The sequence below is a fragment of the Glycine soja genome, chromosome 18 (assembly GCF_004193775.1).
Source record: "Glycine soja cultivar W05 chromosome 18, ASM419377v2, whole genome shotgun sequence".
Classification (NCBI taxonomy): Eukaryota; Viridiplantae; Streptophyta; class Magnoliopsida; order Fabales; family Fabaceae; genus Glycine; species Glycine soja.
The window spans coordinates 9,264,838-9,336,926 of NC_041019.1; the positions used below are offsets into that span (position 1 = coordinate 9,264,838).

Below are 72,089 nucleotides of genomic sequence, written 5' to 3' on the forward strand. Positions count from 1 at the left end.
GTTGTTGTCTTCGTTTCCAACAGAAATCCTAAATTGTGTGGTTGTTTTTTCTTTTTTCTTTTTTCCAAATGAAGTAACGATACTCATTTTGTTTATTTCATTCCAAAAATTAATAATAACAAATATTTTTTAATTATATGTTGATTTAAAATAAAATACGACAACAATTCAACTATTGTCTTAATACATATTCTTTTTAGTTTTAATATGTAGTGTTTTATTAGTTTCATCTCAAAATTCATTAATTATCGAAAAAAATTATTTCAAGATAATGTTTGAACAAAACGAGAATTTGTCACTGAAATTCGTATTATAGGTTAATTTAATTTTTCATACCGTGAAAAATAATTTTAATGGGTTAATTTAATAATTATAAGTGAATTTATTTTCTAACTTTAAGAATGAATTAATACTTACACACCAAAATCAACTTCTAAATTGTCAAAATCAAGAATTAAATTAATTTTTTACTATAAAATTAAAAGCCAAAATAATCTAATAATTATTAAATTGTCAGACTAAATCAATATTCAAAATCAAATTTACTATTAATATCAGTTTTAAAAACTAAATTATTGTCTTACTCATCATAATTTACCTAATAAAATTGTTTGAATGAGCAAAGGTCAAATGAACATTTTGTTATTTGTCTTATTTTTTTTTATTATTTTAGTTTAATCATTTATCTCTTAAAAAATTTATTTTAATCTTTTATCTCTTAAAATATTTAATATAATCATTTATCTTTAAAATATTTATTTTGATATTTTATATATTTAAAAAGTTCCAAATGATTCTTCATTTATTTAAATATATTCTAAATGATTCTTCGTCTAATTTTTATTCAAAGGATAAAGTTAAATATATTTAAATCGTTGAAGGATAATTTTAAATCTTTTAGATAAGATAAGACAATAAAGTAATTTTTTCAAAAATAAAAGATTATATTAAATATTTTTAAAAATAAAACATCATGTTAAATAAAATAAATGAGATAAATGACAAAAATAATCATTTAGTTATTTAAAAACCAATATTTTATTATGTTTCTTCAATAATAAAAATATTTTATTTATTGAATCTTAATTTTTTTAGAAGCATCATCTTGAAAACTAATTTGATATTAAGGTCTAAAGTTTAAGCATCATTTTTTAGTTTTAATATGTTTAGAAGCATATCAAGATGAATATAACCTTGTTTTATTAAAAAAATTAGAGGCCTGTATTTCCTAAAACGAGCCGCATTCTGCCCCCCTTGCCACGAAAGCCACAACAACCCTTTCAATTTATGATAGTATTTTGGATATATATATATAAATACATACCCAATCAAAAGGTACGACCACAGCCACAATCACAACTCCCCCTAAATCTCTCACATCTCTTATCTTTCTCTCTCTTATAATACAAGACCCTAGCCCTCTCTCACGCCCCAACCACCACCATCAACCAAACCTTCCTCTCTCGATTTCCCTTCAATCCCCTTCTGGGCTTTGCAATTCGGCCAATTGGGTCCCCAAATCTGCAACCTTTTCCTCTGTCTAACGCGAAACGGAAGAGAAACACCCACATAGAGAAAGAGAAAAAAAAGGAGAGGAAGAAACAATTTTAGGGTGTGGGGTTAAAACCCGGGGTTGAAGCATTGCAGACATCACGGCTATTCAAGGAGTTCGCCACTCTCTTTCTCATGCCCGTTGTGTCCGACGCAAGGGTTGTGTGACGGAGAGCAATCCTTCGCCGCACGGCGGGCGTGGCGCTCTGCCTTCCGAAGGTGGCAGCCCCTCCGACCTCCTCTTCCTCGCTGGCGGTGGTTCTTCCCATTAGCATTCTAAAGTAGTATTAGCCATTAACATTACATCCTACACCTTCAAAAGTTCTCTCTATTAGCGGTTTCTGGTTTCTTTTGTTCTTCTTCTTTGGTAGTTGTTAGGTTTGGTGAGGTCTAAGATGTTGAGCATTAAGAGGGTTCCCACTTTGGTTTCAAATTATCAAAAAGAAGAGACAGGGGAGGCTGCTGCCGGAGGTTGTGGTCGTAACTGCCTCAAAAGTTGTTGCATTCAAGGTGGTTTTTTTTATGGTTTTTGTTTTTCTGGTTTGAATGTGTGATATGAGGTTTTAAATATCGGTCCGCGATTGCAATTTTGGCTGCAAGGTTAATGATTTGTGGTTGCATTTGTCTGCAATATCCTGCAATGTTAAGGATTATTATGTCAGAAATGCGATTGGACGGCAATTTATACCCTTGTATGATGTGTTTTGGATTTGGCTCACTTGTGTTTTTATGTTGTGTTTCGGGGACAGGTGCGAGACTGCCTTTGTATGCTTTCAAGAAGGTGGACAAGGTTTGTGGAAATGAATTGCCTTTGCTTGGATGCAAGGAGCAGCACCCTGTGGCCTTTCTGGACTCGCTTGTTCTTGGAGAGGTAGTTATGAAATTTTGATGGTTTTGTTTGTGTGTGTAGGTGTGGCTTGATTTTTTTAAGGTTTGGTGCTTTAATTTGTGTGTAGGTGTGTCGTTATGTCATGTCATGTCATGTGATTTGAGTTTTTGAGCTGATGTTTTAATTTGTGAGTAGGTGTGTCATTATGGTATGTGTTTTGAGTTTTTTAGCGTTTGATGTTTTAATTTGTGTGTAGGTGTCATTATGTTATGTGTTTTCAGTTTTTGTAAGACGATGTTTTAATTTGTGGGAAGTTGGGATATAATGTTCAGTGTTTTATGTTTTTTCTTTAAAGGTTTGGTGTTTTTTTCTCCCTTGTGTGTTGCTGTGTCATTATATGTTTTTTTTTAAGTATTTTGAGTTTTGATTGTATAGTGGGAAGATCGCATGCAGAGAGGGCTTTTCCGCTATGACGTTACAGCCTGTGAAACCAAGGTCTGATTTATGTATCCATTTAGTTTGATTCACTTTCTAGTTGTGTTTTTGTTTTGCTTGTGTTTGCATGGATGTTGTTTGATGTGTTTTGTTTTGGGTTTAGGTGATTCCTGGGGAGTATGGTTTCATTGCTCAGCTGAATGAGGGTCGCCACCTCAAGAAGAGACCAACTGAGTTTCGTGTTGATAAGGTCCTCCAGCCCTTTGATGAAAACAAGTTTAACTTCACTAAAGTTGGGCAAGAAGAGGTCCTGTTTCAGCTTGAGGCTAGCAATGATGGGGAGGCTCAATTCTTTCCAAATGCACCTATTGATGTTGAGAATTCTCCTAGTTTTGTTGCCATCAATGTAAGTTTCTTTTAAAAAAGTCCTCCAGTCTGTCAGTAAAATAGGTGTTTATATGATACTTTTCCTTGTACCTTTTTTTAACAGGTGAGTCCTATTGAATATGGGCATGTGCTGCTGATTCCACGGATTTTTGAGTGTTTACCTCAAAGGATTGACCATGCAAGCTTCTTGCTTGCACTTCAAATGGCAGTTGAAGCAAGGAATCCATATTTTAGGTTGGGTTACAACAGCTTGGGTGCATTTGCAACCATTAACCATCTCCACTTTCAGGTACTCATTACTGATCAACTCGAGATCACTGCAATGCACTATTCTTCATGTTGATTATTGGCTTGTTTGAATTAGTGTTCTAGCAGTATTCAAATTGACATTTTGTGATTTTGACAAACCCAGGCATATTACTTGGCTCTTCCTTTTCCAATTGAGAAGGCCCCTACTAAGAAAATTGCCAAGTTAAGCGGTGGTGTGATAATATCTAAACTGTTAAACTATCCAGTCAGAGGCCTTGTCTTTGAGGGCGGTCATACACTAGAGGATTTAGCAAATGCTGTTTCAGAAGCCTGCATCTGCCTTCAGCACAACAACATACCTTACAATGTACTTATTTCAGATTGTGGAAGGCAAATATTTCTCTTACCACAGGTAAATTTGGTTTTCCAGTCCCCTCCCTCCCTAAAATCGAATTCCTTAGCTGCTTAAAATAATTATGTTGGCTTAAATATGTTTCTGGTCCCTTAAATATATACCTGTTTTATGGATTTAATCCCTATAAAATTTCTTTGTTGGTTTTGGTTCCTAAAAAATTGTTTACAATGGTAGTTCTCGTGCTGTTCACTGATGGCATGCCAACTATTATCTAAATGGACAACAAGCTCATCATCTACTTAAATACTAGGGACTAGAATGAATATCTTCCAATATAGGTGGGATCATTATTAAAAGTTTGTGATTTTATAAGGACTAAACGAATAGCATCAGGGACTAAAATCGCAAAGCAAAATTTTATAGGGTCCAAAATAAACAAAAGTTTATAGTGACTAAAATCATCAAACTGATGTATTATAGAGACCTTTAAGCATAAAATGTGTGATCAAAATTGCAAATGGTTAAACAGTGCTATGCAGAGAAACAAGCCCTTGGAGAAGTGAGTCCTGAGCTTCTGGAGACCCAAGTGAATCCTGCTGTGTGGGAAATTAGTGGGCACATGGTGCTGAAGAGGAAGAAGGACTATGAGGAGGCATCTGAAGCCAATGCTTGGAGGCTTCTTGCTGAGGTTTCCCTCTCTGAAGAGAGGCTTCTAGAAGTCACTGCTCTTGTTTTTCAAGCCATTACATCATCGGTTGAGATGAATGTCAAGCCTCAACGTCTTGAGGAAGTTGATGCCGTTAGCCCAAACGCACAGCATGCCATAGTGGCTGGTTCACATGAATGCCTTGTTCTCCAGTAACAAGGCTATGAACAAATTCGTAGTGATTATGAACTAAATATTGCTTGCCATGTTACGTTTCAGTTCTAATATGTGTAGTACCTTATATTATGGTCCAGTTACTGGAGTCTGAAGTATTTATGTTTTAAGGACTTGAATAATTGTGGTTTGTATTTTATTATATGGACTCGCTGTACGGTGCTTGATTGTCCTTCGTGGTCTATGTAAAAATACAATGACTGTTCTTCTGTTATTCAGTGGTTAGTGTTTCTGTGTTTGTGGTTTGATTAATGTGACATACTTTCATATAGTGAGGCATGGGAATGTGCAAGTAGCATTTATATAAATGGTGCTTGATCTTTTTCTATTTTTTTGAAGTCTAATGGTACTTGATCTAAACTTAATCTCGAGTAATAACATATAGCACTTTTCTTTGGTCTAAACATAAGATTAAAAAGAGAGGAAATTCAGGATTAGTATATGGGACTATTTCAGGACATTGTTTATCAAATAATCTTTTATGTCGTATATGTTTGATAATATTTTAAGAATTGCGTATTGTTAACGTTTTAAAATTTTAAGATACATGTTCATCGGCAAAATATAGATTATTCTCCTTTAAGTCATAGAGGGTTACATGATAGGACTTTATCTTGGTAAGGTTGGTCATAAACTAGAATTTGTGGAAGGGGATGAACTGCATTATCAATCATGTAATGAAACAAACTTAGTAGCTTCGGAATATGATGTTTTATGAAATTTCAATGGACCAAAATAATTTTTACATATAGACATTGAAGTCTTTAACTTAGTAGTTACTGTGTTTTTCCATATGGGCATTGCTTTATTTTTTTTTTTCATTTTTACTGGCATTATTCTTCGAAAACAATTTTATTTAAAATATGCCCAAATATTAAAACAAGGCACCATTATAATAAAAAAAATTCAAAATTTGATTATACACATTGTGTGAGATTAATACCAGATCCGATCTTCAATTATTTAGTTTGACTCTAAAGAATTTTATCATTAATTTAACGCCTAAGTTTGTGATGAGTAATGATCAATAAAATTTAGTTTTATAAAATGTTAACATTAGTTTAGTCTATCAATATAATTCTAGTCTCATAATTATATTGATTAAAAGAATGATAATTTTTCATGCCTCTTTTCTTAATTTAGAGTCCAAATAATATTAAAAATCTTAATAGCCAAAGTGATGCTACCTTTATTATTGGAGGACTTATACATTTTTTTTGTCGAAGTAAATTTTGTCAAAAGCAGTGATTAATCCTTATTGAAAATCACGACCACACATAAAATAAATATTTTTCTCCCAGCATAATTTATTTCATACTCAACTAGAATTTAAATCTTAAATCACTTGATTAAGAAACACTTGTCGTTATTACTTATGTTAACCGTTGTTAGCAAGAGGACTTGTAATGAGTTATGTTCTCTTATGTAAAAAAAGAGTTATATTTTTTTTACTATTTTCCATATTCACTCGCTAATGGATGAAAGATGAAGGCGTTATTAAGAGTTAAAAACATAGATTTCTCTTAATTTCTCTCAATGATATTTTTTATGTTTAAGAAATTCAAGTACATTTATTAAAATTAATATACACTTCAAACATTTAATCATTTTAAAATGAGATAAATATAATAATGTAAAATTGTAATTATTTATTTTTATAACTTACATACTTGAAATCCCTCAAGGCTATCAATAGGGCTGCAATTTTCCTACTCACTTGGGAGTTTCTCTCTTCTTCCTCCAATCGAGCTTGTCTGCTCAATAGCCCACTACGCCAAATCGTCCATTCGGCCAAGTATGTGTCAATTCATTAGATCTATCTTAGAGGGAAACTTGTGGTCTATTGGAGATGGAACAAGGGTCAATTTTTGGACTGACAAATGGCTTTCAAGACCTATTGTGGACTTGCTAGACATTCCTAGCCACCTTTATCTCTGTCTGAAAGCATCAGTTAGTAACTTCATTAAGAATAGGGATCATTCTGGTGCAGCCCTATGAAGGCAACTCATTTGGAGTGATTCCCCTTATAATGTCTTTCTCTTCCACCTTCCAAGTCTTTTCTTATATGGAGGCTGCTTCATAGCAAGATTCCCACTAATGAGAACCTACAGCACAGAGGTTGCACCTCTATCCACTACTAAAAATCTAGGTTTTTACAACACACTAACAACTTCAGTCCGCCTAAAACGATGTTGTATAATAAGCGGTGGCAATTCGGTAATTATAAAGATAACAAACAAAGACGGTGATGTAGAAACCCGTCTTTGAATTCGTGAATCATATCTTCGACAACGTTCATGTTTGAGTGCACGACGTGGTTGGCGCAGCATTATACTCACGTGCGTCGAACCCTAGCCTTCGTCACTATACCTCTGAAGACCTTCCTCAGTCATAGCTAGCCTCGAACAAGACTCTCGCGCGCCCTATCTAGCCTCAAACAAAACCTCTGAAGACCTTCCTCAGTCACTGAGGTCTCCCTTCCCGAGTTCGCATCATCACTCAGCTCCCACCGTCCATGGCGGCGCACTCGTAGCCTGTCGTGACTCACCACTCTCGCGTGACCAAATTAGGTTTGTTGTAAGATTTCTTTTTGGTCCCTCTTTTATGATTTTACCTATTTTCGCTTTTCATTATTTTTTTTCAAAATAGACAAACAAGCAAACAAAGTACTTTGTGTGATGTTTGTTGAAATTATGAAAATTGGATGTTCGTGAAGCTGATTATTTTATATTCGAACTGTTTTGAAGTGATAATAACACAAACTACTTTGTGTTATTTTTAGGCAAGTAGGAGAAATGAAGTGATGCAGAGGTAAATACTGTTTGCTAGTGCTAATTCCACGGGAACGACTTTTCTGGTGAAGATAAACCTTTACAACCAAATAGTAAGTTGGTATTTCACTCCCCTGAGTATTTCATTGATCAATCTTGGTCTTGCTGATACAGTGTTTGTATGATGTTAGTGTTTTTACTACTGCTTTGGTAGAAGTAGAAGCTAGGTAGGTGAATAAGTAAGGCTATACTTTTCTTTGGCTTTTTATGGCTTTACTGTTTCTATGCCTAGGTGAATAAGTAGTCATAATATTCTGATTAAGCTTTCTATTATACAATAAGCAAGGTTCAGTGTTTTGCAAAAAAAGCAATGCCTAAATTAGTGTTGAATAACCAGTAACCAAAGAAAAGCAGAGGTAAATCTTTTAAAGAATAACCAGTAACCAAAGTTTTATAAAGAATAAGCAGAGGTGAAGAAGCTAGGTAGGCTCTACTTTTGAAGTGGTTACTAGGTCAGTGCTGAATAACCAATAACCAAAGTTAAATGTCCATTTACTCTTACTCTGATGCTAGTTCATAACATGTTATATGTTTGTTCCTTTTACAGCCTAGGAAGCCTGGGAATCAATTCATTTGATTTAAAGAATGTGTTAAAGAATGATAATTGATTCATTTTTTTTATCTAGTGTATGAGCATGTAAAATAACAAACGAGGTCACTGCTTGAGGGTATTGAAATTGAAGGCACTAGATAAAGAAAGAAAACAGAAAAAAAAAATGGTGAGAATTGAGATGGGAACGAGATCACAATCAACAAAAGAGAAACATGTTATATGTTTGTTCATTTTACAACAAAAACTTGTCCTGCTTTAAACTGGACCTCCATATGCTTATGTTATCAATTACTTTAATGAGTTTCTGTTTGCAGCAAAAATTATAAGGGCCAAATGATTAAATTTATTCCAGGTGCTTGATCGTGCCATCATGTAGCCTTTATTTGTCCATACTTCGTACTCTACTTTGAAAATGAAATCATATGCTGTCAATTAATATGTGAAGTTATGCAGAAGAAAATCTAATTAGTTTTCTTTTCTCATTTTTTAAGGGATACCAAATGAACATAATATAGACATAATTTGCTAGATGTGGTTTATTTAATACATGAAAAATTATTGTGAGAAAACAGGAACTGTAAGGACAAATGAAGTTTTCATAATCTCTATTAAGATATGCATGTGCATATCTTTGTTCTAGAATTTTTTTTCCTTTCTTTCTTTGGGTGTGTGTGTGTATACGTGACAATGATATTCGAGGGCAGCACGATTACCTGCATATTTTGATATAGATTTAACGTGTAGTTAAGATCATGGGAATTCACATTCATGAGACTGTTGAAGACATATATATTTGGAGTGATCTTTTGATTAAGCAAATCTTGCACAAGAAATTGTGCAAATGAATGCTATAATACACATCTGAGAAGTGAATAAATAATACAAAACTTGTATAGTGCTTGTGAGTCAACATTATGACCACTAGTATGGTATTTATCTTTCAGATTCAGAACAATAAAATTTCATATTTTAAAATTCTAAGACAACACCATTTTAGGTACTGCACCTTTGCCAAAAAGCTCTGGTCTTGAGCTCTCAGTCCTTTTAATCATTCTTGGATCTGTTTTTTGGTGAATCTCTTTTCATCATGAGTTTGATCTAGTCCCCAACCTCAAGGGATTTGATCCCCTCCTTTTGTCTCTCCTTCTCTCATTTAAAAAAAAATTATCCTAATTTAAAAAATTATCCATGCCCTTTTTCCCATTTTTTTCATCCAAACATACCTTTACTTCTCTGAATTTGCTTTCACGTTTAAGCCGACAAATTTCTCAACAGGGGCTCCTTTTCGAAACTAATTCCCGATATGGTGCTGTTTTGGAACTTATTCTTGCATGGAATTGTTTTTAACGTAAGCTGCATGGAAATCGCCAGCCCCATTGACGAATTTGGCCTGGCGTGGACACGTGGCACTGGTCTCGCCAATGTCACTTGCGGTTTCAGCATGCATGGGACTCGCCAGTTTGACTGGCGAGTTGTGCTAAGGGAGTCAGGCTAGGGTTGCAGGCGTAACAGGCGTGCAGGGCGTTGCAGGTTACGCTGGGACTAACAGAAGAAGAAGAGTTGCAGGTTGCAGGACCCGCCAGTTAGACTGGCCATTTGGTTGGAGGAAATCGCCAGCTTCAGTAGCGATTTGAACTCCATAAATCCCCCTCCCCCGTAAACGAGCACCCACTTAAACGCAAGAAAGAAAGAAGCAGTTGCTGTTGGAGTTGCTCTTCGTGTTGGAGTGAAGCTTTGCAAGAAGGAGAACGTGTTCTTCCACTTCCAATTTTCAAAGTTGGTAAGTTTGTTTCATTTTATTTTATTTTATTTGTTTAATTGTTTGTATTCTGATAATTAAATTAGTTATTTTAGATATTATAAAATTTGTAGAGTTTTAGGTATAGTAAATTAGTAGTGTACTAGTTTTCTATCTTATCTTAATTTTAGTTTTAAATGGTAAATTAGGTTTACTTTGATAATTTAAGTTTCGTACAATAAGTTTATTTTTAATTATAGTTTTAAATGATATTAGTTATAGTTTTAGTTTGAAAAGATATTAGTTTTAGTTTTAATTTAAAATGATATTAGTTTTGTAAGTTAGGTTTAGTTTTAGTTAAATATATTTAAATTTTCTATGTTAGGTTAGTTATATGATACATTTTATTAATTTTGTATATATATATATATATATATATATTGTATTAATTTTTGTCCATAAATATATATATTATGTTATTTATTTAAATTTCTGTTTACTTAGTTTTAGTTTTAAATGGTAAATTAAGTTTAGTTTGATAATTTAAGTTATTTATGGTAGGTTTAGTTTTAGTTATAGTTTTAAATGATATTAGTTTTGTATGTTAGGTTTAGTTTTACTTAAAAATATTTGAATTTTCTATGCTAGGTTAGTTATATGATACCTTGTATTATATATATATATATATTGTATTAATTATTTGCCGCAAATATATATATTATGTTATTTATTTAAATTTATGCTTGCATGTAATTGAATTTATTTATGAAATATATTTAAATAATGTTTTATATCTTTAAATTATGTTATATATTTAAATTTTGTGGTTGGTGGGTATCTAAAATAGTTTTAGTTTATAGATAGTGTAAGTTATTATTTAAAAATATTTAAATAATAATTGTGTTATTTAAATTTTATATGCTAGTTATATGATACCTTAGTTTGTAGTAATTTTGTATATATATTGTTTTAGTTTTTGGCCAAAAATATATATATTATGTTATTTAATTAAATTTATGTTTGCATGTAATTTAATTTATTTATAAAATATATTTAAATTTTTTTATTTGTATAATATATTTTGTTATTTAAATATATATATTTTGTTATTTATTCAAATTTTAATTATGTGGTATATATATTTAATTAATTTTTTGTAAATGTAGTTAATTTTTTTTCTTTACAAGTAATGTATAAATTTTTCTTTGAATTTATTGTATTATATTTTATTTTGCAGTATCAATGACATCTTCGTCGTCATGTTCATCAAATATACAAATTAAGTCTGACCCGATTGATGGTGATGTATTATGGATGCAACCTAAGCATGTTTCAGAACATGTTTGGAATGGGGAAGAAGACTGAAAATTACACATCAGACGAGTTGTTCCCACGTATCAAGGGAAAGAAGAAATACTAGAGGAAATTATTCCTCTACTTCGACAATCTGGTTTTTATTGGATAATGAAGATGGACTACCTAAAAATAAATGTGTCATTAATTACTGTCTTGATTGAAAGATGGAGGCCCGAAACACATACGTTTTCACATGAGATGCGGAGAGTGTACGATTACTCTTCAAGATGTCTCTGTATTATTAGGTCTGCGTGTTGATGAGGCACCATTAATTGGTCAAACTAATCTTGATTGGGCTGAATTATGTGAAGAATTGTTGGAAGTCAGGTCACAGGAAGGTGAACTTCAAGGCAGTGTGGTTAAATTAAGTTGGCTGGCTCACCATTTTTCACAAATAAATAACCATGACAGTAACGTATAACAACTACAAAGGTTGACCCGTGCATGGATCCTTAGATTCATAGGAGGTGTCCTATTTGTTGACAAAAGCAGCAACAAAGTTTCCCTAAGGTACCTGTAATTTGTACATGACTTTGAACCGTGCAGCACGTATGCATGGGGACCTACCGTGCTTGTTTTTTTATATAGAGAGATGTGCAGCGCCACCGATTACAAAATTAAATCAATCGGAGGTATGTGCATCTTAATCCAAATGTGGGCATGGGAACGATGCACGACTTTGGCTCCAAAGAGGACTCCTCCCGTAATAGAAAATAAACCACTCGAACACATGTTAGTTGTTTAAAAAATAAGATTTCATTTGAAAATAATTAATAATGTAACGCGTTGCCACTGATGATTTCATATTTTTTTGTAGGAGGCTGCGACGTGGAAATCAGCATATTGACAATGATGATCTGATAGTTTTTCGTCGCAAATTGGATATCATGAAACGACATGAGGTAAGAAGATCGTAATGTATTCGTTAAATAATAAATAAAATGTCATGTTTAAGTGAAAATTAACAATTGTGTTATTGTATGCAGTTTCTGTGGGAGCCTTACACAACAACTATTATGTCAGCGTTGCCTCCAATTTGTTTGGTTGGTAGTGTAGCGTGGTGCGCGGTGGTGCCACTCATTTGTTTCCATGTTGTTGAGTGGCACCAACCCGATAGAGTATTGCGACAATTTGGAATGCAACAACCTATTCCCGAGGGTCCTTCACAACCACTGAATATCCATGGTCTAACGCTGAAAGACAAACAAGATGAAAATTGGTTCCAGCTGTTGGCCCCAATGATCAGTCAATGGAACAATCGAGCTGAGTTTAGGTCGACGTTTATTCTCCATAGGAGGGCCTATTGAGTTTTAACTCCGACTACATGGTCTGGTATAGGCAAAAAACGAAGATGTTTGTCAACCCAAAGAATGGAAACACAACTACATTGGTATTTATTTCTTTTTGAATATTTAACTTCAAATTATTTTTTAAAGCATTAGCATTAATTTCCTGACCTTAATAATTGTAGGCTGAAGTTGCAGAGACATTACAGTATATGGTGTCAACACAAGGGAGGAACACATGGACAATTGATGATCTCGTGCCTTATGTAGAGAAGATAACGATTTTATCTGAAGAGTAAGAGAGAATCACTGAGCCTGTGGCACATGGTCCAACATCAGAGCGCGATTTCCACCACAAGTGTTTCACATGCTTCAGTCAAGTGTTGAAACTCGGGGTTTTGGCAGATGAAGGGAGGCTGTTGAAGCGCAAGAATTTTCCCAACAAATGGAGGAGTGTGACCATGGAATGTATTACATGCCACCAACATTTTCTCAGTATCCTTCACAGATGTATCAATATCATTTCGAAGGTTATCATACTGATATGTTTGCAAGCGAACATTCGTTCGGTGGTGTTGCAGAAACACATCTTCATTTTTCATGGCCGACTATGACCCCTTCGTAGCAACATGATGCCCCAATTGCAACACCTAATGCCCTATTAGTTCCGGAATGGAATGTACTCGGAGCAATACATAACATGGGTGACTTATTAGGTGTTGATTTGTGTCACGAGTTTTCTGCTGAGGCTGAGCAAGTAGAAGCGGGGAGACATCTAGGCAGAAGAAATCCTGATCATCAAGCGCGAAAATGGAATCTACCATGTGGCATATCCTCACGTCATCACGGACATCATAATGAATGATTTTGATGTCTCTGTTTAAATTTTTTGTTGTATGTGTGACATTTGAACTTGACACTTAATCTATCGTATCTCATTTATTAAGCCTTACTAATGGATACAGTTTATGTCGCACATCAAACTATAATAATAAATAAAGTTTAAAAATAAAATTAAAGTAGACAAACGAAAATAAGTAATGGTACTAACTAACGATGAACACCAATGTCATATGTGCATTATGATCCAAATACTTCATTGGACTCCTCACTCACTCAACCTGCATTGTTCGGAAGAATTTATTTCAACTTCTAAATGTAATTTTATTTCATTAGATGCATCAGTTTGGACTTTTTCCACCTACCTATTTGCTCAAATTATAAGGTTTAGGATTTATGATTTAGGGTTTAGAGTTTGGGTTTTAAGGTTTAGGATTTGGGGTTTAGGGTTTAGAGTTTGGGGTTTATGGTTTAGTGTTTGGGGTTTAGGGTTTGGGGTTTATGATTTATGGGTTAAGGTTTAGGGTTTTCTGCATAGGGCTTAGGGTTAAACTACAGAAGCCATTAAGAGACTACTACATTCCAAAATAAGTAATGTTAAAAAAATAACTAAACTACACAAACCAAAATAAGTAATGTTTGTAACTAACGATTTCATTGAAGACCACAAAGTAAATACATTCAAGACAACTTAAACCAATACAAGTCACTCGTGTAGCATACATAAATCAATTAAATGAACAACTCCGACGGTCAGATTGCATTGGACATCGACGCCTGTTGTGCTCTTCTGCTCCACATCTACTACATTTTTGTCGGTGCTCAGATGGTTCGAGCCAATCCATCTCATTCCTTATCCTTGGTTATTTTGGCCGACCTTTTGCACAAATTGTAGTTGGGTCAGGGATAAGTGTCCATGCGTCATCAGAAGGAGGAATAGCCGCTTCATTCTCAAGAGGCCACCATTGTGCGGAGTAAGCCTTTAAGATGTGCTCATTTGTATAAACAACATCTATATATTGATAGTAGTTCATGCTCACGTAACCACATGCTGCAATAATGTGTGAACATGGATAGTGAAGCGCAGAATACCTTCTGCATTGACAATGATGACCATTCAAGTTAACTGTCCACTTTTGTCCGCCACGTTGCGTTATAGGGTTGAAGGTCTCCTTTACTTCAAACCTTATGGAGTGGATATCATACACGCGAACGATGTGCGAACAAGCTTGTTCTTGATTTTTTCTAAGTTCTTTAACAAGCTTAGAACAATATACTTGTCCTTCATTTAACTGTCTTTGGGCTTGGCGGCCACGATCAACAAAGTACTTTCGAAACCTACTGTATGTTGATTTGACCAACGCTGTTATGGGTATGTTGCGACAATCCTTCAAAACCTTATTGATACATTCTGAGAGGTTGGTTTTCATGTGGCCATATCGACGTCCTTCTATATCATTAGTCATCGTCCATTTTTCCTTTGAAATGTGATCAATCCATGTTGCTATGGCTGGACTCAGTTGACGAAAATTTTCTAAATTTTGATAAAAAAATGTGCTTGCAAAAAGTGTAGCCTACATAAAATTAGTTAGGAACAATAATTTTAAGTATATATGAAACTTAAATTAACGTGACCATGATAAATGAAATCTTACCCAATTTCTTCAACATTTCTTTTTGTTTGGCATTATTGAATTTGCGATTGAAATTGCTTGCTATGTGTCGGACGCAGTAAACATGATAACCATGGGGAGGTTGTCAACCAAGTGCTTCGTTAGCCACATCAGACTTTATACTCGCGTGACGATCAGATAGGAGAAAAATACCATTTTTATCTGTGACGTGTTCACGCAAGTGTGCCAAAAACCATGACCATACTCTCAACGTCTCACCTTCGACCACGGCGAATGCTAAAGGAAGGACACCACCATTTCCATCTTGTGATGTGACCATTAAGAGGGTCCCATGGTATTTGTCGTACAAATGTGTGCCGTCAACTTGTATGATTGGCTTACAATACTTGAAAGCCTCTTTACATTGACCAAAAGTCAAAAACACTCTATGAAACTGACGGTGTTTGCGACTAACTGTATTCCCAATAATAAAATCATCATGTAGTATTTGAAAATATGATCCAGGAGAATGATTTTGCATGTGTGTTAACCACGACGATAGTTTTGCATATGACTCTTCCCAATCGCCATATTCTATTGCAATGGCTTTTTGTTTCGCCAACCAAGCTTTTTTGTACGACACCTTGTAAGCAAATTCACTGTTAATCCTCTCTTGAATCAAAGAAAATTTTATTGATGGATCTTCTCTGATCATGCCTGTCAACAAAATAACAAAATTTAAATGACAATTAACGCAAAAGTGGCATAATATGAACATCAAATACGTACCTACTACACAAGTGACATTAAATCTGAATCAAGCTTCTCGTAATCTTGTGTCATGGTCATATTGAGACATGTGTGTGGTCCACCCCATTGGCAATTTCCCTTTACTGAAAAAAGCACGTCTGCCAAGCTTGCCAACGCCTGAAGCCTACCCTCCCAGAACTCGCCGGTTTGGCTGGCAACTCCCATGCATGACAAAATCGTCAATGGGACTAACGAGTCCAGTACGGCACAACAAACTTGCCAATGGAACTGACGGTTTGTTTTGTGCATGCATGCATTTACGTCGAAAACAGACCCATGCAGAAAATACTTACAAACCAATCCCATTTTGAGAAATTATTTGTAAAAGTGCCCCAAAGTGGACAATTTGCCTGTTTAAGCCACCCTTCCTTTGTTTTATTTTATTTTTATTCAATCCCTTCCTTTCATTATGTCTTTTAGACCTGGTTTACCGGAAAAAAAAATCAAAAAGTTGTACGATATTTCATGCCAGTGTTCTTCCCTTCTCACTGTTCTTTTTCTTTTCTTTTTACACATATACATGGGAAATAATTTCTCACCGTTCTAAAAGCGAAAAACATAGCCCTTTCCACGTGATCTATCAAATTTGAACTAAATTCGTACAGATCACTACTCAATTTTAATGATTGATCAACAAAAAAAAAAATCAAATTAATCCTAACGCATCTATTAACACCCCAGTTTCTCATCATCCAAGTAAGAAAAACATGATGTGCATCCCAAAGACTCTTTTAGAGTTTAGATTTGCCAGCAAGAAAAAATAAACAAAGGTTATTTTATTAACAATAAAATCAATATAGCATGTTGTTTGCACGAAAATTGCGTAAAAATGTGAAACTATCAACACGGCATTAAGCAGCTTTAGATATAACGCCAGAATAAACACTAATTTTTTTAATGGACCGCTACACCAAACATGGTATGTTTTTATATACACCGTCTAGATTCCAAGTCCTTTAGCCACACATTCAAGATGAAAGCAATATTGGTACAAACTTTGGCACTTGTGACACTTCTCGAGTTGTTGGTTTTGATCCCAATTGAGGGAAAATCAACACCAAAGACATTGCACCAAAATGGTACTACTAGAGTCCCATCATCACCAATTTCACCATGGGTGAAGAATGTGGTGAAAGCAAGATCATCAGGGTGCCGTGGTAGGTCATGGGTGTGCAACCAAGGAGAATTTCCACCAAGGAGCTTGTGCTGTAGGAACCGTTGTGTGAATGTGACTTCTGATAGGAACAATTGTGGGTTGTGTGGGATTAGGTGCCCCTTCAATTGGAAGTGTTGTGGAGGCTTATGCAGGAACATAAACTTGAGCATTTTCAACTGTGGCAAGTGTGGACATAGATGTCCCTTTGGGACATTGTGCTTCTTTGGGACATGCGGGTATGCATAGGGACATGCTTCATTGATTCCTTCTTAATTAACTAAGTCACCAAAGCAACCGCAACCACCGAGCATTCATTTTAGTGGCACTCCAGTTTCTCATCATCCACATGAAAGTAGAAGGAACAAAATTAATTGATTATTAATCTTGATTTATTTGAGTCCAAATTTTTGTAATAGTGTCATTATTAATGTTATTATAAAAACATTGTTGTTTGGTCATATTTGATCTACATATGGGAGCAAATTACGAGGCCGCTTCTTTACTATTTTGTTATGTATGAGAAATTATTGTGTAGACGTACACCTATTATCTTATTTTTACACACAATTAATAAAAAAAATTGAAAAGTGTTAAAATATAAAGAAAAAATGTTCTGAATTTATTAACTTTTAATTTTCTTTGATAAAGATTTGATCTTTTCTTTGATAAAGATTTGATCTTATAAAGATGTGTTACATTTATAGAAATAAAATAGAATACTTAACCAACTAACTAAACCAAAATTTTTATAAATAATTTTCTATGTATTTTTAATAATTTATAATATATAAATAATTTTTTCGCTGCAGATAGATAAATAATTTAAACAGATTAGTATTTATATGTTTTAAAATCTATTTATATATTCATTTAAAATACATATAAAATATATTAAAAAAACATAAAATTTATTAATAACATTTTATTCGTTATTAATGAAATTATTAAAATTATTCAACGGGATATTTCTCCAAGGCTTAACCTTCCCACTTTCCGTGTGTTTGGCTCACTCTCACCGCCACAATCAGTAGCGAGAAATTTACTGTTCAATTCTGTACCCTTTTGCCGATGCCATCGAATGCTCCACTCTCTCTTCACTCTCCGCCGCCACCGTCACCGCCTTTGTTCTTCTCTCTCTAACATCCCCACCGCCCAAAACCACAACATTAACCTTCTCGACAACAATGCCTCTCTCAAACCCCACTTATTGGAGCTCTCCCTCGCGATCCCCGAAACCACTCGCACGTGCTGGAGGCTCCCCGCGCTGGGCCCCTCGCACGTGCTGCAACTCCTGCTGGCTCTCGAGTCCCACAGCGTCACTGTCGAAAAGGTTCGATCTTTGTGGGAAATTTTCAAATGGGGTGCTCACAAAAACGTGGCTTTGAATTCCAAGCACCCTTCACAGTCCCTTGAAACCATGACCTCGCTTCTCGTGCAAGTGGGGTTGTTTGAAGAAGCCGAGGACTTGCTCTTCGCGTTGGAAAGTAATGAGATTTTTTATGATCTCGTTAAAGGGTATGTTGCTGCGAGAGATTGGGAAAAAGGTGTTTTTGTGTATGATGTTATGAAGGGTCGAGGGAAGGTTCCTTCGAAGGATTGTTATGGTGTTTTGATTGATCTCTTGGTGAAGGTGAAGAGGACGGGTCTTGCATCTAGGGTGGCTTTTGATTTGGTGGATTTGGGAGTACCGTTGAGTGGTGATGAAGTGAAGGCGTTGGAGAAGGTTATGGTGCAGCTTTGCGTTGATGGGAAGATTCAGGAAGCAAGGAACATGGTGAAGAAGGTGTTGGTTCTTAATTCTGAGGTTAGTAGTTTGGTTTTTGATGAGATTGCGTTTGGATATTGTGAGAAGAGGGACTTTAAAGATTTGCTTAGTTTCTTTGTTGAGGTGAAGTGTGCCCCTAGTGTGATGGCTGCTAATAGAGTTGTGAATTCGTTGTGTAGCAGTTATGGCGTAGAAAGGGCCGGGTTGTTTCTGCAAGAGCTAGAGAGTTTAGGTTTTAGTCCTGATGAAGTAACCTATGGGATATTGATTGGTTGGAGTTGTCGCGAAGGGAAGATGAGAAATGCATTGAGTTGTTTGTCAGTTATGCTATCGAAAAGCTTTGTGCCGCATGTGTATACTTATAATGCTCTTATAAGTGGGTTGTTTAAGTTAGGTATGTTGGATCATGCACGGGACATTGTTGATGAGATGATTGAGAGGGGGATACTGCCTGATATTTCGACTTTCAGAGTCCTTATTGCGGGCTATTGTAAGTCTAGGCGGTTTGATGAAGTGAAAAGTTTGATTCATGAGATGGAGAACCGTGGATTGATTAAGCTTGCTTTGATGGAGAATCCGATTTCCAAGGCTTTTCTGATTTTGGGCTTGGGCCCTTTGAGTGTGAAGTTGAAACGAGACAATGATGGGGGACTTTCGAAAACAGAGTTCTTTGATGAGGTTGGAAATGGACTTTATTTGGATACAGATGTTGATGAGTATGACAAACACATTACTTTGGATCTTGAAGAATCCATGGTACCCAACTTCAATTCATTTGTAAGTAAGGAATGTAGCGATGGTAACCTGAAAAATGCATTGGTTTTGGTTGAAGAAATGCTTTGTTGGGGACAAGAATTGCTATTTCCTGAATTTTCAAATTTAGTGAGACAACTTTGTTCATCTCGGTCACAAATCAAGTCAATGACCAAGCTTTTGGAGCAAATGCCAAAGTCTGCACATAAACTTGACCCAGAAACTCTCAATTTGGTTGTACAGGCATACAGCAAGAAAGGCTTACTTTTCAAAGCAAAAATTATACTAGATGGAATGCTTCAAAACGAATTTCATGTCAAGAATGAGACATATACTGCCATATTAATGCCTTTATGTAAGAAAGGAAACATGAAGGACTTTAGTTATTATTGGGATGTTGCTTGTAGAAATAAATGGTTACCAAGTTTGGAGGACTTTAAATGTCTTCTAGTCCATATCTGCCATTGGAAAATGCTTAAGGAAGCATCACAATTTCTTGAAATCATGCTTTTATCATACCCTTATCTAAAGTCTGATATATGTCATGTATTTCTAGAAGTACTTTCTAGTACAGGTCTTGCTGACACTGCACTTGTAGTTTTAAAACAACTGCAACCTTGTTTCAACTTGGATCATACTGATTATAATCATCTTATAAGGGGTTTATGCAATGAGGGAAAATTTTCTCTAGCCTTTACAGTATTGGATGATATGCTGGATAGATCTTTGGCACCTTGTTTGGATGTTTCAGTCTTGTTAATCCCTCAATTGTGCAAGGCTCATAGATATGACAAAGCTATTGCTTTAAAAGATATCATTTTAAAAGAGCAGCCTTCATTTTCTCATGCTGCAGATTGTGCATTGATATGCGGATTTTGCAATATGGGGAGCACGGGGAAAGCTGACACTCTGTTCCGTGATATGTTGTCTAAAGGGTTAACTCCAGATGATGAACTGTGTAACATAATTATTCAGGGCCATTGCCATGTTAATGACTTGAGGAAAGTGGGGGAGCTACTGGGTTTTGCAATAAGAAAAGATTGGGAGCTATCCCTCACAAGTTACAAGAATTTAGTACGATTGGTTTGTAGGAAAGGTAGAGTCCAGTTCGCACTGAGCTTAAAGAACCTTATGCTTGCACAATGTCCACTTGATGGGCTTATCATATATAACATTCTTATGTTCTATCTTTTGAAAGATGGAAACAGTTTGGATGTTAATAAGATACTAACTGAAATGGAAGAGAAGAAAGTTGTACTTGATGAAGTTGGTCATAATTTTCTTGTATATGGTTTCTTGCAATGTAGAGATTTATCTAGTTCTCTGCATTATCTAACTACCATGATTTCAAAGGGACTTAAACCAAGTAACCGCAGCTTGAGGAAGGTAATAAGCAAGCTGTGTGATGCTGGGAATCTGAAAAAAGCCCTGAAGTTGAGTCAAGAAATGAGATTAAGAGGCTGGATGCATGATTCTTCCATTCAAACATCTATTGTTGAAAGCCTTCTTCTGTGTGGTAATATACAAGGAGCAGAAACCTTTTTGGACAGGATGGGAGAGGAATCTCTAACTCCTGATGATATCAATTATGATTACCTTATCAAGTGTTTTTGCCAGCATGGAAGATTGAACAAGGCAGTTCATCTTATGAACACAATGCTGAAGAAGCATAACATTCCAGTTTCCACCAGTTATGATTTTATCATTCATGGATTCTGTGCACAAAATAAACTGGACATAGCTTTGAATTTTTATTCTGAGATGTTGAGTTGGAATCTCAAACCAAGAATTGATACAGTGGAAATGCTTCTCCATAGATTCTGCCAAGATGGGAAGACAGAACTAGCAGAACAATTCCTTGTGGACATGAGTCATGGAGGTGAAACTCCAACCAGAAAAATGTATTGCACTGTAATTAAGAGTTATCACATGAAAAAGAATCTTAGGAAGGCATCAGAGCTCCTGCAAGCCATGCAGGAAAATGGCTATCAGCCTGACTTTGAAACACATTGGTCTCTCATAAGCAACTTAAACAGTGCCAAAGCAAAGGACACTGATAATGCGAGCAAGGGATTTTTATCAAGACTTCTTTTTAAAAGTGGCTTTCTTCAAAAGAAATGATTCAAAGAAATAGCCCTTGCCAAAGGGGTATTTGTTGGTTGTATTTGTAAGAATGTAAGTACACTGTACATTGGACTTCACTTTTTGGGAAATGATTTTGGACAACAATAGTTATCAACAATCAAGGGATCTGTTAATCACTTTGAGTGTAATAATCCAGTTATAAAGTGACTTTATCCTCTTTCTATATTTGGATTGGGGACTTCATGTCAACATCAAATAGTTTTGGAATAAAATACACACATCCTTAGCTTCTTTGCAGTATGCATTATTTCTATAATTCCTCCTAGAAAATAACATAAAATCTTCGTACCAATATACCATGTTCAGCATTCAGCTGTTTTTTTTTTTAATTTGTTTTGTCTGTGGGAGAGATAATACAACAAAAACAGAAAAACAGACTAACTACTCAAACAGTAAACACTCCCAAGGGGAGAAAATACTCCTCTCTATTTATTGGAATTTTCCACAAGAGAGATATAAACACAATGGACTTGTGGGTCTCATATGCTTACTATAATTTTTCAATAGGAGAGATATAGACACAATGGGCTTGTGACTTACTGAAATATTCAAGTAACCGGAGAGAATCACAACCCCCCATCAGGTCTACAAGCAGCACACTGTGAAGAGCATGTGGCCAGTATGTCTTAGTTTGCACGGGAATATCAGCAACAGCCCCTCTCATTGTTCGCTAAGTGAATTAAACTGGTGTTCAAACACACTCATAATATTGCCTTAGTGGTGGGTATATATTATTTTTGATGCCCATGAGCCAAGCCTATTGAAATTTTGTAATCACTAGTACTTTCAATTGAAAAAAAATGAATATGATCAAATGCCTTGTGACATGTATATATTCACACAAGATTTTATAGTTTGAGAAGTAGTAGCTACCCCTCTTTGTTTTTATTAAGAAGATAGTAATATAGCTGTTGAAAAAAAATATGACATATATTCATGACTCATGAGAGATGCTTCCAAGAGACCGTACTAGGGCATTTGAAACTGCATCAGGTCAAGTAATACGTTCAGTATTTACGTTTAAGGCAAAAGCTACTTCCAATAGTTTTATAGCATGCATGGATCAGATTTTATTTTCCTAGAATTAATTCCAAAGTAACAAATAGTAATTTTTTTACTTTTTTAATGTTTCACCATAATTTTGGATCTTTGAATTAATTTTTGGTAGCTATCTAAACATGTTATTAGACTTTCACGTTTTTAACATAAGTTTTGAGCTTTGAACGTGAACTAAAACATACATGTTTTGTTTGAGCGAAACACATTAATATTGCACATAATCGTTAAAAAATTATAGACTGAAGACTTAACATCAGAGTGAGATGTTTATGTTCAATGTATTATTAAGATATGAACTTGCGATTAGAAGCACTCTGCATCTTACGTAAATAAAAATTAAAAATCATTTAATCCCAACAAACTTTAGCATATTTAATAGATAAATTGGTTTGTATGACAAAGATTTTATTAAAAAATATAATATTAGTTAAAAATAAACTGGGTGTAAACAATAAAAAAAGAACCTTTTAATTACCATAGTTGACGTAACTTTTTTTTTAAACATGTGTTCAAGACTCAAAAGTACATTTTACATTTATGTGTACAAAGAAAAAAGTTTCTGAAATCTATAAAAAAAAGTCTCTGAAATTCAAACTAATTCGTCTTATGTTTAAATAAATTAATATAATTAAAATTTACGTGAAAAATGATTATATACTAAAATATTTTACACGGACATTTAATTATAATTCATTATATATGATAAATTTGTCAATTTTTAAAATAATTATCTCAAAATAATTCAAATGATAATTTATAAATAATAATATAAAATTATTTTATATTATTATTGTATAAATATTAAATTTTTTATTTTATTTATTTCTTTAAAAGAATCAAACATCACTTGTGATTGACAACCTGTTAGGAAATATCAGCTATCAAATGTGGAATTCTTTGAATCGTGTGGCTGCTATCTTGGAAGGCAACCTGGTAGGAAAGTAAATAGATGTTTTTTGTTCTTATAAATAGTAAAATATTCAGAATATGTTTTTTTCTAAAATTTTTAATATAATTTTTTTCTCCTAACTCCCAACATGTAAATGCATGATATTTTGACATCTGGAGATCTGATCCTACGTCACAATATCGGTGGTTCAACACGTAAGTTCTAGTTCTAATTAATACGTGATAAGGATTTAACATTAACAAATAACATCTGATCTCCCAATTCTAATTCTGAATCAAAATATCACGGAGTTCTATTTTACAAAATGAAATTTATATTTTAGGAGAATGAAAGATATACTCAAAATTTCGTATAAACAAATTTCAAACATTTTAATATTTATAGGAAAAATAAATATTTTAATTCAATAAAAGAAATGTAAGTTTTGTAATCTAGGCATACTTTTGGTCTGAAAAGTTAACAATACCCAAGGTAGTTCTTTAAGGAGGAATCAAATTATATCAATATAAATTCAACAATTAATATCCCAATTTTATAACTTGATATAAAATGTGATTTTTATTAATCCAATCATTTAATTATATTTATATATTATAAAAATTGTTTGTGTTAAGTTTTGTCAAAATTGAACAACAACAAAAAAGTAATCAAATGATTCATATTTTAATATATTTTGAAATGTTTATATTACGTCAATTTTAATTTATATGAACAAGGTACCAAATGATTTTAGATTAATATTAATTTTTGTATATATGATCTATCTAAAGGGAACTTTCAATCCAACTAGGATTGTTCGCAGGCTAATTCGGGTTGGTTTTGACCAAATTCATAACTCAACCCAATCAAATTTGATCAATTAGGTTAAGTTCAGTTTTCAATTTTTTTTTCAAACCCAATCCATTCATGAAGGATTTGGTTTGGTTCAAGCCAACAAGTTACCCATTTAAAAATTTGATCTTTTTTTTTCTTAGAACTATTATTTTATATTATGATTCATTCAAATATATAATACAATTAATATAATTAACACAATATTATCAAATGTCTAAAAGTTTTAAAATTGATTCATTTAATACCATCAACATAATATTCTAAAATAGATTAATAAAAATTAAAACAAAATATTCTTCAAAGAGATTTACTATAATAGTCTGAATCACAATTATTTTCTACAAACTAATTTCTTGCAAAAAGTTTTGCTGCAATCAGATTTGTTATAACCAGATTTGTTGAAACAAATAACAATGTATCAGAAAGTAATATCTTAAAAAGTTCTAACACTAGTAGTCCAAATACTTGCAATTCCAACACTTGCCGTCTCAATATTAGTAATTTCTAAAGTCAAACCAAACAACTATAAACATTTTGATCGGTTTGGTTCAGTTTTAATCGGATCTATAAATCTAAACTCTTGATCCAATTCATACACAAACGATTTTGATCGGTTTGATTCAATTTTGATCCAAATACATAAATGACTCAACTCAAACTATTCAGGAGTCAATTCAAATTCGGAGAACATTATCAAGTTGAAAGTTATAGAATGATATAATAATTATTAATGTTACACCAATCTATTTGATTTGTATTTATTATATAATCCATCATATATTCTTTTGGTTCATTTCCTTAAAAAATATTATACATAGATTTCATTTAATATGGCACACGTCTATCTATACTTTATAATATATGTAAGGATATGATCTCATTACATGTAAGATTATGTGGGATTTTGAGAGAATATTTTGACAAAAACAATCTTGAAGATTTTAAAAGATTATGTGGGATTGTATTGATTTTGTGGGATTTTAAAAGATTTTTTTTAAAAGACTTTTTACAATCAGGATTCTTAACCCAAGATTTTAATGGATTTCTAACACAGATTTTTAAGATTTCAAAGTACTTTATGGATTTTTAAGATTTTGAAAGATTAATACATTTTAAACAAAAAAATAACGGAAGTTACAAAAGTGAATGAAAAAGATGATAAATAAATTATAATGTTTGAATAAAGAAAATAAAAACGATAGAAATTTTAAACCTTTTAATAACAAAGTCATTATTGCCTAAAAAAATAATAACAAAGTGATTCTCACTTCATGTTCGCCTAATAACAAAGTTCAGAGCTTTCAAAATCTTGTGAAAATTTTCACTTGTAGCAAATTGTGATCGGCCAAATGTATTGCGGATTACACAATATCGAGTGTTCTGGCCGACAATCTGTAGGAATGATGCAAGCATTTCTTCAACACAAATAAATCTTGTATCCTCCAAAGGTGTTTTTTCTCTTATAATCGTGCACAACTTTCGAAATACATCAGGATACATCCTATATACTTGTCGAAAGATTGCAGGATCATCGTTTAATGCTTTGTGTATATAGTCATATCCCCGACTAGTAATTTGTCGTCGAGTTAATGGACGTTCAATATGTTCACCATGCATCATATTCAAAAACTGATTTAATATATCTATTAAAGCATAAATTGCCATCACATATGTGTATGTGGCTTCATAAAATTCTTCATTTGTTTCCTCGTCATCTATATCTTCATCATTTGTATCTTCATTATATATATCTCCATCCATTTCTTCGTTCTTTATGTCATGGTCATGGTTATAAGTCAATATCAAAGTTAATACAAATTCATATATAAAATAAATATAACTAAAGTTTAATCACAACAATTTCACAAAATATATAACCTAAATACTTCAACCATAATAGTTCGACCAAAAAACAAACCAAATATTTCAACCAAAATACAACCATAATAGTTCGACCAAAAAACAAACCAAATACTTCAACCAAAATAGAGACCCAAAAGATATAGTTCAACAAACTCACGATGTATAAAATAATATGTTAATAATAGATTATCAAAATATTAATTATTCCCTAACTTAAAGTTTATCCAAGATGAGCGTTCTTCCGGTGACATCTTCAAGAAAAAATCCTTTTTTGCTTTAGTATTTAACAATTCAGCTGTCTTGAAACGCGTTATGTCATCCAAATTTGGAATTTCTTTTATAACATTCCAAATAATACCCTCGAGCTCTCTATCTCTATCTCTATCTTTTTCTCTTTTCTCCATCATGTTGGATATTTTTTCAAAATTCACAGCAATAGTCCCAATGCCAACAGAAAGATTTTCCAGAACGTTGCCTTGATTGTTGATCCCAACAGCGCTTGAACTCCCTCCATACTCGGATCTCCTTCGCTTGTGACAGTTTTGTTTTTCTATGGGAACCTCTGAATCTAAAGGGGGGTGGGATGGTGGACTTGGTTGGTTTGGTGATGGAGGCTGATATGCTGGTTCATAGTTATTTGGTGTTATGAATGTATCACTATTAGGATCATATGAAAATTCTTCTATCCCAACAGTTCTATTTTCTGGCTCAAAAGTTGTTGCATCAGTATCATCTGGATCGACTGATATAGAATTATTCCCGCTAGAAACTCCACCCCCAACAACGATCTTCAAATACTCATAATCAACCATACTTTTTCCTCGAAGTTTGCTGTGACTTGGGTGAGACTAAAAAAAAATCATTGTTAATATACTACAAATATTATAATTTACTAAATTTATAACTATTAATATATTTAAAAGATTATGAACTTAGCTCACCTTTAAGTAATCTTTCCATACATCCTCATGAGCAGTGAAAGTTTTTCCAATTGGGTCCCATCCAAAGCCAGAGTTGTTGCGCATAAGGGTTGACATCATGTTATACTGGTTTCGAAACCACTTCATCCGACTCAAATAATGACTATAAGTTTTAGGGAATTTAGTTTTTGCATTGAGTTGAGGAAGTATTATTCGTTCTACATTTTGTTTGCTAAGTGACCCATTGGCATCACGCAATCCCCTATTCATAGCATCCACCAAGAGGTGCAACAACTCATTGGTATCCTCCATAGTCCAAGATACATAATTATCTTTGTCTCTACTCTTTCCTTTGTTATTTTCTTGTGAATCCCCCATTTGATCGCTAATATATATATAAGAAACTAGTTATTTGACAAAAATAGTTATTGTTTCCTAATTGTCAAAAGTATAGTGACTATATCCCGAATAATATACAATTCAATAGAAAAACCAATAAAAAACTACCAAATAATAAAATAAGGGTCATGCTAACATGCGCACTTAGGGCACATGTTAAGGATACTTCCAATAGTAACTATGTTTTAAAAACAACAATTTTTTACTTTTAAAAAAGTAAATTGCACAACTTTCAATACAAAATTTCTATACATAATACACTAACAAGTGTCTTAAGGGCACATGTTAGCATTTTCCATAAAAATAATACTCATATATCATAAAATCATTTAAAAAAAAACTATTAACAAAATAACAATAATAATAACACAATAACAATTAAAAAATTATTAACACAATAATAATAATAATAACACGCTGTCAAAAAAATAATAATAACACATTAATAATTAACATTTTAATAATAACACAAGAAAATAATAATAATAATAATGGACGTTGTAAAAAAACAAGTTGAAGAAACAGAAAAAAAAAAGAGTTTTTTTATTTTGATTTGCATATACAGTACTAAAAAAAAAGCAATATGAAATCTTGATGCATATCAATTGCCATTCTTTTGATGCATATTCATTGCCTGGACGTTGAAAACAATATGAATACGAAATCTTGAAGCATATACAGTACCCTTTTCTTTTGATTTGCGTAATATACATATAGTATGAACAATATTGACTATCGATTGCCATTAAAAAAATAGGTAAAATTGATTGAAAAGTTGTAAGAGAATGAACCTGGTAGTGGTTTGTGTCTTGTTCGGCAGGAGAAGAAAAAATCTTTGAAAGATTATGAAAAGTCTCAAGGGTTTGGGTGAGATTGTTGGAGGAGTATTTTATGTGTATTTCTAACTAAAAAGTCTTTCAAAATCCATTCCACAAAAGAATCCATCAAAATCTATTTACTTTTGAATACCAAAAGACATTTTAAAAGTGGTAAGAAATCTCAATTGAATACCAACAGATTTTGTTACCCTAAAAAAAAATCTTTATTGTCTTAATTGAATACCACAAGATTTGTTTATATTTTATAAAAGTCTTGATTGAATACCACAAGACTTTTTAATCATAAAAAGTCTTTTAAAATCCTTTGAAATCTTAATCCAATACACCCTCTAAATATTTATAACAAATTTACATATTTAATATATATGTTAATAGTGTGATTTATAATATCTTAATAAATATGATAACTTTAATATATTTAATGATAATTAATTAATTAATTATCTTTAGTAGATTTCATTTAATATGGCACACATTTATTTATACTTTATAATCTATGTAAGGATATGATCTCATTACATCATATGTAAGTCTAAAGATTTATAACAAATTTACATATTTAATATATATGTTAATCGTGTGATTTATAATATCTTAATAAATATGGTAACTTTAATATATTTAATGATAATTAATTAATTAATTATCTTTAGTTAATAAGTTAGATATTTGATTGATTTGATTTCTAAAATTAATTATTTATCAAAATTATTAATAGTAATATATTTTTACATTTTTTTTGTGAAATAAAATATATTTACTTGTCTTTATTATTTTTGTAACAATAATTTATTTTTTACTCGTTAAAAAAATACACTTATAAGAAAATAAAAAATAAATGTATAATGTAATTATGATTTAAACTTATGTATAAATTTATTGTCCTGTATTCTTTATTTTATACATTTTATTGTAAAAGTATTATGTAGCATTTTTTAATCTATATTAACGGTGAATAATGTATATCATAAGTAGAAAAAATGAATTTAATATCTATGCACTAATAGTGTAAAACAATTACATATTGTTATCTAATTATAAATTACCGTTTGAATTGTTTTAAGATAATTATTTTAAAAATCAACAAATTGATCATATATGATGAGTTGTGATTAAATGTCTATGTAAAATTTATGCATAATTCTTTTTCTCAAAAAGAATATAGACTTTGTTACATGAAATATTTGTAGAAAACATTATTTTGTTAATAGTTTTTATAATTTTCTTAAAAAATAATCAAATAATTTAATTGATTAATTAATAAATAATCATAAAATATATTAAAGTTATGATGTTTATTAAAATATTATATATCATATAATTAACTTATATTAACGGTGCAAATTTAGTGGAAGTCTTTTAGACTTATATTTGGTGTCATCAGATCTTATTCTTTTAAAATATTATTTAAACTTATTTTTTTTAATAATTTTATAAAAACATCAGTGCAATTTATAAGTTACTTATTTGCTATTTTTTAAAACTTAATTTTCATGGAATATGTTAGTTATTTTTTTAATCAGTTTATCCATTTGAAAGATTTTAACATTTGTATCATCTTTCTGTAAAAAAACAGTTGTCTCATATCTTTTTTTGAAAGTTTAAGTGCAAAAATAATTCCCATATTTATCTCAACTCTTTCGGTCCCCCTTGTAATTTGAATAGTGATAAATTAATTTTAAAAAATGATAAATTAAATTGAATTTTTGAATATATAAAAAATACAATAAATTTATTTTAAAAACAGTTTAATAATAAATTAATCTTAAACTATATAAATTAATGTTCAATTGGTATTTTAAAAATTTAATTTAATAAAAAGATAATGTCAAAAAAAAAGGATGAATCTATAACACTTTTAAACATTTGATAATTAAATTTAAATTTTTCATCATACTGTCAGGCTATCAAGATAAATATTTACACTTATTTCAATTTTAAAATTTACAACTCCAACTTAAAAAGACACTCTCAGAGAATCAGCACACAGCATCAACAACAATGGAGGCGCCGCCGCCATTTGCTTCTTCTTCCTCTTCCTCTCTCTTTTCTCTTCGCAACAAGCCACTCTCATCCCCCACAATCACCCATTTCGGCAACACCAAACCATCGAAGAGTTTCTCGGTTCGTGCCTCCTCTTCTAGGGATTCTGGTTCGTTCTCTCTGGTTTCTGAAGATACCCTCTTGCAAAAATCTCCGTTTTTTTTTTTACTTTTTCGTTTCTGGGTCTTTTGCACCAGAACCTCTCATTTTTTCTCATGTTTTTCAGTTGTGACTTTGCTTGATTACGGTGCTGGCAATGTTCGGAGTGTCAGGAATGCAATCAGATTCCTCGGGTTTGAGATCAAAGATGTGAGCTTTTTGCATCATTACATACTGGGTTGTTTTTCTTTTTTTCTTTTCTTTTGGTGTCTGGTTTTGAATCTGAAGCAATATTTTTACTAGGTGCAAACTCCGCAAGATATTCTGAATGCAAGTAGGTTAGTTTTTCCTGGCGTTGGAGCATTTGCTGCTGCTATGGAGGTGTTAAGCAAAACTGGGTATTTTTTTTTTATTTTGTTTAGTTTACAAATATTTTTCTTTGGATGACGTGGTAGTAGCAGTGGTAGTTCTATGATTGTGGTATGATATATCTGCTGGATTAAAGTAGTAGTATATTGAAGAAGGGTAACACAGGATAAAACATGGTGTTGTTTTCAAATCATACAATACTGGTGTTGATTTTCATACTCTTTTGTTTGATTAAAATTTGCAATGTGCAGTAGAAATGGGTTGGACCAAGACTCTGTTATGTATTGGGGTTTACTACATCTACTGACATCTACTAATTACTAAATTACTAAATAAGATGGGGTTAAATTTTTGGGATGATTAAGCTGGAAGGGATTGGTGGCTGTTTTAGCTTTTGATATAATGTATAAAATAAACTCATTTTGTGCGTCTGAGGTGCCTTTTGAATTGTGTAATGTCTTGTTGTCTCTTTAGCTGATTTTATCTGTTCATATTTTTAATTTTAACTAGGCATTGTCATGCATACATTTGAAGTTCTTTTGGGATAATTTTTAGTTTTGATCTTTGAATGGTTGCACTCTGAATTTTAGTGAGTCAAATGTTTTATTTTGTTTATTGTTTCAGTATCAAGTTTCAAGTGATATCATACTTTTTGCAGAATGGATGAAGCACTATGTTCATATATTGACAAGGATCGTCCATTTTTGGGCATTTGTCTTGGACTTCAACTACTTTTTGAATCTAGTGAGGAGAATGGACCAGGTTACTTATAAGCCATCTTTAGTTTTTGACTTTTTGTTATCGTTACACCTACAATTTTGAACATTCTTTTAATATTATAGCATAAATGAATGCCAAGCTTTCCATCCATGTAGATGTGAAATTAAATTAAACGTTAGTAATCTATTATTGTATATTGTATACGCTTCAATTGAAAAAAGACATATTGTATGAATGTGTAACTATGATTCACTTTTCATCCCAGATTTGAATGATTTTTCGATTAGCTCAATGCTAATGAGAGGAGAATCATTTTTATTGTGTACTGTGATGTAAGATTTTCTTATAATTAACTCTGGTTGAAATAGTGCTTCAATGCATGATTTTTACAGCTGATAGAGTCCTAATTTATGAGATGAGATGCTTGAGATATGAAGAGAAGCTATGGAATCACTGTCTTTTTTTTTCCTGGTTAAGATAAGAGTAAGACAAAGTTTATGGAATGCAGGTTTAGTTAGGAAGAAGTTAGCATGGTTTGGAGTTTAAATTATAATGGACAACTATATGGTCAATGATGCTCTATGGTGATTCAGTAGTGAAAGTTGGGCGATGAAGTGCTAGCAACAGCAAAAAAAAAAGTTTACTTCAGTAGTGAGTGAGTGGATACCCAAGAAAATATAGGGTTATGAATCCTGTCTGATTAAAATGGGTAGAGGAAGAGTGGATACCCAAGAAAATATAGGGTTATGAATCCTGTCTGATTAAAATGGGTAGAGGAAGTGTGGAAGACCAAAGAAACCTTTGGGAAAATCATTAACATAAAGCCCTGCTCTAAATGGTTTTAATCAATTTTTTTTGATAGGGTCCAATAGTATTGATTGATCCATTTAGCTAACCCCATTTACTGGAATAATGTTAGTTTGGTGGTACTGTTGTAAATTCATTTTCTTCAGGGTGTGTTTGGGAGTGAGGCTTTGAACAGAAGGGGAAGCAAGGGATTTTTTTTTTAATTTAGTTATATATAATGTTTATAAAAAAAATTAGGACATGAAGTTTTTGCTAATGCTAATCTATCATTTTATTTCAGAAAACTGTCAAATCAGACAATATTTATTAGAAATAAAATTTTTACCCTTCGCTCCCTTTTCCTCCAAACCTCAGCTCCCAAAAATACCCTAAAACACTTATATTTGGAGATATTGGTATTTGTGCATTTCAAAATTTGTATTTCTTTAATTAATGCCATACTTCTGCAATTTGTATGTTTATTTAGTAGTATGTTGAAATATTTCCTGCCTTAATATATATACCCATAAAAATTGTTTGGCTATGAACTTGCTTGGACAATGTACATCATCCTTAGATATTTTTGTTTTATCATGGCTGTTGATTTCTAAACATGGATAACTGGGTAATAAAGAATCTATTGAGACTTGAGAGTTCAGTGAACTGAGTCATTTGTTAGAATCTGTAGCTGTGGTAATTTTTGGCATGCTTTTCAAACATACAGAGACAGTGTTGGATACAATGTTCTCTGATTTAACAGAAAGCTTAATTTCCTGAGTACTACAAGAGCAAATTATCTTTTTATTCACACTTTTAATAAAGTATTGAATGGACAAATATGCTTTTGAATCAGTAAAAGGTCTTGGCTTAATACCCGGAACTGTTGGGCGATTTGACTCATCAAATGGTTTTAGAGTACCACATATTGGCTGGAATGCTTTACAAATCACCGAGGACTCGGGAATTTTGGATGATGTTGGAAATCACCATGTCTATTTTGTGCACTCTTATCGTGCCATGCCTGTATGTTTCCACTTTTCTTTGAAATCTTCTTGTTGCCTTGGCTGTCACATTCTTACTCTATATATTCATGAAAGTGTTTAAGTAATCTGACTTTTTTCATTTTCTCAGTCAGATGACAACAATGAGTGGATATCCTCCACCTGTGACTATGGTGACAAATTTATAGCATCTATTAGAAGAGGAAATGTGCATGCAGTTCAATTCCATCCAGAGAAGAGTGGAGGCAAGTTTTATCTTCCTTTCCAATCTTTAGTACTCTCTAATATACTGAACCCTAAACATGAAGGCTGCAATCTTTGTTGAAGTTTCTATTCTTCATTAGCTTGTAATTGGACTCTGGTCATGCAAAAACTTGAAGCTTTGAGTTTTAGTGAGTTTAAAAGTAGACTCACTTAGCTTAATTTTATTGCCTTTAACACACATACATATATACACAATACAAGGCTTAATGATAAGACAGCTTGATGGGACATTACAATGCTGTCTTCTGAAACAAGCTAAACATAAAATAGAAGCAAGCATGAATACACATAATTTAACACTCCCCCTCAAGCTGGAGCATATAAATCATATGCACCAAGCTTGGAACATATAAACTGAATCCTAGTTCCCCTTAAGGACTTAGTCAAAATGTCTGTTGGCTGATCATTATAATTGATGAACTCAGTGGTAATCTCCTTGGACAATAATTTTTCTCGAATGAAGTGACAATCAATCTCTATGTGCTTGGTCCTCTCATGAAAGATTGGATTGGATGCAATGAGGAGGGCTGCCTGATTGTCACAAAATAACTTCATTCGTGTAACTTCACAAAACTTCAATTCTTGAAGAAGTTGCTTAATCCACATAAGTTCACATGTGACCAAAGCCATAGATCGGTACTCAACCTCTGCGCTGGATTGAGCAACAACTATTTGTTTCTTGCTTTTTCAAGAGATAAGATTCCCTCCAAAGAAAACACAGTAACCTGAAGTAGATTTACTATCAATAGGACAACCAGCCCAATCTGCATCACAATATCCAGATACTTGCGTATTACCCTTGTCTTCATATAGTAATCCTTGACCAGGAGCTCTCTTTACATATCTAAGAATACGCATAACGGCATTCCAATGATCGACATGAGGATTCTGCATAAACTGACTAACCACACCAACAACAAAGGAGATATCAGGTCTTGTAATGGTGAGATAAATAAGTTTTCCCACAAGTCTCCTATATCTCTCAGGGTCAGGATAAATATCACTCTGATCTGCCATGAGCTTCAAATTTGGATCCATAGGGCTATCAATCGGTCTGCAATTTTGCATGCCTGTCTCCTCCAGAATGTCAAGGGCATACTTCCTCTATGAGATCACAACACCATCTCCTGACTGAGCCACCTCAATACCAAGAAAGTACTTCAAATATCCCAAGTCTTTGATCTGGAAATGACTGAATAAATTCTCCTTTAGCTGGACAATCTTAGTAGCATCATTCCCTGTAATAACTATATCATCAACATATACTATCAAATAAACATATTTTCCAGGGGATGATTGACAATAAAAAACAGAATGATCAGCTTCACTCCATTTCAACCCAAAAAGTTGAACAATGTGACTGAATTTACCAAACCATGCCCGAGGAGATTGCTTCAACCCATAGAGAGATCGATGCAGATTACACACAAGACCATACTCCCCCTGAGCAACAAACTCAGGAGGTTGCTCCATATAAATATCCTCCTCAAGGTCACCATGAAGAAATACATTTTTAATATCAAGCTGATGAAGAGGCCAATGGCGCATGGCAGCCATAGCAAGAAACAGACGAACAGTAGTGATCTTAGCTACCGGAGAGAAAGTGTCACAATAATCAAGACCATATATCTGAGTGTAGCCTTTAGCTACTAATCTAGCCTTAAGCCGATCAATCTCACCATTAGGCCCAACTTTAACTGCGTAGACCCACCTACAACCCACAGTCTTCTTACCAGGAGGAAGAGAAACAAGTTCCCAAGTACCATTATGCTCAAAAGCCTGCATTTCATCAATCATAGCCTGTCGCCAGCCAGGATGACTAAGTGCCTCATTAGTATTAGAAGGAACAAAATGCGAAGATAGAGAGAAAACAAAGGAAGAATATGAAGGAGATAAACGATGATAACTCAGAAAGTTATAGATAGGATGAGGATTACGAGTGGAGCGAGTACCTTTTCGGATGACAATGGGCCAGTCTGAATCAGACGAAGGTGAGGGAGCAGGATCCATGGCTTGAGGATTGATTGAAGAAGAATGAGAATCATAAGGAGAAGCTTCAGGTACTCTAGAACCAACTGTCTGTGTCCGGTGTTCATATGTAAGAAGAGGTGGAGAAGCAACTTCAGTCGGATGTGGTGGAGAAAGTGAAACTTCACTGACATTTTGGTTTGAGACACCTAGGGGACAAGGAGAGGGTATAGGAAGTACATTCTGGATGGAAGAAGAATGGTCTATAGATGGTGAGAAAAAGGATGTATCTTCAAAGAAGGTTACATTTGCAGACATATAGTATCGTCTGGTAGATGGAGAGTAACATTTGTAACCCTTTTGAAGACGAGAATAACCTAAAAAGACACACTTGATTGCCCGGACAGAAAGTTTGTCTAAACCAGGAGAGAGATCATGGACAAAACAAGTACAACCAAACACTTTAGGTGGAACATGGAATAAAGGATCATGAGGAAAAATGATTGAGTGAGGGATTTGATTTTCGAGGAAAGATGAAGGCATTCTATTAATTAAGAAACAAGCAGTAAGCACCGCATCCCCCCAATGGTTTGTAGGAACATGAGATGCTAACATTAGTGAGCGTGCGGTGTCAAGAAGATGACGATTTTTTCTTTCGGCGATACCATTTTGCTGTGGTGTATGGAGACAAATAGATTGATGTAGAATGCCTTTTGAAGATAAAAGGGAAGTAAAATCATGAGAGAAATACTCTTTGACATTATCACCTCTGAAAATTTTAATTGTTTTTTCAAATTGGTTTTCAACCTCATTTAGGAAGGACACAAAGATAGACAAAAGTTCTGATCTGTCTTTCATTAAATAGACCCAAGTACATCTAGAGAATTCATCAATAAAGGTTACAAAATATCGAAAACCAAAAGATGTAACACGGCTTGGTCCCCAAATATCAGAATGAATGGTAGAGAAAGCTGTATTACATCTTTGAACAGTTTGTGGGAATGATGACCTAACATGTTTTCCTAGTTGGCAAGACTCACACTCTAGGACTCGAAGATTCTTCAGACTAGGGACCATCATTTTCAGCTTTGGTAAACTTGGGTGACCTAGACGATCATGCAAAAGTTTGGGATTTGAATTTGCAGAACAGGAAACAGAAACATTGGATTTCAAGTAGTAAAGTCCTCGTGATTCATGTCCTTCTCCAATCAGTCGACCCGTGCCATGTTCCTGAATAACAAAAGAATTAGCGGTAAAGGTTACTGAGCAATTTAATGAACGAGTTAACTGACTCAATGAAATTAGATTATAAGGACACTGAGGAATAAACAAAACAGAATCCAACTTTAATGAGGATGATAAAGGGACTTGACCACTTCCTTGAGCTGCAACTTTGGAACCATTAGCTACAGTAACAAGGTGAGGAATTTTTGGAAAAGAAATGGATGTAAAAGAGGACTTATTACCAGAAATATGATCAGAGGCACCTGAATCAAGAATCCAAGGACTGGGACCGTCAATAGATTGAGAAATACATGCTGTCGAATAACATGGTACAGAGGAAGATGAGGCCTGACTGCTGGATTTCTCAGATTTCAGCTTCACATACTCTTGGTACTCTTCATCAGAGAACTTGGACTTTGATTTCTCTGTCTGAGCTACCTTGGCTACTCTGTCAGGGAAGCCATGTAGAGAATAGCAATTCTCTTGAGTGTGGCCCATCCTCTTGCAGTATGAGCATTGAGGACGTCCACCTCTTCCACTGCGACCCCCTCTACTGTTACAGCCTCCCCCTCTCCCACGGGTTGCAACCATGGCTGACGTTTCCACCGTGTCAGCTGGATTTTCTTCTTTCAGCACATGGGGCACCCGAATCAGCCTAGTGATGAGAGAATCCATCGATGGTACTTTATCTCCAGTAAGAACTTGATCACGCATGTGATCAAAATCTGAATGAAGACTCCTCAAGATAAGAACCATATAAAACTTATCCAGCTTCTTATTCACTTCTTCCAGCGAATCAGCCACAAGAAACCTCTTTAACTCTTTCACTGCAGCCCGAGCTTTACCTATGTGTGCAATCATGTCGTGACTGGTTTGTTTGAGGGCTGTGACCTTCATAGTAGCATCAAACAAACTCTGAATATCATTGGCAAAGATTTCTCGGGCCTTCTTCCAAAAAGAACAACATGTTTTGAACGATCTAAGGATCTCCAAAACATCTGCCTTGACCGATTGCCACAAGACAGCACATAGCTGATAATCCAGCTTCTCCCACTCAGATTTTCTGTCACTTGGAACAATATCAATACCTTTTTCCTAGTGATCATGGTGTCCTTGGCCAAGAAACCACAGCTCAACCGAAGCAGACCAGGACAAATAGTTCTTCCAGTTTAGTTTCGCAGTCGTGATAGTTGGAGTTCCGGAAAAAGAGAAGGCAGGTCCAGCAGAAGTCATTTTTGATCAATGACAGAAACCCTAACGGAAAAAGGGTAGAACTAAGCACAAGACCAACTTGAAGCTTTGAGTTTTAGTGAGTTCAAAAGTAGACTCACTTAGCTTAATTTTATTGCCTTTAACACACCTACATATATACACAATACAAGGCTTAATGATAAGACTGCTTGATGGGACATTACAATGCTGTCTTCTGAAACAAGCTAAACATAAAATAGAAGCAAGCATGAATACACATAATTTAACACAAAAGAAATAAATTTTCTAAATCAACATTATTGTAATTTAAAGTAATGTACTTACATGCAATTTTTTTACAATCCCTGCTTCCTTAGAGGAAGAATTGAAGGATGATCTTAGTTCCCAATTGAAATGAAAAAAAAAATGAAAAAGAAATATAAAACTATTTAATTCCATTCAATTTGGAATTTTTCCTTCTGTCTTTGATATCTTTCATAGGATTTGCACTTCAAATCTTGAATGGCTGGTAGAATACTTTTATGAAATCTGAACTGCTGCAAATTTCACTCTTCTTTTGGGGGTAATACAGTACTTTTGGGATGATTAATTTTTATAGGTAAAAACAAAATGCTATTTTTTTTTCTTTCTTGGGCTGGCATATTCTTGTTCTGATTCCTGAAAATAACATTCTCAGATGTTGGCCTCTCTATTTTGGGAAGATTCTTGAATCCAAAGTCAAACATGGCAAAGGTGGCCTTCATATCTTTCTATGCAATTCTTCTGTATAACAGTTATAATAAATTTTTTGTTGACATATGATAACTAACCATTTGTAATATTTACTTGAAGACAGAAGCCTGGGGAAGGCAAAGCTTCAAAACTTGCAAAAAGGGTAATAGTCATGGAAATCCTCTTGTGCTTTAAATTAGTTAATGTGTTCTTCACCTCTAGGGTGCATTCATTATTTTGATTTCCTGACAAAACATTGTTTATTAAGGTGATTGCTTGTCTCGATGTGAGAACAAATGATAAGGGGGACCTTGTTGTAACCAAAGGAGACCAGTATGATGTAAGAGAACATACAAAAGAGAATGAGGTATCAGCAATAGTACTCATTTTGTTATTATATTTATGGTTTTTGAGTTTGCTCAAAATTGAACTAGAGTATATGCCAAGACACACTGTACAATATAATCTACTTGTAGGTGTAGTAGATAGTTAAACAAGAATGATCTAGACTTGAGTTTTTTGCTGTCGCCTCATTAATTTTTAGTGTTAAAGAGTAAACCTATAAGCATTTATTATCTTATGAAGCTATTTTAATTGTTAGGTAAGAAATCTTGGCAAGCCAGTTGATCTTGCTGGACAGTACTATAAAGATGGAGCTGATGAGGTATGCTGTTGACAATTTTATTCTTTTTTATGAAACATGTTCTTTCCAACTAAACTTACAGATTGGAATTGGGTGCAGGTCAGCTTTCTAAATATTACTGGATTTCGCGACTTCCCTCTTGGTGATTTACCGATGCTGCAGGTTTGTGAAATGTGCTAAAGTGGAAGTTTTTGAGTTGGTGCTAGTTTGTATTTGTCCGTTATCTGTTGTGGTTTCAACGTTCATACTCCCTATGCTTCATAGGTATTGCGATACACATCAGAAAATGTTTTTGTACCCTTAACAGTTGGGGGAGGAATTAGAGATTTCACAGATTCAACTGGGAGGTATTATTACTGATCATTATGGAGATTATGCTATTGACTTTCTTGCATTCTTTCCCCTCTATTGAAATTATTCAGTCTTATAGTTTTATCAATTGTGTCCCCTCAGAATTTTCAAATCTTTTTGATCCGATCAATTATATTCTCAGGTACTATTCTAGTTTGGAAGTTGCTTCTGAATACTTTAGGTCTGGGGCTGATAAGATTTCCATTGGAAGTGATGCAGTTTATGCTGCAGAAGAATATTTAAAAACCGGAGTATTGAACTCAACCCATAGCTTGTTTCTAGTTACATGAACTAATATATGTGTCACTTCTGATGTTCCTATGGCTGTTACGTTTAGGTAAAGACTGGGAAGACCAGCTTGGAGCAGATATCAAGAGTTTATGGGAATCAGGTAAGCTAAAAGCTGATAGTCTTATCTGCCCTTTTTTCTTATCCATGCACCTTTATGTACTTGAGAATCCCTAAACATACATGTAACGATAATTTTTTCCCCATTTATAAAATAACTTATCTAAATTATTACCATGTTTGTTCAAAATAATTTATTATGTTGCTGATCAAGTTTTATTACAAATATTATTATTGTTAATATTGATGATGATGAAATATTGATATGTGGGATATTAAACTTTTTGGCTTGTTACATCTAGTTTGTCCTAAATTATACTGGTATTTTAATACATTGAATATAATATGTGATTAATATGTCTAGTGAGTTCTATTCTGCAGTCTGGATGTTAAGAATTATCTTATTTTTTAACCTGTGTTTATTTAGAATAAGAAAAAATATTAAACTTTTGACAATCATGTTTAACTTGTAAGATAGGAAAGAGTAAATTTTAAATATTTTATATCCCACATTTTTTCATTTAAAATGAACAATGATAATGTATTTGATACAACTAGTCTTGGGCATAACCACATCACATCACAAAAATTAAGTTGTGTTGTACGCCACTTGGCAATCAGCTTTATTGAGATGTAGCTAATCGGTAGCTTGGATTGATTGTTGGGTTAAGCACTTCTGTTTATCTTAAAAAAACTGTGCTATATGCTCTTATCTTATTTTTAGGAGATAGTAAATTGTTAAATAATTCATTAAATTTAAATTGGACCTTGGCAAAACCATTATACTCTAGTATTGTATTAAAATTTTTTGGTTTAAGTTTCCATTGATAATAGATTACATTTATCCAAAGTGGATGAGGACTGGCCAATTATTTACCAGTTATAGTTGCTGACTTGCTGTTATGCTTTTATAATTGGTTTCATCTGGCATCTAAATTTCCTATCACTTTTTCCTTTGCACCAACTGCAATCCGTCATCACTATATGGTGGCAGGAAAAAAATGAGTTTAAAGTTTTTATGCATGTGAATAATGATGAAAGAGTGAATACAAATATGAGTGTTGGATGTCTGTATCTTCTTTTCAGATTCTTGTAGAGGCAGGGCATATATTTTTGACATTTGTTAATCTTTCTTCTTCAGGGAGATGTTAAAGAACCTCATTCCTGAAGTGATATGTAAATGATTGGCATTATTCTTTAACAATGGTTCATCAGTGTGTGTGTGTTGCATGTATTGGATGGAATCAATTGTCTACATTCCAATTAATTTTCAATTTGCAGGCAGTGGTTGTTAGTATCGATCCCCGTAGAGTGTATGTAAAGGATCCTAATGATGTGCAATTGAAGACCATAAGGGTTTCAAGTCCAGGTGAAGAGCTTGTTTTTTTTCTTTTTCTTTATTTTATATTTTATGGCTCTGAGTTATCTAAATTCTTACTCTAATAAGAGTCTAATTAATAAAGAGACAGATCTAGCCTCTTTTAAGGTGATCCTAAAGAATTATGCCTAGTAATTACTCTGTCATATTGAGCTGTATACAGTACTCTATCATTGTATTGGGGGTGGAGGGTGGGGGAGGAAATGTGCTCAAGTATGCAGTAGGGTAATTAGTTTCTAATTCGATTTCTAGTTAAAATAAATAAGTCCTGATAGAAATTTTAGGATGTAAAACAGAGAAGATGCTCTTTTATGTGAAATATATTAATTTAAAAATATTCAAAAACCATTTTATGTTGCTTTCAGGTTCAAATGGAGAGGAATATGCATGGTATCAATGTACAGTAAGTTTATTTTCTTTCTTTGCTTAATTTTTTTATCATGTCCATTGAACTAGATCTCTTAACCTAGTTTTCCTTTCATTTAAACATTCTACTATCACCATCAAATAGTATATAGTACTACTAGAGTGACAACTTTTAGAGAGGCTAAAGAAGGCATAACCAGTGTGCAGAGCTGTTAGATTGGTCATAGGTATATGCATAACTAATGTGACCTTGCACTATTGACTCTTATAATTGTGTAGAGTTGTCAAATCTGACTAAGTTAAAGTCATTGTTGTATAAGATGCCCTCTACTTGTATGTAATTAGTGCTGCTGGTTATATTTGCAATACTAGAAGGGAACTACAATCATCTAGCCTTCAATTTTTTAGTCAGTGGTTGTCATGAGATTTTAACTCATGGCTCTCTTGGAATTTCTTTTGAAGGAAAAGAATGAAGATAGTTAGTCATTTGCCTACTTCCTGAAGTATTTTTTCTTATCTTATTACTTATGTTTATTGTAAGGTTAATGGGGGACGAGAGGGCCGGCCAATTGGTGCTTATGAACTAGCAAAAGCAGTTGAAGAGCTTGGTGCTGGTGAAATACTACTTAATTGCATCGATTGCGACGGTAAATATAATTCTGTATCCTTTAACTATATTTCACTATATTTTTTCTTCATCAAGAGCAGTTTGTTTTTTTCTTCTTTGAAACACTTGGTTTTTAACTAAGCCAAATGGGCATTGTGTCATGTAATTGACCTCACCTAGTGTGATAAGGCTTTTGTTCATTTGTAAGAGCTGTTTTTTTTTTTTTGTTTTTTTTATTAGTTTTAAAAATTGTTCATTATTTTCAGAATTTTGACTGTAGTCAAGACCATTTTCATCATCAATGAATTTTATAAAATAAACATGACTTTTTATTTGCAATATATGGGCACCAAAGGTGGATAAAAATGACTTCCTCTTTTCTTGAACTTTTTCACAAGTATCATGACTCATTACTAGTCCAGTCCTCCTTCCAATTGAGGGGTAGTAAAATAAGATATATATATGGCCTCTATCTTAGTCATTCGTAAGGCTGTTTTAAGGGAGTTGTTATTTCTTATATGCAATGAGATCGGGGTGTCTTGTTGCATTCATGAGTTTTTTCTTGTTCTTTGTTATGTCTAAATTTACCTATTTTTGTATGATCTCGTATTCTCCTCCTATTGTACTTTCCCACCTTTTCCTCTTATAAACGTTTTTCTAGTTAAAAAAATGCAAGATTTTTGGGGTAATTTGATTATATATTTAATAATATAAAATGTTTTGTGTATTCTAATTTCTTTTTACTTTTGTAATGTTTCAGGTCAAGGGAAAGGATTTGATGTAGATTTAATTAAGTTGATATCAGATGCTGTAAGTATCCCTGTTATCGCAAGTAGCGGTGCTGGTGCTCCTGAACACTTCTCTGAGGTGTTCTATAAAACAAATGCATCAGCAGCACTTGCTGCTGGCATTTTTCACAGGAAAGAGGTATTACTTCTGTTTTGTTAATTTCTTAATGCTGATGGGAATGATTTTGATTTGTTATCTATGTTCTGTTACGGATCAATTATTGCATTGATCCATTCTCATTTATTATTATTATTATTATTATTATTATTATTATTGTCATTATTATTATCATTATGGGTGTATTTGGAAAAGTTCTGAAACAAAAACTTCTGTGATATGGATTTTTTAGAGCTTCTTTGAGAAGATACTGTTTCTTTTTTATAAAGTACTGAAACTGTTTTAGATTCTACTTTTTTAATAACTTGTCTAACTATCTGAAAATTTTTTAGACAATTTTCGGTCTTAAAGAATCCTTTGTCTTAAAATATACCACAACCAAATGTTTTTTTTTTTATTTTCAATTTTTGCTTGCACTTTGAATTACAAAAGTGCTATTTTATTTTGCACTTTGTTTTGTTGATTTTAAAAGTTTGTACAGTAAACAGTAAAAACAACTTTATTTTTTTTCCTGTTTTCACTATTTTCTATACAATTTTTTTTAAAAAAGGAAACAAAGTGAAAATATGGTGACATTTCAAAAAATGAAAATAAAACGTTTCCTGAAACCAAACGGATATTTCTGAAACCAAACGGATATTTCTGGATATTTCTGCAGATTTAGAATGTAGTTTAGCTGATTTTGATTGATGTAATGATGTTATTCTGGCAGTGAAATTGAGTTTTCTGTTAATTGCAGGTGCCTATTCAGTCGGTAAAAGAGCATTTGTTGAAGGAAGGCATAGAAGTTCGAATATGATCATATGCATTTAGTGGTAAAATTTTTGAGATGCACTTCACAATAATCAAACCTTGTACGTTATCACTTTTTGTGTAATCTAACGAAGCTCTCAAAATGTCAACATTTTGGATATCATGAAAAGATTTTCACAACGAGACCTTTCCTTTGTTATCTTTTTAAGGAAAATATATTTACCATGTGCAGCACTATCTCTGAACATTTGTTATTACAAAATTATTTCATGTGTCACCTGTATGGTAGTGTGTGATGTTTCTCGTGTTTGATATTGGTTATACATATATTTAAGACGACGAGACACTATTGAAGATATTTTTAAGGATAAATATCCAATTTTGATTCTGAAAATAATAAAATTATTGTACCTTCTGATGTCACATATCTACGATTCTGGCCATTCTATACAAATGCAGTCAAAGATTTTCAATCTATGAAGAGTTAATAAAACTCTGGTGTCAAGTAGAGATTAGTTAGGACTATGCAAACGTAGTAATTCTATACTATACCTATTCAGCAAAAGGACAAGTTGATGCAGTCTTTGGGTACTTGTGGTATTCTTTTCCAATCAAAATTATAATTTATTTCAAATAATCACATAATAAAAGTTCACATTAAAAATCGACATAGATTATCAAACTAAAACTCAAATTCTGAAAGAACAACTTCAAAAATATGAAATTGTATCTAAGTTTTGTCCACTGTGAAATTCTACCAATAAACAAAGCAAAATAATTACACCCATTGGCAAAGAAACATCTTAGAAGACTCTTACAACATGCTCAGAATCCCACTTGTCTCTTTGGGTTGGTATATTTACATGCATTTTCAAAGACTATCGTGGGAAACTTTGGTAGGTCTCGCAAGTTGAGAAATTTTTCTTTTACCCTTAGATCTATTAATATTTACATGAAGGGTTCGGATTTTTTTTTTCTATTCTTTTCTCCCTTGTGTTTCCCATTGTGTCCCTAACCCAATTTCCTTAGTCCAAATCGTGTAGCTTCCGGCGCCGTCGCAGTGATACATCATCCACTGCCATGGCTACTGCGGCAACTTTTGTTTAGATTTGTTTTTCTCTTCTTCCCCTCTCCTCTTCGCCATCCAATTCTTCTCTTTTGCAGATCTGAGATAACTTCTTAGGTGCAAGACTCACACAGTCGACCTTGCTTCGTCCCTCTTCTGTGCCATGCTCTCCTCCGTATAGCGCCGTAGTTCTCGAACTCAAGCATCAACGGATACGAAGCCATCATGATTAAAGCAAGATCAAAACCATTTATACCATGATCATGACAAAAAAACAACAACAAAGGAAAACCAAGAACTAGGACTTGGCCATGGCGGTGGAAATAGATAGGATTAGAATTTCAGATTCAGAAAGAGAGATGAAAGTCTATGAAGCACCGACACGGACACCGGACACGACACGGACACATGGACACATGTAATGTTCAAAATATAAAATGTAATACGGGTATCGTGTGTTGGACAATGACACGGACACATGTCGGACACGACAAGGGTGTGGGGTGACCGTGCTTCATAGGTGAAAGTACAGGTCAATGAGTTGCGAGGAAGGAAGGAGATCAGAAGGGCAACTTGGGAAAAATGAGGAAAAAAGGAAAAAAAAATTGACCTTCCATTAAAACATTATTACATCTAACGATTAAAAAAAGTTTCCAAGTTAGGGGACCTACCAATGTTTTCCATGGTAGAAGCTGTCATTTAAAGTGTGACACTTTTTTCTATTGGTAAATTACAATGACAATCTCATTGGCTACACTCCTGTAACTTGCTCAACAAATACTAAAGAATGACCAAGGAAAAGTCAAGGTCTTCTTCTTGAAGGACACAGAAAGCTTAATTTCCTCTCATCTCTCTCACCCTCTCAACACATAGCAATAGCAGCTAGACTAAGATGGAGACAATAGCAAAGGATATTGCAGTGCCTTTGGCTGCTGAGCATTTGCTTCCACGCTTGAAGAAAGCACTGAATGCGGTCATGAACGTCCCAAAAGATGTTGCTGACATGAAAAACAAACTTGATAGGATTCAATCCATCATTCATGATAAAGAGAAGAAGGCTGCAGATGAAGAAGGCAACTCGCGTTTTCGAACCAAGGCAGAGGTGAAACAGCTGGTGGAAACATCGTTTCACATGGAAGATATTATTGATGAATGCACCATCGTTGAGGAAAGGCAGCTTCCTGATGATGATGGATGTGTAGCTCTACCTTGCAAGGCCGTTGATTTCGTCAAAACTAAGGCCTCTTGCCTTCATTTTGCGTATATGAATGAGGGAGTTGAATCAGAATTTGCTGCAATGAAGGACAAAAATGAGAGCGAGTTTGTCTCCCAAGCGCATCCTCCTGGAGGAAACCAAAACTCCATGTTCCGTAACCTTCGAGATGCTCCTCTTTACATCAAGGATGATGAAGTTGTGGGCTTTGATGTCGCAAGAAAAGAATTGATTGGTTGGTTAGATAGTGACAGATCAGAGCGCACAGTCATCTCTGTGGTAGGAATAGGAGGACAAGGAAAAACAACTCTTGCCAAGAAAGTTTTTGACAAGGTGGCTGAGAAGTTCAAACGCCATGCATGGATCACAGTGTCTCAGTCCTACACAGAGGTAGGACTGTTGAGGGACCTGTTGCAGGAGTTGCGCAAAGAAAACAAGGAGAATCATCCACAAAATCTTTCTACAATGGATCGGAAGTCACTGAGAGATGAAGTCATAAACCATTTGCGCGACAAGAGGTATGTTGTTGTGTTTGATGACGTGTGGAATACAAGTTTTTGGGATGACATGGAATTTGCTTTAATAGATGATAAAATAGGAAGTAGGGTCTTTATCACAACCAGAAACAAGGAGGTTCCAAATTTCTGTAAGAGATCTGCCATTGTTCTTCAGCATGACCTGCAACCTTTAACTCTTGAACAATCTTTGAATTTGTTTTATAAAAGGGCATTTGGATCTGACTTGGGTGGACGTTGTCCAGATCATCTTAAGGACATATCCGCTGAAATGGTTAAAAAGTGTGGAGGTTTGCCACTGGCAATTGTGGCCATTGGTGGTCTTTTATCTCGCATAGAAAGAGATGCAACCTGCTGGAAAAAGTTTAGTGAAAATCTAAGCAAAGAACTAGAGGATGATCTATCTCCTGTGACGAAAATTCTGAGTTTCAGTTATCATGATTTGCCTGACAATCTCAAACCATGCTTCTTGTATTTTGGAGTATATCCAGAAGATTATGAAGTTGAAAATGTAAGATTGATTCGACAATGGGTAGCTGAGGGATTCATCAAATTTGAAGCTGATAAAACTTTAGAGGAAGTTGCAGAACAATATTTAAGAGAGTTGATTCAGAGAAGTTTGGTTCAAGTATCCTCATTTACTGGTGATGGAAAACCTAAATTTTGTCGTGTTCATGATTTAGTACGAGACATGATCCTTAAAATTGCTGTAGATTTAAGTTTTTGTCATTTTGCCAGAGAGAATGAGAATCTGTCAGAGAGTGGGATTATCCGTCGGCTAACAATAGCATCTGGTTCCATCGATTTGATGAAAAGTGTTGAAAGCTCTAGCATTCGATCTCTACATATTTTTAGAGATGAATTATCAGAATCCTATGTGAGTAGTATCCTTATGAAGAAGTACAGGTTTCTAAAGGTACTTGATTTTGAAAAAGCTGCATTGTTTAATTGTGTTCCAGAACATTTGGGGGATTTATTCCTTTTGAGGTACTTAAGCTTCAGAAACACAAAGCTAAACGATCTTCCAACATCAATTGGTATGCTCCACAACCTAGAGACCTTGGATCTAAGGCAAACTATGGTGCGCAAGATGCCAAGAGAGATTAACAAGCTTAAAAAACTAAGACACCTTCTAGCTTATGATATGTCTAAAGGGGTTGGGTATGGGCTTCAAATGGAGAACGGAATTGGAGACCTAGAATCTCTACAAACACTACGTGAAGTGGAAACAAATCATGGTGGAGAAGAAGTATTTAAAGAGTTGGAAAGACTTACACAAGTAAGGGTTCTTGGCTTGACCAATGTTCAGCAAGGATTCAGAAATGTTCTGTACTCCTTGATAAACAAGTTGCAGCACATGGAGAAGCTATACATTGCTGCAATAGATGAACATGAAGTCATTGATTTGAATTTTATTGTATCTGAGCTTGTATTTCAGAATAGTCAATTACAGAAGGTTCGTCTTGTAGGGAGGTTAAATGGGTTCCCAAACTGGGTTGCCAAGCTACAAAATCTTGTTATGTTGTCCTTGTCACACTCCAAGTTAACTGATGATCCATTGGGATTACTTAAAGATCTACCAAATTTGTTGTGCCTCAGTATCCTTTACTGTGCATATGAAGGGAGCTGTTTGCATTTTCCAAACGGGGGGTTTCCAAAGCTAGAACAAATAATAATCAGACGCTTGTATAAGTTGAATTCCATCAGTATTGAAAATGGAGCATTGCCTTCTCTCAAAAAGTTGAAGTTAGTTAGTATCTCCCAACTGACGGAGGTGCCTTCTGGTGTCTGCAGCTTACCAAAGCTTGAGGTTTTCCATGCAATTAATATGTCAAATGAATTTGAAGAAAACTTTCATAGCAACCGAGGACAACGTGCTCAATGGATAATAGAGCAGGTGCCATTTGTAAGTATTGTCGATCGATTTTGGCGTGAAGAAAACTCCAACTTCTAAATCATAGGTGTGTTTTTATATTTCCGCTTAGTATAATTGCCATTGTCTACTGTTTAGCTTTCAAAATATAAATTTTATTTGATTCCTAAAGAAATTTTTATTCTTTATTCTGCATGTTCCATCATTACTCATGCTATACATGTTTTTGAATTGGTAGGCCCTGGGATTTAAGTTTCACGGACTTGTAATTCTCCATGTGGACTTTGACAACAACAGCGTTGAATCATCGTGAAAACTGCCTTGGATGTATTATGTTTCTTTAGCAATCTTAGTTTATTTAGCAAAGTGATGTTAAACTTCTGAATAAAGGAGTGATTTACCACATTTGGCTTTTTTATCAGTTGCTTCTTATTATGGTTGCACCATGTTATGAGAATTTCTCTTTCAAGGATTGTAAGACCTTTGTCATTGTAATCAGTTTTCTGTTTCAGAATAAGGAGAAAAACTAATTCTGCATAACTTTGCTTTTTATAATGTTTCCTTGTTCATTCTAATTATATTTAATTTTGATAAAAATTTCTTCTGCTTGTGGTTTCTCGTGGATGCTTCCATTCACTGCACCAAAATCATGGCAACAAAATTAAACAACACAAATAGGCTCACGCTTGTTGTTTGTACACTCGTTCAAAAACATGTTTGTACACACGTTTAAAACAATTAATGTGTATAATTTTTTTTAATAAATAACATATGTCAGATAGAATCAATTATTTATAACATATGTAAATAATATGAAAATTTTACTTATTTTTTATTTTTTATTTAAAAAATGAGAAAACCAAACGTTTTGATGAAAAATCAAACAATACTAGAAGAAATTTACTCATGTTTAAATTTTGAAAAAATTAACATGATATAAAATGAAATAAAAATTCAAAAACAGTACTATCCAATTCACCAATTTGCTAGCGTAATTATTTTGAATAATTCTAAACCCTCCTCCTTCCTTTTATGGTATGTTTTAAATGTGTTGTATAGTTTCAAAACATTAAATACTTTTACTTTTCATTAATACTTACCATCATAATCATGGTTTTAAATATCACTAACTAGAATTTCGGCGGCAACGTCAAGGTATTCTGACCGATTATAATGGCATCGTGACCACAACTGTGGCCACATCTTCCCACAATGTAAAGGTTTTCTGACTTACCACAACACAATTTAAAACCATGATCATAATAAAAGGTAATAAGAAGATTTATAGGAGGATGGAGTAGAAGGATATAACATTACTCAATTCTTCTTTATCATCCTCATTGACATTTATATGCTCATCAGTATCATTATCAATGTTAGGTTGGAGAGGAAAACAGTTTAAGTCGACTCTAAACTGATTTGTTGATTTGAGTTTTCTCACATATTTTTTTATTGACAAATATTAATTTGTTAATTTTTTTTATATATGTTAGTTGGAAGAATTTGAACTTATAACCTCTCCCCTCTCTTCTTCCTTTATAATTTTCTAACTATATTGAACCAATCTTATATATGTTACCTTCAATCTTATATTTGTTACCATTCTCCAACTATTGGATCACTTCTGTTGGATTGGATTGAGTATATTTGCAATTCGTTCATTGTATCTGTTTTAAAACACCAAACGCAAGAAGGAAGAAACACGTTAGTAAAAAAAAAAATACAAGACTTCAAAATCATGTTATGGCTATGTAGTTTTTGTGCGGCTATTAATTAAACTAGATATTAATCCGTGCGTTACATGGGTAAATAAATCAAACATGATAGGGTCTAGAAATATTACGTTGAATCATGTTTAAAAAATTGTAGAATTAATATATTTTAAAATTATGAAATATTTGTTGAAATAGGAAATAATGATATTATCTATGGTGGGTTCTCAACCCCAAAATGATAGCGTCTGGAAATTTTAACCCTGTTTACAAAGGAATTTTTGAGTTAGCATAAAAAGTCGTAGCCATAAATGTCATAAACCTTTAACAAAAAGTAGCTTATAAAATTTCACTACTAAAAAGAACTCATTCTACGTGAGTTGTTTACCATATTATACATCGGTTATTAATTATTATTGTAGGCAATGTCATAAAATGTTTGCATCTAAAATGACGGTTCCCAAAAAATCATCTTAAAAAATCTACAATTCTAAAACGGTTTTCAAGAAAATAACTATCTTAGAATAATAAGAGAAATAATTTTATTAATTAAAATAATAGTTTTAAGGTAAATAAAATAAATATATGTTTTTAGAAAAAAATATATTTTATTTATTCATTTGATAGAGACTAAAATAAATTTTCTTTATATAAAATGATAAAATAAAGAAAAATAGAGTAAATAACAGGCACATAATATCCTAGCTATAAATAGAGACGTAATATGTCATTTTTTACATTTACGACTGTCTATACGCTTTCTCTTCCTCTCAAATCTGTTTTTCCTTCTTTCTTTCCCAAAATCCTTTTTTTTCCCGCATACATTTAAATCTATCTTAGTAAAACGATAATCTCGCATACATCCAAACATGTCCTAGTAAAATTATGATTCCGAACTCATTAACCGTTGGATCATCATGAAATTTGGACACCTTATTTAGAAATAATTTTCACACATTCTCACCGTTGAGATTTACGAGAAAATGTTTTTGTAGAGAGATATTAATCTCGCACGTTGATAGTGAAATGAAGGCAACAATCTCTTCTCCTTCTCTGTAACGCTTGAAAATTCTAGCAAAATAATCAGAGGAAAAATTTGAGGAGTCTCACAGAATCACTATAGATGTCGCTATCCCTATCGGACTACACCCGTGAGCCTGCTTAGAGGTAAATGATGAGTTTATCGCAATTGGGGTTAGAATGAACATGTTTAGGGATCCTTAGAGGACTAAATTTGGGTTTATTTTGAGATGTTTATTGTATTGAAATTCTTCCTATATGATTATGTGAAATTTTTTGAGGGATTTTACTCTGCATGTTGTGAGAAACATATTCGTATAATTTGTTTATATTTTGGACAAGAAGTACTGGATTAACATGATAAATTGTTATAATGAGATTATAACATTGTTGAGATTGAGCATAAATGCAAAGTTGAACATGTGCTAATTTTTGAGATACACATAAACATGTGACGTTGTGATATGTTAAAATTGTGGACATGAAATTTGGTTGTGAATAAGTTGTGGTTAACACTTGATGTGACGATACTTGTGTTATGAGTGATGAATTATAAAATAACCCGACTGGTGTTTACATTGAGAAAAATGTTTATGTGCAATGTTAAAGGGAAAATGTAGGATTCCTAGTTAGGAACCTAAAGTGTCAAATTATAGCACAATGTGTTAAATATGTTTGCAACATGAGTGTGAGATCATGAATATTGTGTAATTCAGGAGCAATGTCTGCATGTAAAAATTGTTTTAGGGGTTAGAACTGAATCAGGAAGGTGATGACTCTAATAGATTCTTCGGAGTCTAGACCTTAGGGGTAAAGACACTCGGTTTGAGTGCTCCTTTAAGCCTATGTTGACCCCATATGATTGGAGTATTCTCGCAAAACAGAGTGATCCTGACTGGTTACCTTATGGTTTTACTTAGTGAGAGTAAATTAACATACACATTTATGTACTCCTAAGCGCCCCAGTATAGTTTTTCACTGACATAGTACCACATTGCATATAGGCTTGAGTCTTATTATAATTGTTGCATAATGCCTACTAATTGTTTATTATGAAATTGATGAATGTTATTACATCTTGACCCAAGTGTGTGATTCATGTGTAATGTGATTGGTGATTGAAAAATGAATTTTAAATGATAAAATGGTGAAGTGACATGGATTGTATTAAGTTGAGTTATGTTATAAATACTTCTATAATTTATTTTGATAATTTCTTTGTTTATTTTTATTTTTTTTAAAATGTGATAACTCATTCCATGTGTGCTATTTGTGTTTGGATCATGTGATGATCTCGAATCTTGTGTTCGTGGGAGCAGATGACTAGGTGAATGACTTTAAAGAACCTCATGCTAGAGGATGCTAAGACACAATGCTCGACTAGGATGTGACATTGGGAATGAGTTTTTATTTTAATCGTATGACGTTATTTTATTTTATTTTATTTCACTGATTTAACAAAATTTCATTTGTAAACTTTGATGGCCTTGTTCTGAGTCGAATATGCTTTTAATAAGTTTTATTTGGTAATAGTGAAGTGAATGTGAACCTTTTACTCACGTATAATTTGTTTATTAGTATTTTTATATGCTTTATTTATTTATATGTAAAGCGGGGTAGAGGGTGTCACAATTTATAAGACGTGACAACCTTCATGAATGCATCAATTTCTGGACTTGGCAGTATGCTTTTATCCTTCTTCAAGCGTTCAAGATTTTTCACAATTTCTGTTTATGACATTAGACAAGGAAATTAAGTAATTGAATTCTGAAATGGAAAATAATAATAACTAAAAATGGCATCTTGAGAGAATGCATCAACATCGTGGGCAATGCTCTTGCTCCTTGAGAGAACACATCAACCTGGATTGAAACAATAAAAGTATTATACTAATCAAGAGTATGTAGTTCATAAGCACTAACATGTAGTAATACTAATATGAAGTTAATCTATTATAAGCAAGCAGCAACAATAAATTGTTCTTTAGAGAAAAATGCTAGAAGAAAGTTGTAACAAGAACTTTAACTTACAATTTAAGTTGCAGTAGATTTTTTATTTCTTTTTCTTCTTCATGAAAACTATTCTTTTTCTCATCTTCATTTTCCCTAAAACATTTGTAACTTTCAGGATCTTATATTTTTTTTCCTCTTATTTTCTCCAAAACAAAAGCATTTGCTTACCTGATTCTTTCTCCACAACTAATATGTGTTGAGCAAGACTAATGATATCTATGCACAAGGTTAAGCAACGTTTCTCCCAATTTGTAATCACTTTGTATTTTAAGTTAATATGAAGTACCAAATAAAATTATAAGAAAGAAACTAAATAGGTGAACAGTTTTGCCTTTAGCCTTTGCCTGAGCCATTTTCAAGAGCCTCTCCTACATTTTTGCTTTGTCCTCTGGCATGTACTTCATAAGCAACTTGAATAGACTTGTTGTTGTAGATTAGACTAATAACAAACATCAAAATTAGGAACAAGACATTGAATATTAAAATTATCACACAACAAAAATGTAGCTACTTTGCAATGATAAAAACAAATCATTGGCATGTAATATATGTCATTGTTTCAACATTAATTTCAAGAGCATTGATAAAAAAATTAATAACAAGATAGCCTAATTTACTCTTAAAAATCACCAAAATAAATATTTCTATAGCAAAGGAATCATCATATTTGGATGTGCCTAGGTAAATAACAATGTTTAATTTATAATTTGTAATGATAAAAAATAATAACGAGGATTACACCTCACAGAACAACACGCACAAGTATCCTAGATCCAAACAATGTGTTAGTTATTCTTACCTAGGTTTTTGTCAAGAATTGTGGTAAACTGGTTCAAAGTTGGGGAACCTTCAACCTCTTCTTCAAAATCCTCTTATTCCTCTGAATTTGAACATTCTTTGGCCACTTCGCAAACCTAGTCAAGTCTCTCTTCGGAGGCAACACCCCTCCAATTCCCAAAAGACTAATTTTTTTTTCATGAAAAAATGTTTTTTTTCCTGTCTTCAGCTCCTTCCTACCTACAGAATCATTGTTTTCCTGTTACAAAACCCCGTACCATGAATAAGTTCTACAATCCAGATCAAAGCCATTTTTTCAGTCAAATCATGTACCATGAATAAACTATTACAAACAAAAAAATGCAAAAAAATTGAAAACTCTTGCACAACCCTTTTCATCCTCTTCTACTAGATCAAGAGAGAAATAAGACAACAAAAAAACTGAAGAATCAAAGAAGAAATAAACATTGTTGACGATCGTGGATGACATGGACCACCAGTGAGGAGAAGCTAGAGAAAATGAGAGGAGGAAGAACTACTTGGGGTTGCCGTATCGATGACTTCATCAACGTCATCACAGGCGGTGATGGAGAGGATGAGGAAGTTGAGTTGTCAAAGAAGAGATCTCAAGGCGCTTCTTTAAAAGATCCACGCTTGTGCATCAAAACCACCTCCTTCATTAGTCTCATCGTCCCGGACAACGGAAGCGCCACCGCGTTCTCCGATGATGTCTCCACCTCTAGAATCTAGCTTTTGTGGGCTTTCTTGGTGGGGGAAATCGTGACATAGATGGTGGGGAGGCGTGCCAGGGGGCGATGGCCGGGCCACAAGAGGGGACGATATCGGTGAATGTGTTTCAAGGTTAGAATTAGGAAAAAAATGAGTTTGGATTATTGTTACAAGCAAAAATGTAAACCTGGTTTCGAGGACCAGGGACCTCCCACACAGCAAAATTCAGAAAGGATAATTCTCATTGCCTTGCTTGATTTATTACAAGTATTATTTATACTAATCCGTAATAACAGAATGTGTGTCTTTTTGTGCCTAAAGGATATTACAGGATCAGAGTTTGTTATGCTTGTCTCCTACTACTCGACAAGTTCCAAGCAAGGCTAATTGACTAATTTCCCAATTCACCCTCAAACGTAGTCTTTGAGGTATGTAGGCTTAGCTATTCTTCTCTTGGGCTTGTTTCCAGCTAGCACCCCTGTGTCCTGTTTCTCTGTTGCTGTTTGCACCTCTTCGTGAATATCTGCTCCTGCTTGTGTATGTGTGTTATGATCTGCTTCTCTATCACCCCGTGGCCCTTGGAGAATCACCTTGCCCTCAAGGTGATATTGTTGACAAAGCTGGTCCCAATCCTCCCAAGATGTGTCGTCGAGAGAAAGACCATCCCATTGAACCAAGACGTCCCAATTGGCGGGGTTAGTAGAGGACTTGCGGTAGTCAAGAATAGCTGCTGGGGTGATGAGTGGTTGATCATCAATAAATGTAGCTGGCAGAGTGGCTATCTTAACATCATCAGGAACACCCCGAAATGGCTTGAGTAATGAACAGTGAAAAACTGGGTGGATCTTGGTGCCCTCTGGAAGTTGTAAACAATATGCAGCCCCACCAATCTTTTCGAGAACCTTAAAAGGGCCATAAAACTGTTTGGCCAATTTGCCGGAAGTAGCTTGAGAATCCCGGGCTGATAGTTGGCGATAAGGGCGGAGCCGGAGTAAGACCCAATCATCAATAGCATAGGTCACCTCGCGTCGTTTAGTGTCAGCATAGGCTTTTATGGAGGCCTGTGCCTTTAGTAATTTCTTACGAATAGCACGAAAAGTGTCCTCACGGTCAGTGAGCAACTCGTCCACGGCAGCAATGGAAGATGAACCCTGCAGGTAATCAGGAAAATTGGGAGGTTTTCTTCCAAAGGTCAGCTCATAAGGAGTGGTACCAGTGGCTGCAACCCATGAAGTATTGTGGGACCACTCTGCCCACAGAAGCAACCTTCCCCATGATCGTGGCCGACGATGAACAAACACTCGGAGGTACTGCTCAATAACACGATTTAGGACCTCGGTTTGGCCATCGCTTTGCGGGTGATAGGCAGAGCTCATACGGAGGTGAGTGCCACTCAATTTGAATAGTTCCCTCCAAAATTGGCTGACAAATAACGGATTGCGATCAGAGACTAAACTCCGCGGTACCCCGTGAAGCTTGACGACGATGTTAATGAACAGAACAACAACCGAATAGGCAGAGTGATGTTGGGGAAGCATGCCCAAGTGGATTCCTTTGGAGAAGCGATCCACAACGACCAAGATGACTGTGTTGCCATGGAAGGGTGGAAGCCCGACAATGAAATCCAGGGAGAGGTCCTCCCAAGGATGATGGGGGGCCGGCAACGGGCAGAGCAACCCAGCTGGTTTCTTTGTTTCGTACTTCGTGTACTGGCAGTCCACACATTGATTCACGAATTGGGTGACGTCGGCACGAAGTCCTTCCCAATAGAAGTTCTCTAAAACACGAGCTAAAGTCTTGGCGATGCCGGCATGACCACCAGTGGGGGTAGCATGAAACTCAGTGAGTAGAGTGGGGATCAATGGAAAATTGCGAGGGAGCCAAATGCGGCCACGATACAGGATCAGAGCACCAGAAATGGATAAGTCAGGGTGAGATTCTGGGGAATTACGAATGTTATCTCGACGTTGACGATAAGTGGAATCAGCTTCTAGCTGACGGTGGAGCTCAATCAAGAAGTGAGGGCCAGTGACCGAAAGCAGTAATGAAACAGAGGGCCCGTGTTCTGGTAAACGGGAAAAGGGCATCAGCTGCCTGATTGTGGCTGCCGGAACGATACTGTATCTCGTAATCGTACCCCATAAGTCTTGCAAGGTATAAATGCTGTTCTGGAGTTTGAATAACCTGAGTGAGGAGCTCCTTGAGGCTCCGATGATCTGTGATGATGGTGAAACGATGGCCCAAAAGGTATTGACGCCATTTTTTCACGGCCGCCGTGATCGCGAACAACTCCTTGACATAAGTGGATGAACTAAGCAGCTTCGCACTAAATGGCTTGCTGTAGAAAGCAATGGGGTGGCCTTGCTGGGATAGAACTGCCCCCATGCCCACCCCCGAAGCGTCGGTCTCCACCGTGAAGGGCAATTTAAAATCCGGCAAAGCCAGCACCGGAGCTGAAGACAAGGCAGCTTTGAGATTATCAAATGCGAGTTGGGTCTCCTCGGTCCATTGAAATGGATCAATTGTAGTGGCCTTAATCAATGGGGCTGCTATGGTAGCATACCCTTTAATGAATCTCCGGTAAAAACCCGCAAGGCCCAAAAAACTGCGGCGAGCCTTGGTCGAACGAGGTGAAGGCCAATGGATAATGGCAGTGACTTTCGTGGCCAGAGGTTCGACACCTTTTTGGGAAACTAAGTGTCCCAAGTACTCAACCTGAGATTGACCAAAGAAGCATTTAGAAATTTTCAGAACAAAATGGTTGTCGAGGAGTACCTGAAAAGCAATATCAAGATGAAGCAAATGATCTTCAAGAGAGCTGCTGTAAATCAGAATATCATCAAAGAAAACGATGATGAACTGACGGAGATATGGCCGGAATAACATGTTCATGGTCGCCTGAAAAGAGGATGGGGCGTTGCAGAGCCCAAACGGCATAACCTTGAATTCGTAATGCCCGTGATGTGTCCGAAAAGCTGTCTTAGGGATGTCATCAGGGTGCATTCTAATTTGATGATATCCCTGAAGAAGATCGAGTTTCGAGAAACAGCATGCACCACCCAAATCATCAAAAAGCTCATCAATGGTGGGTATCGGAAAACGATCTCGAATCGTGAGGGCATTCAAGGCCCTGTAGTCCACACAAAACCGCCATGAGCCATCGTGTTTCTTTACCAACAAAACTGGGGATGAAAACGGGCTGGTACTGGGTTGAATTAAGCCTTGTTGGAGCATGGCGTCTACCTGGGTCTCAATCTCATGTTTTTGGTAGTGAGGGTACCGGTAAGGCCTCACATTAACCGGGGATGCTTGAGGTAAGAGGTGAATATGGTGATCAGTGGCACGAGGGGGTGGTAAGGTCTGTGGGGGCTGAAATAAGGCGTCATACTTCAAGAGCAAGGGTCGAATTGCTTCAAGAATGTGCTCAGGCAACGTGGATGGTGACTGAGGAAGCATGGTAATATGATAATAAAACCCAGGACCTTGTTTGCGACAGAGACGACGAAATTGGGATGGAGACAGGGGATTCATGGAAGCATCAATATCCCCTTGTAATTGGACCAGTTTATCATTGTAGAAGAACTGCATTGCCAAGGTATTGTAATCGGTGAGGACGGGGCCTAAATATTTGAGCCACTGTACCCCAAGCACAACATTAGCTCCTGAGATTGGAAGGACATGCAAGTCAACGACGAAGACCGTGTCGTGAATGGAAATGGGGACGTCTTGGCAGACTGAGTCGCAGTCTAATTGCTGACCATTACCGACCATCACGCGTAATGGAGTTGTGGTTGTCGGCGAGAGACCCAAGAGGGTGACCAGCTGCTGTTGAATAAAGTTATGCGTACTGCCGCCGTCCACGAGGAGGACCACGGCGTGTCCGGCGATTGTAGCCACAAAACGCAGCGTTTCAGGTGCCAGGTGTCCCGCCAAAGAATTTAAGCTCAATTGGGCCGGGTATGTATCTGAATGGGTGGGTGGGCAATCGGGTGGGTTATTATCCGGGTCAGCAGAGGGTAGGGTTATATGAGGCGGGTCAGGGGGTTCCTCCTCGTCTGCGATGAAGAAGAAAACCTTAGAGGCGCAGCGATGGCCTCTATGGTACTTCTCATCGCAACTAAAGCAAAGGCCCTTCTCACGTCGAGAGGCCATTTCCTCCGGAGATAGGCGTTTAAAGGTTGGGGGTAATTGAGGGGGTCGTGGGGAGGGAGGGGGTAAAGGGGATAACGTAGGAGAAAGGGGGGGTAAAGGGGTAAATCGAGAGGAGTGTGTGGAAGGTGGAGGAGGGGGTCGAGGTCGTGGCGGTAATGTGGAGGGGCGCTGGTCGCGAAGCTTTTCTTCCTGGAGGCGAGCGAGGCCAGCTGCCTGAGAGATCGTGAGAGGCTGGTGAGCCTGTACCTCACGGTGAATCTCCGGGGTGAGCCCGGAGACGAAGCAGCTAAGGAGGAACGACGCCGGGAGGCCCACGATGCGATTAGCAAGGTCTTCAAACTCCGCGAGGTAAGTCGAAACGGAACCCTTCTGCATTAGTTTGAACAGAGACCCCGTGGGGTCCTCGTACTGCGACGGCGTGAACCGTGTCTGAAGTGCCTGCAAAAATACCGGCCACGAAGTGAATTGACCATTGCTGGTCATCCACTGGAACCAGGCCAGGGCACGGCCCTCCATGTAGAAGGAGGCAATCGTGAGTCAATCATGCTCTGGTGTGCCATGATATTCGAAGTATTGGTTGATCTTAAAGATCCAACCTAATGGGTCCGTTCCATCAAATCGAGGAACATCTAACTTCATTCTGTGTTGCAATGCAGGTACAGGGGGTGTGTTATGAACTGGGGTGGGATGATGTGGTGGAGATGACGAGAAGAAAGGGGTAACACGGTGTATAAGCTCGTCAAGACGATGGGTGATCTGGGTCATGGATTCACCAAGGGAGCGTTGCTGGTTGGTGAGGGAGAGCTGTTGATTCGTGAGAAGAACCAGAGCAGCTTCTAGTTTGTCGAAATTGGATGAAGAAACGAAGGGGTCAGTCATGGCGAGGATCAACGAGAGCACCAGTTGTTACAAGCAAAAATGTAAACCTGGTTTCGAGGACCAGAGACCTCCCACACAGCAAAATTCAGAAAGGATAATTCTCATTGCCTTGCTTGATTTATTACAAGTATTATTTATACTAATCCGTAATAACAAAATGTGTGTCTTTTTGTGCCTAAAGGATATTACAGGATCAGAGTTTGTTATGCTTGTCTCCTACTACTCGACAAGTTCCAAGCAAGGCTAATTGACTAATTTCCCAATTCACCCTCAAACGTAGTCTTTGAGGTATGTAGGCTTAGCTATTCTTCTCTTGGGCTTGTTTCCAGCTAGCACCCCTGTGTCCTGTTTCTCTGTTGCTGTTTGCACTTCTTCGTGAATATCTGCTCCTGCTTGTACATGTGTGTTATGATCTGCTTCTCTATCAATTATCTTATCACTTTTGATTGATTGGTTGTTGAGAAACCCGAAGCATTGGAGTGGTGAAATCCAAAGTGTTGGAGTGGTGAAATCCGAAGCGTTGGAGTGGGAAGCGTAAACTAGGATGGTTTTATAAAAACCGTCTTTGAATAGACTTTTCAAATATGGTTTTTACGAAAGGGGCTAGAACATAAAAGAACCACTTGGTAGCAATTCAATTTTCAAACTAAATATGCAGAAGTGGCCTATCAAACTAAATTGCTAAATGATGTGATGCCAATGTCTTTGGTTTCCCCATACAAGTACAACAATGATGCCCAAAATTCGTAAGGTAATATTAGTTTTAATAGAGGAACACCTCATCAAAACCATAAACAAAATTTGCGCAGCTGTTTGCAAACCTCAGTGAGAACATATATAAACTAAATGGATAAGTTGAGAATGCAGTAACTATTGAGCAATGTCAACCCAATTAATTTTAAAAAAGGTAAATGACAGTTTAGTAACTGATAAGTAGCATTTGCTTCAGACTTTAAACACCTTGGAAGACTGATATGGAACACTTTTAATGACAGGCCTGAGTAACCCGTGTCTCAGAATTTGAAATGGTGAAATGAGAAGAGTGTGCCACCTAAGCACAAAGGATGAAATGCAAGAATCTCTGCTTTCTGAAAATCGGAGATGGCAATGTTGCTTATATGTTCTCACTGAGGTAAAAAAGCAAAAAAATACTAAATTAAATGGTAGGGACTAAAAAGATATTTAAAAAAAAAAAAATCATATTTTAGTCTTTTGATATTTCAGTAACAAGAGGAAGAAAAAATAACATGCACCTTGCATTTGTAATAAGGATTGCAATGAGGGATGGAATTTGAACAACATAGGAGTAAACAATTGGATGTGTTAATTTGGGTTAAAATTGGGAATGTAAAAGAGTGATTGTGTATAGTGTAATGGGGAGATGTAGTAGAAGATAGAAATATAAAAAAATTGATACAAATGAATATGTGTTGATGTGCAAAAATAATATTGCAATCTCACAACCTATGGTGGTTGTGTGCCTTAGGATTTATATATTTTTTATTTTGTATCCGTGCATCTAATATTTTTTTTATAATATTTTGAAAATTTACACATTATTATAAATTTATGAAAACTAGTTCCACAATTTTTATGTCTCTTTTGATAAAATTAAAAAAGTTAATATTCGTTTTTTTACATAAGTTAATATTCGTTTACTCTTTTAGTAATTTCAATCTTCTTATTGTTGGTTTGATGCATATAAATATGTTTTCTTTACTTTCAAGTGCATGTAGTTTTTCAATAGTTTATGAAATAAAAAAGATGAGAGATATAAAGGTAATTGAATTTTTCATGTTAGAGAAAATTATACGAATCTTTCTTCATTTTAGAACATTACTTTTACCTTCCTGATTTATTTTAGGAAGTTACATGATAACTTTTATGAAATTATAAATATTAATTATATTTTTTGATACCTATATCAAAATCATAAATATCACAAAAGTGAACCTGAGGAGTATTAGAAGAAAAATTGTTTAGATTTGAGTGCATAATTCAACTGATGCATGATTGTCTCCTATAAAATATATATTTGTGATTTCTAGTAAATGAAATTGGTTTACGAAAGTTAGAGCTTAAAAATATGGAGTCAAATGAAAAATCATAATGAATTTATACCTGCAAGACATATACTCTTCGACGACCACCATTTTTTAATTAATTTTAATTGGTACGGCTAACGCTGACAAATACAATTAGCCTTCTTTAATCACATTCAGATTAGCTAGATCACAAATTCACACACAAATTCACAAGTTCCTTTAGTACGATAAAAATAAAGGGAGGGAAAATCACAACTTGCTCGCATAAACATCTAAGAAACACTTAAAAAGTAAATCACAACTTGCTCACAAAAACTGATAAACATTATAAAAGTTGCTCTATTTTTTTTTTAACATTAGCCTGGGTAAAAAATATATTATAATTTGGTTAGTACAACTAATACTGACATTCAGGCTCATACTTCCCTAACAACTTTAATAACATTAGATAGCCTGGTTACAAAATATCCTTTTTAATTGTCAATTTTTTTGGGAAAAAATATTTTTATTTATACGACGTGTTCAAAATAACATTAATTATACTTTTGGCAATTATATTCTTATTTTTCACCTAATTCTTAATTAATTTATATATATGCATTTATCAGGGTGTATAAATGAAAAGCAATAAAATAAGAAACTTTATAATTATTTTATTAGAATGAATAAAATTTATTGTATTCTTAAAAATAAATCATTTTAGAGTAAATTACACAAATCTTTTTTTTTTTTTCCTTTTAGAACATTACTTTTAGCTCCTTGATTTATTTTAGGGAATTGCATTCGTAAATCACAATCACAGTCGCATTGGTTAAGCGCGTACAATCAAAGAATGACTAAGCGAAAGTCAAACTCTTGTTCATGTCGAAGGACACAGTTTAGATTCCTCTCATCTCACTCTCAACACATACCAATAGCAGAAACTAGATCTAGCCTAAGATGGAGAAGTTGCAGGAAATTGCAGCATCCTTGGCTGTTGATTATTTGCTTCCACCCTTGAAGAAAGCTGTGAACTCAGTCATGGAGGTTCCAAAAGATGTTGCAGACATGAAAGACAAACTTGATAGGATTCAAGCCATCATTCATGATGTAGATAAGATGGCAGCAGCTGAAGAAGGCAACTCACATGATGGTCTCAAAGCAAAGGTGAAGCAGCTTGTGGAAACATCTTTTTGCATGGAAGATATCGCTGATGAATACATGATCCATGAGGAAAAGCAGCTTGGTGATGATCCTGGATGTGCAGCTTTACCTTGTAAGGCTATTGATTTCGTCAAAACTACGGCCTCTCGTCTTCAATTTGCATACATGAACGAGGACGTGAAATCCGAATTTCGTGGAATCAAGGAAAGGAATGAAAGTGAAGATAGCTCCCAAATCCAATCTTCTGGAGGAAACCGAAACATCCCGTTCGATAACCTTCGAATGGCTCCTCTGTATCTTAAGGAGGCTGAGGTTGTGGGCTTTGACGGCCCTAGAGATACATTGGAAAAATGGTTGGAAGAGGGGCGAAAAAAGCGCACTGTAATCTCTGTGGTAGGAATGGGAGGACTCGGAAAAACTACTCTTGCCAAGAAAGTTTTTGACAAAGTCCGAAATCATTTCACTCTCCATGCATGGATCACAGTGTCTCAATCCTACACCATAGAAGGACTGTTGAGGGATATGTTGCTCAACTTTGTAGAAGAAGAAAAAAGAGTGGATCATTCTTCAATGGATAAAAAATCATTGATAGATCAAGTGAGAAAGCACTTGCACCACAAGAGGTATGTTGTTGTGTTTGATGACGTGTGGAATACTCTTTTTTGGCAAGAAATGGAGTTTGCTTTAATTGATGATGAAAATGGAAGTAGGATATTAATGACAACCAGAAATCAGGATGTTGTTAATTCCTGTAAGAGATCTGCTGTTATTAAAGTGCATGAGCTGCAACCTTTAACTCTTGAAAAATCATTGGAATTGTTTTATACAAAGGCATTTGGATCTGACTTTGATGGACATTGTCCAAGCAATCTTAAGGACATATCCACAGAAATTGTTAAAAAGTGTCAAGGTTTACCACTAGCAATTGTGGTCATTGGTGGTCTTTTATTCAACGAAAAAAGAGAAATTCTTAAATGGCAGAGGTTTTATCAGAATCTAAGTTCTGAACTAGGGAAAAATCTCAGTTTATCTCCCGTGAAAAAGATTTTGGATTTCAGTTATCATGATTTGCCTTACAATCTCAAACCATGCTTCTTGTATTTCGGAATATATCCAGAAGATTATAAAGTTGAACGCGGGAGATTGATTCCACAATTGATAGCTGAGGGGTTTGTCAAATCTGAAGCAACAAAAACTTTAGAGGAAGTGGCAGAAAAATATTTAAATGAGTTGATCCAAAGAAGTTTGGTTCAAGTATCTTCATTTACTAAGGGTGGCAAAATTAAAAGCTGTGGTGTTCATGACCTAGTACATGAAATTATCCGTGAGAAAAATCAAGATTTAAGCTTTTGTCATTCTGCAAGTGAGCGTGAGAACTTGCCAAGAAGTGGGATGATTCGTCGCCTAACAATAGCATCCGGTTCCAACAATTTGATGGGAAGTGTTGTAAACTCAAACATTCGATCACTTCATGTTTTTAGTGATGAAGAATTATCAGAATCCTCGGTTGAGAGAATGCCTACAAACTACAGGTTATTAAGGGTACTTCATTTTGAAGGCGATTCACTGTATAATTATGTTCGGCTCACAGAAAATTTTGGGGATTTATCCCTTTTGACGTACTTAAGCTTCAGAAATTCAAAGATAGTAAATCTTCCAAAATCAGTAGGCGTGTTGCACAACCTAGAAACATTGGATCTAAGAGAATCAGGGGTGCGTAGGATGCCAAGAGAGATCTACAAGCTTAAAAAGTTAAGACATCTCCTAGTTTATGATAAGTTGTTTGGTTTCTTGGGTGGGCTTCAAATGGAGGGTGGCATTGGAGATCTAACGTCGCTACAAACACTACGTGATATGGATGCAGACCATGTTACAGAAGAAGTAATGAAAGGGTTGGAAAGACTTACACAATTAAGGGTGTTGGGCTTGACCTGTGTTCGGGGACAATTCAAAAGTTCTCTGTGCTCCTTGATAAACAAGATGCAACGCCTGGACAAGTTATACATTACTGTATCAACATTTAGGTCCATTAATTTGCAATTTGATGTATGTGCACCTGTACTTCAGAAGGTTCGCATTGTAGGGGGGTTAAAGGAGTTCCCAAACTGGGTTGCCAAGCTCCAAAATCTTGTTACGTTGTCCTTGACACGCACCCGTTTGACTGATGATCCATTGCCACTACTTAAAGACCTACCATATTTGTCGTCCCTCTTTATTAATCATAGTGCATACAAGGGTGAGGTTTTGCAGTTCCCAAACAGGGGGTTTCAGAACCTAAAGCAAATACTACTGAGACGCTTGTATGGTTTGAAATCCATTGTTATTGAAGATGGAGCATTGCCTTCTCTCGAAAAGTTCAAGTTAGTTGATATTCACCCACTGAAGAAGTTGCCTTCGGGTCTCAACAAGTTACCAAAGCTTGAGGTTTTCCATGTTATTGATATGTCATATGAATTTGAAGAAAACTTTCATCTCAACAGAGGACAACGTCAATGGATAATAGAATGACGGCGGAAACGAAAAAAGGTCAGACTTTCAAAGTGTAGGTGTTTTTTTTTTATTCTTATGCTGAATATAAATGTCATTGCTATTGTCAATTGTTTAGATTTCAACGTATAAGTGTTATTTGATTCCGAAAGTAATTTCTATGTTTTTTGCTTCTCATACCCTCTCTTTAATTTGGAGTATATGCATGCATTTTTTTTTTGTTTATTCTGCATGTTCCATCATTACTCATAATATACATGTTTTTGATTTGGTAGGCCCTGTGATTTATGTTTCACGGACTTCTAAATCTCCATGTGGACTTTGACAACAACAATGTTGAATCATCATGAAAACTGCCTTGGAATTCAGCATTCCTCCTTCAAGTCCCCAAATAAATAGAATATGCATGTGACCCTATCTTAGTTTCTTTAGCAAAGTGATATAAAATGTCTAAATAAAAGGGAGTGATTTATCACATTTCACTTTTTTATTCGTTCCTTCTTAGATATATAATGTTTGCACCATGTTATGAGATTTTCTTTTTCAAGGATTGTAAGACCTTTTTCATTGTAATCTGTTTTTTGTTTCAGAATAAGGAGGAAAACTAATTCTCACTACTAGAAAATAAGGTTTTAATATTGGTTATTAAGGACTTTTAACATTGATTATTAGCCGATATTGAAAGTACTGACATTGAAAATAATGCCGTTAACATCGATTTTTCAAAATGATGTTAACATAAAAATGACAACATTAGTATTTTAAAAAACCGATGTTATATAATAAGAATTATAAAAAAAGTTAAATATCTTCACATCAACATTAGTTTTAAACAAAACCGATGTTAACTTATACATAAAGCATATGTGTTTACACAAACCAATGTTATATGCTCAACAACAACATTGATTTTATAAAAATCGACGTTGTGAGTGCATCTTAACATTGGTTTTTTACCGATGTTTTTTTTTAAGATTTTTTTTAATGTGTTGTCTGTTTTTTTAATTACCTCAAATTAACCTATAAATTTAAAAACAGAACCACAACAAATAATTTTCAGTATGTTTTCAAACAGTTTTAAGTAGAAATTCCATAAAAATTGAATCTTTACTATGAATTAAAAAAATATTTAATGTGCATATAACATGAATTGTAAAAAATGTAAATTAACTAAACTACAATTCCAAAATTACTTAAACACTAATTGTTTCATTTTTAACTTTCAAATAGTAGCTTGCCCACTGAATGTGGAATGCCTTCAATATCTCTGGTTCCAATGGTCTAGCAGCATTGAAATACTGCATGATATAATATAACATAACTTAATAATATATAATATCAATTATAACAAAATGAAATATGTTTGAATTAAACAGTTATCGTTTCCCAATTATTCTTAAAACTTCCTAATATTATAGTTGACATCTAGTGCATGATGTAATACCCGCATTTAGTACTTCCTTTTTATTTATTTCACTAAATACATTATGCAATTTAGATATTCAATGTTAAGTACAAATTAGTCTATACAATATTAAAATATAACCAGAAGCATTGTTTAAATGACCTACTTTAACAACAATCCACCTAACAACAGTCGTGGATTTACTTTGTGGAGTATCGTCAAATCCTTTCAAAGTACTGTTCAATACAAACATGGATGCGTATTGTACCATTAAAAGATTGATGTTCCTGACTAATGTTAATGCAAATGTATTGAAAAATATAATTGATCTATTAATAATTCCTTTCAGGTAGTTGTCCGGCATATTATGCAACGAACAAAACTAGATGACAACATTTTCCTCAGGCAAAATGACGATCATGTGCCAATGTGCACTGCAGTGGAGAAAAATATAAGTTATTATACTATTATACATTATTTAAATTCATTTGTTTAGTTTAACTTACCCATTCAAGTAGGCTCCTAGGTACACATTCCTCTTTGAATTCTGCATCTAGTTCTTAATATAACTTTCTGATTCAAATTGTGATTACTCAGATCTCTGTATGGATTGTGGCTTGAGGAATCCATACACATCTACATTCTCCGCTCACATACTTGTCTCAGTCATATGCATATTGTTGTTAAAATAAAGTAAATTATGTATGAATTTTTAAAAATTAAGTTAGGTAATAAATAATAATGTAAAGTGACTTACAAAATCCATAATTTTATAACAAAAATGTTGAGACATTGAATACCGTTTTCTATTTTAGACAAATCTTCATGCTTTATGTGCAAGGTGAAGTTGTCATTAAACACCCCAAACAAGGTAGCATCCCACATAACCTGCAACAACTTTAGAAAAATTTGTGGGATGGTCAATGTCATAAAATAGAGGGGATCATTGACATCATGATCCGGCCTATCTGCAAGTTTCGCCGGTCCCACAGTTCCCTGTTTATCCAACACAATTAATTAACATAATTTAATGACAGTGAACACTTTAATTGAAAAAAAAACATTTAATGACAGTGAAATATTTGTTCTGAGAAACGCTTGACAAGATGTGTCAGTCAAGCAACAAAGGTGTTAAGTGTCTGCCCCACTAATTGAACCTCTTGAGTGGGTACAAGAATGAGAGCATTTGCATCTCTAACTTCTTCAACACTAACCTTGACTTGATCATTGCATAAATGGATGTTGTGAACGATTGTCGACCTCTCATAAAGTCTTCCTAGGGCAACTAGGCGGGGAGGATTTTTTTCGATGTACAACCCGCATTTCTCTGAGTCACTCGTGTTTGGGTTGTTCCCTGAGGGATCAACACAACTCTTATTTGTGCTGACACAAGCAATTGAAGGACTAACCTCAAGCTCAAGAGGCAGTGCTAGTCCATATAATTGCATTTGCAATTGAAACTGAGACTGTATCTGGCTGAAGGACAACATTAGTTGTCAAGTCACTTTTTTTGTGATCGACTCCTCTAGTTGGTCCCTAATTTTTTGCGTCAGCTGCTCCAAGTCTTCGGGAGCCATGGACGAAGACGTGCGGAAGGTCCTTGGAGCCATTCCAAAGTATTATTTGATCGTGACTCCGACTCCAGCAGCACGCACACGACTAGGGTGTTCTGGTCGACCAATGGCAGCAGTCAGTACATCTTGATGTCCATGGGTGACAAAGGAACCCTATGAGGCCTACTCCTCCAAGGAATCCTGTTACGAACACATTTATTGGTTTACTCAATCAAACAATGAATACAAATAATTGCAATTGACAATTGAAAGTGACTTACAATCTTGCCAACAATTTCTTTTGCTGCTTTAAACGTCATTTGACCAGTGTTCTTGGTGCGGGCCATCTTCCACTTCACGTGTCATCTGATGGGAGATGGAGGATCAATGACGGTGTTAGTGCTTTCGGATGTAGCAACTTCCTCCATTTGTTTCTTTTTCTTCTCCTCCATCAACTTTTTTTCTAGAAATTCACAAACCCTACGAGACTACACGTGAGGGGTAATATTTTGTTTCTGAATGGCCTGTGCCTTCTTTCACATATCCTTTAAAAATTAAACATTATCCAAAGTTATTATTACTGACAATAATAAGTAAATTTAAAGTTTAAAACAATGAAAATGATAAAGTTACCTCCCACGAAAGGTCTCTGCGGCTCTGACAAAATTGCGTCCACTTCTCCTTGCTAATGTCGTACTTTTCGCAAACAGTGTCATAGACACCATCCTTGTTGGCTGTAAGTGCCCATTTTGACGTCAAATTAGACTTGAACTATCTCCACTACTCCCCCATGATCTAAAGTATTTTCTTTTTTGTCCTCAAATCAGATGCTCTAGGGATATCAAATTCTACCTGACAAACGAAAATTACATTTTATTGTTAGTAAATTACAATTTTATTGTTAATCAACAACATGCAACATTTAAGTAAAATACCTAAATATCCTCCTATATCAAATCCTTCTGGGAAGCAGAGACTTGTTTCCAATTCTCGTATGTCACATCCATCTTATCACGAGTGAAGATCCCCAAATATGTTCTTAACTTCTTTTTGTGGGACCGTTAGCTTTTCTAGTTGTAGGATCCACATGTGCTAGGGATCTCTTTGCCCCAACTGGTCTAGTAGCCAATGATCTCAGTTAGGTCACTTTTCTTGTCCTCTTCATGGTAGAAGGTGAATGTGATGTTGAATCAGTAGGAGGAGGAGGAGTAGGGGAGCTGGGTGGTGTAGCCATTTTCCTATTAAGGCAAAAACATTAATTTAAAAAATGATCATAAAACTAATTTATGTTATGTAATTGAATAAACTGAAATGAAGTACATATAAAAAAAATTACATTAGACGATGTTAATTAATTCTCCTTCACCATGATCATTATGATTTGCATGAACATCGTCAGCTTCTTCTTCTCCGACGATGTTAGGCGAGATTTGTGTAGACAAAGGACTAACATAAGTTCAATCAGTGAATCATCATCTTCAACATTAACACCTATTGTTTTCCCGTGTAGAACCACTGACCACCTTTCGTCACAAGGGTCTTGAACATAAAATACCTGTTTAGCTTGTTCTACCATGATGAAAGGGTCATTTTGGTATGTGAAGTTCTTAAGATCTACCAATGTAAATCCTACATCATTGGTCTGCACACTGATATTTTTGTCAACCCACTTACATTTGAAAATACAGGCAGTGAATTTAACATAGTTAAGCTCCCAGATTTCTTCAACGAAACCAAAGTAAGGGATGGAAGTTACACTGGGATTGTCATCATGTACACTAGCGAAGTGTTGAGATTCATCCCTTAGGGTAACCCCACTATTTTGCATTATACTTTTCTCGTCTTATGCTTTTGTATGGAAGGAATACTTGTTTATATTGTATCCTTGCCAAGTTAGAACATTTCTTTTAGGCCCATCTGTTACCTTTCTTAACATTTCAGAAGCATTATCGTCACTAAGGATTGTATCTTTAAACCAGGTTAGGAAAATCTTGTTATGCTCTTTCAACACCCTGTTCTTCGATATTTTTGGATTACTTTTCTTTACTAAACCTTCATGACAAAGTATGTATGGTAAAACTTCATTACTGTTATTTAATACATACAAATAAGCTTGTTGCAAATCTTCTATACTTGGAGTGATAACATACAGTCCTCTTGAACCCTTACCTCCCACTCTTTTGTCATGTCGAGACTCGGGAAGCCCAACAGATTTTGTCTTTTCAATGTACTCTGAATAAAATTCAATAACTTCTTCTGTAATGTACCTTTCCACAATAGATGCTTCTAGACGGTGTAGATTCTTTGTATACCCTTTTAAGATCTTCACGTATTGCTTATCCGGGTACATCCATGGCAAATAAATAGGACCACAACATTTGATTTTTCTGACCAGATGAACAATTAAGTGAACCATGATGTCAAGGAAAGCAGGAGGAAAATACATCTCCAACTAATACAATATAATGGAAGCCTCGTTTTTCAGCTCATCTAACTTGATAGGATCAAGGACTTTGCTACATATGGCATTGAAGAATAAGCACAACCGAGTTATGGCAAGCTTGACTTTGTTAGGCAAAATGTCTCGTATAGCCACGACTAACAATTTTTGCATCAAGACGTGACAATTAAAAGACTTTAAGCCTACCAACTTAAGATCTTTCAACTACACAAGACTTTTAATATTTGAAGAGTATCCTTATGGGACTTTGACACGACGTAGACACTGACAAAAACTCATCTTTTCCTTTCTAGACAAAGTATGACAAGTTGGATGCAAGCTTATTTTTTTACCATCAAACCTTGGCTCGTATACCCATCTCAACTAGATCTTGATGAGTATTCAAACCATTTTTCATCTTGCCTTGAATGTTAAAGAGCGTCCTGATGACACTATCACAAACATTTTTCTCTACATGCAAATTGCAAGAATTGTTCCACGCCTTCCTCATACGTAGGGCTCATGCGACTTTCGTTCATCTAACTTCGATCCATCTAAATAATAACTCTGTGATACTCACAAAGTTATTCGATGCATGAAAATCTCACTTTTTCATTAAAGGTGTGGCCATATCCCATTCAGGAAGACATTTTTTTATGGTAGATTTATACATCAAGGTTAAGTCTATTTTGTTAAATTTGACTAAATTTTGACAGCATTTCGCATTGATCTCCAAGTACACGACATGAAAGCGGTGACATTAATTCCCCGACAATCAAGTATGCACTTAGAGAACAGCTAGAAATGCATTGTACCGAAATTTTATCAAATACAACAAAATAATCTTAACCTTAACGCATGAATCTATCATAAAAATATGACTCATCCCAAAATATCCGCAAGAATCATTGTATTTAATCTCAAACGAGAATCTAAGGTTCACTCATGATGAACATTAATTAT

General features: G+C 34.7%; 6 protein-coding genes across 8 annotated transcripts; all 6 read left to right on the forward strand.

Moving 5' to 3' along the window:
- Positions 1-1,323: 1,323 nt before the first annotated feature.
- On the forward strand, positions 1,324-4,957 carry LOC114395384 (GDP-L-galactose phosphorylase 1-like). The gene is made up of 7 exons (XM_028357145.1): positions 1,324-2,061; positions 2,301-2,422; positions 2,816-2,875; positions 2,979-3,221; positions 3,306-3,491; positions 3,615-3,863; positions 4,336-4,957. The coding sequence occupies exons 1-7, from the start codon at positions 1,947-1,949 to the stop codon at positions 4,666-4,668; spliced, it is 1,308 nt and encodes a 435-aa protein (XP_028212946.1). The 5' UTR covers positions 1,324-1,946; the 3' UTR covers positions 4,669-4,957.
- Positions 4,958-16,686: 11,729 nt separating this feature from the next.
- On the forward strand, positions 16,687-17,115 carry LOC114396880 (stigma-specific STIG1-like protein 4). Its single transcript, XM_028359055.1, has one exon. It carries the CDS (start codon positions 16,687-16,689, stop codon positions 17,113-17,115), a length of 429 nt encoding a protein of 142 aa, XP_028214856.1.
- Positions 17,116-17,856: 741 nt separating this feature from the next.
- On the forward strand, positions 17,857-21,766 carry LOC114395116 (pentatricopeptide repeat-containing protein At5g15280, mitochondrial). The gene has a single exon (XM_028356822.1). The coding sequence runs from the start codon at positions 17,948-17,950 to the stop codon at positions 21,506-21,508; it is 3,561 nt and encodes a 1,186-aa protein (XP_028212623.1). The 5' UTR covers positions 17,857-17,947; the 3' UTR covers positions 21,509-21,766.
- Positions 21,767-30,301: 8,535 nt separating this feature from the next.
- Positions 30,302-44,382, forward strand: LOC114395924 (imidazole glycerol phosphate synthase hisHF, chloroplastic-like). Its single transcript, XM_028357794.1, has 19 exons — positions 30,302-30,508; positions 30,626-30,708; positions 30,802-30,896; positions 31,526-31,629; positions 33,227-33,396; positions 33,505-33,619; positions 38,719-38,774; positions 38,878-38,916; positions 39,022-39,120; positions 39,355-39,417; positions 39,496-39,558; positions 39,661-39,743; positions 39,890-39,998; positions 40,085-40,138; positions 41,377-41,464; positions 41,839-41,876; positions 42,381-42,486; positions 43,207-43,373; positions 44,092-44,382. Exons 1-19 carry the CDS (start codon positions 30,358-30,360, stop codon positions 44,149-44,151), a joined length of 1,743 nt encoding a protein of 580 aa, XP_028213595.1. The 5' UTR covers positions 30,302-30,357; the 3' UTR covers positions 44,152-44,382.
- Positions 44,383-45,609: 1,227 nt separating this feature from the next.
- LOC114395923 (disease resistance protein RPM1-like) lies at positions 45,610-49,322 on the forward strand. Its single transcript, XM_028357793.1, has 2 exons — positions 45,610-48,860; positions 49,011-49,322. Exon 1 carries the CDS (start codon positions 46,064-46,066, stop codon positions 48,851-48,853), a length of 2,790 nt encoding a protein of 929 aa, XP_028213594.1. The 5' UTR covers positions 45,610-46,063; the 3' UTR covers positions 48,854-48,860; positions 49,011-49,322.
- Positions 49,323-62,912: 13,590 nt separating this feature from the next.
- On the forward strand, positions 62,913-66,348 carry LOC114395500 (disease resistance protein RPM1-like). Of its 3 annotated transcripts, none has more exons than XM_028357295.1 (2): positions 62,913-65,787; positions 66,004-66,348. In XM_028357295.1, the coding sequence occupies exon 1, from the start codon at positions 63,038-63,040 to the stop codon at positions 65,747-65,749; it is 2,712 nt and encodes a 903-aa protein (XP_028213096.1). In that variant the 5' UTR covers positions 62,913-63,037; the 3' UTR covers positions 65,750-65,787; positions 66,004-66,348. The 3 variants fall into 3 exon arrangements, with proteins under 3 accessions (XP_028213096.1, XP_028213095.1, XP_028213094.1); XM_028357294.1 differs by having other exon boundaries at positions 62,913-65,783; XM_028357293.1 differs by having other exon boundaries at positions 62,914-65,767.
- Positions 66,349-72,089: the final 5,741 nt, after the last annotated feature.

Excerpts from the sequence above, each read along its gene's own strand:
- LOC114395500 (XM_028357295.1), top strand. The coding sequence starts at position 63,038 with ATGGAGAAGTTGCAGGAAATTGCAGCATCCTTGGCTGTTGATTATTTG.
- LOC114396880 (XM_028359055.1), top strand. The coding sequence starts at position 16,687 with ATGAAAGCAATATTGGTACAAACTTTGGCACTTGTGACACTTCTCGAG.
- LOC114395923 (XM_028357793.1), top strand. The coding sequence starts at position 46,064 with ATGGAGACAATAGCAAAGGATATTGCAGTGCCTTTGGCTGCTGAGCAT.
- LOC114395384 (XM_028357145.1), top strand. The coding sequence starts at position 1,947 with ATGTTGAGCATTAAGAGGGTTCCCACTTTGGTTTCAAATTATCAAAAA. Across the intron at positions 2,423-2,815 it reads ACTCGCTTGTTCTTGGAGAG|TGGGAAGATCGCATGCAGAG; the intron begins GTAGTTATGAAA and ends TTGATTGTATAG. Across the intron at positions 3,864-4,335 it reads AAATATTTCTCTTACCACAG|TGCTATGCAGAGAAACAAGC; the intron begins GTAAATTTGGTT and ends ATGGTTAAACAG.
- LOC114395924 (XM_028357794.1), top strand. The coding sequence starts at position 30,358 with ATGGAGGCGCCGCCGCCATTTGCTTCTTCTTCCTCTTCCTCTCTCTTT. Across the intron at positions 41,465-41,838 it reads CATAAGGGTTTCAAGTCCAG|GTTCAAATGGAGAGGAATAT; the intron begins GTGAAGAGCTTG and ends TGTTGCTTTCAG. Across the intron at positions 43,374-44,091 it reads GCATTTTTCACAGGAAAGAG|GTGCCTATTCAGTCGGTAAA; the intron begins GTATTACTTCTG and ends TGTTAATTGCAG.
- LOC114395116 (XM_028356822.1), top strand. The coding sequence starts at position 17,948 with ATGCTCCACTCTCTCTTCACTCTCCGCCGCCACCGTCACCGCCTTTGT.